Raw genomic sequence first — 72089 nt, forward strand, 5'->3', positions numbered from 1 at the left:
ATATTTACTTTCTTGTTTTTTGTTTATTTTTTATTTCTTTTTGGTTTACAAATAGGAAAATGTAAACTTTCTATTAAGATTTAATGCAGAAGAATCAGCTGTTGTATGATGAACTGTGAGGGGTGAGATTGGGATGCTTATGGGGCGATGTGAAAACGCGTAAGACCTAGGTCATTAAACTATTTAAATTTGAATATAATTTATATTAATAATATTTTAGTACATTTTGAGAGTTGGATTAAAAATTAATTTATATTATTCAACTCAATTTAAACTCAATTATTATTATTTAAATAAAATTTAAATTCATTTACTATTATATATTTTAATTAATAATTTATATAAAAATATATTTTTTATTAATAATTTTTATTTAAAAATTTAATATTTTTAAAGAATATTTAAATTTAAATTTTTAAATGAAAATATATATAAAAAAATTATAAATATTATTATAAAATATATTTTTTTATATTAAATTAATTATTTATATAAACGAATTCGATAGTAAATATTTTATATATAAAATTTGAATTCAATTCCAACTCACAATGGATATTATTTTTTAAATGCAAATATATTTTAAATCTAATTATAACTATTTAAATTCTATTAGAATTCGGTAGAATTCATGATTTCCCACTACCCAATCCGTTGCTATTCATGTTAACTACACTTTCGTTTTTTAATTATTTTGAGTTGAAGAAATTGAGTATTTGATTTTTTTTATGTTTTTTTAAATTTTTTTTTATTGAAGAGTATTTAATTCTGCAGCAACTGTTTTTCTACTCTATATCTATGGTGGAATTAGTCTAGTGAAGAAAATCCGTTATATGTCTTATTATTTTTAATAATAATAATAATAATAATATTATTATTATGCAACTGAATAAAATAATTTAAATATTTCAATTAATTTACATTTATATTCTAAATCTTTTAATTATTAACAATTAAATCACAATTTTAAAATTAATTACGATTTTAACAAAGGAAAAAAATTATTTTATCAAAATTTAACTTGAACACTTGTCATTTTATTTAACATTTTTTAATTTATATTTTATTTATTAAATAAAATAATTTAACTACTTTCATAAATTTATGTTTATATCCTAATAATTTTAATTAAAGTTTAACCATGGTTTAATGGCCACTAATGTTAAAGTTATAGTTTAATCATTTACTATCTAAAAATTAAAATATAAATGTGATTTTTAAAAAGTTTTAATTATTTTATTCAATAAAACAAAATATTGTAAACTAAAAAATAATTAAAAAAAAAGTTAAATAGGATGACAAGTGATCAAATTAAATTTTGGATAAAATTAATTATATTTTTTAATTAAAATTGTGACTAATGTTAAAGTTGTGTTTTAATTATTTAAAATTAAAACATTGAAATATAAACTGTGAATTCACCAAAAGATTTAATTATTTTTTCATAGTCTATTAATATTATTATTAAAAAAATTACAGAAATAGATCATTTAATTTGTTGCAACTGTTTTCCACTCTTATCTGTCCTGGAATTAGTATAGAAAAACAAAAAGGCCTTGTATTCAAGTAATGAACATTTAATAATTGGAATATCAAAGAAAATATTTTTTATTAAAAAAAAAATATCACGAAACAAGTTATTTTTTATTGGAATGAAACTAGTTGTTCTTTTTTTCAATAATCTATGATCTGAATATGCTAAATAGAGATTTGAAGGGGAAAAAACCATCATGAGTAAGTTTCAATATCCAATCCATATTAAAAAAAAAAAAGTGTTTTGATAAAATTTAAAATTTATTTCTGAATTATATAGTGAAAATATAAAATGCTAAATTTTATTTTATAATCTAAATTTATTCCTATAGGATTAAAGAAATCATCATTTGATAGGATTTTAGAATATAAGTAATGCTCTCTTCGATATATTTAAATTTATTTGGACTTTTATTTTATTTTTTTTAATTATAATTTTTAACTAACCACAATCGTAATCGCTATTTCACATTCTGATATTTAAAAAATAGGATTTACAAGAACAAGTTTTTTTATTTTTTTATTTTAATTATAGTTTAGTAGCAAATTTGCATCGAAAAATTTAATTTTGTATTTTTACATTTATGATACATAACAACCATCCAAAATGAGTCATGAGCTGTTATCACAATATAGGTTTACGTGACAAGATTCAAGTGAGTAAGAAATACAATTCATCTTGAGTGAAGGAAGATCCGGACACCATAATACCCGATGCATTATTAAGACTCACATTTCTCTCGTACGGGCGAGTCTCGGTATGAAATTACCATTAACCGGCACAATCCAGCGTATACCCATTACACCTGTAATCACGAGATTGCCAACTTATTAGCTGACGATATCTCTTATCAAGCAGACGGCCACATCTTCTCCGAATTATCTGAAAATTATATATTTATCACCACCTTTTTATAGTGTGAAAGGAGAAGGAAAATAGAGGCAAAAGTATGCTATTCTCTAACACTAAAACTCTCAGCAATTCCTTTCATTTTCTATACTCGTCGATACTAACTTGAACATCAGAGTGGCTGCGTGGGCACTCACCACTACCTCACATTTGCTTCCTTGCAGGCTCTAGCTAATCACAGCGCGGCTCCCTTTCGGCCACATAATCAATCTAATCTCTACAATATCATTTGAATCCGTCTCTGAAAATCCATTGAACTCTATCTGTTCATTTGGATTAAAACCGGTCTCTTATTCTTTTTTCTTCTAAAAAAGAAATCATTCCTCTCTAATCTCTCAAAATGGTCCAAATCGTACATGTCATTATGGGCGGGCCAGATAATGGCAAAGGGAAAAATAAGCGCATGGCAAATGATGTCCTATCTGTCTATCAGGAACCATGGACCAAGAAAGAGGTAAGGTTCGGTGCTACTGATAAGGCGATCGGATTCTTTCAGAACGACCCACTGGTCGTTAAGATCCTCCTGAACTAGTACGAGGTAAGGCGGGTACTTGTAGATACAAGTAGTTCCGTTAATCTCCTCATCTTAAATGTTTTTAATAAGTTAGGCTTAAATAAAAGCAGACTTGTCAAAGTTTTCTATCCTTTAGTGGGATTAGGAGACAAAACCGTGAAAGTACTGGGTACCATCAACCTTCCCCTGGTATTGGGTTACGAGAAATATAGGTGAGAGTTATATGCAGAGTTTGCGGTGGCAGATATTCCATTTGTGTACAATGTGATACTCGACAGTCCAACTCTAGGAGGAATAGCAGTGGTCTGAGGCAATACGAGATTAGTCAAAGAAGGTTATGAACACTCAGCAAAAAGCCGCCTTGGAAAAGTAACCATGCCCATCAACTTATTGGAAAAGCCGGAATCTAACATAAAATCAGAACCAACAGATCTAGTAGAGGAGATCTAGATAGGGAAGGAGCAAAAGGTATGGTTCGGCATTGCACTAATTGGTGAAACAAGGGCACGTCTGGTAGAGTTGCTAAAGAGTTAAATGTCAACTTTCGCTTGGTCCTCAAAGGATGTAATGGGTGTAGACTCGACTCTTATCACCCACGAGCTATCTATTGGAAAGAACGTCAAACCAGTCCAATAAAAGAAAAAAAAGTTTACACTAAAAAGACAACAGGTGATCAAAGAGGAGGTTGGTAAGCTTTTGAGCGCAGGATTAATAAAGAAAGTACAGTATCCCATGTAGCTGGCCAATGCGGTCTTGGTGAAGAAGGCTAACGAAGAGTGAAGAATACTATACTTCCTTGGCCCATTCCCCATGGCATCCGGGACAAGTAAGTTTATTTTCGTGGCAGTAGATCACTTCAACAAATGGCCGAAAGCTGAGGCAGTACAGTCCATCACTATCCAACAAGCAATCTCTTTTTTTTAAAAAAGTCTCCCGAACAAAGCCACGGAAGAAAGTTTCTACGAGATAAAACTCGAATAAAGTTCCAAGACTGACGTTGTCGTTGCGATTCTGGAAATCCATAATAACTAGTAAATCTCCATTGAACATTACCTTCCGAAACAATCGAATCAATAAAATTTGAAGAAAAGCCAACCACAGAAACAGACCCATGACTCTTCCATATTAATGAAAGGCCTCCTCCCAATCCTTGTCTATTGACTGAGAAGCAACCATCAACATGTAAAAAACTACGAAAAAATTCCATACGAGAACTAAGAGCTTTTGTTTCCATCAAAAATAAAATATCCGGCTTGTAACTAGGAACCAAATCTTTCTATGCAATAACTGTCCGAGGATTACCGCCATAAATTTGCCAAAGAGGTCTGCATATTCTGAAAATTGATTGGATTGTATGTGAGAAACATCTCCACCATACAGAAATTATAAATAATGATCAGAATATCTCTAGAGTTCTTAATAGGGACAACAACATCATTTTTTCATCGATAGTCAATTGACACAGATCGTTTTCTATGGAGAAGGGGAAAGAAGAAGTTATATTTAAGGAAGAGAAAAAGGCGATAGTATCGAATCACAAAAGAACCACAGAGAAAAACTTGCGTCGAAGCCCACAATTTTCAATTACTAGCCTTTTTTTTATATGCAAATCATAATTAATTTTAAATAACTTTATAATCGCATGATATTTAATTTATCACATTAATGTATTACTTTTTTTTATCATGCAAATTTCGTTGTTTGAAATCTATTGCTCCAGTGCAAAAAGCTCAAGCTCAAAATAGAAATCCAAATATCAAACCCTAACTCAAGTTTATTGTCTAAAACACAGCACCGCTCACCTCAAATCGGAGCCACCAGAACTACCAGCCATAGCCTTCTCATCGTCAACAGCTATAGCCAGAAAAAAAGAGCAAAAAAAGTCATAACATGTTCAAGAATGCCCCACCAGAACTACTAGCCACCGCCTTCTCATCGTAGACGGCTATAGCCCGGAAAAAAAAAAAAAAAAAGAAAAAAGTCGCAACATATTTAAGAAGCAATCCACAAATAACCAACTGTTATAAAAATAGTTTATTTTAAATAAATTGTGAGAATGAAAATAAAGAATACCATATAGAAAGATTACAAAACTTTTCAAATGTTTATATAGTGGAAAACTTTAATTTAAATATGAAGTGTTTTGGAGGGACATTTTCGAAAGAATCCAAAATTGATAAATTATATTATAAATTAAAAATTTGGCATTTGGGATTCAAACATAGCATGTGGATTCAGATCTATTTGGAAACACACAGACATGTTTGTTTAGAAAGTTGTCTCCAACAACTATAAACAGTTACTCCAATATCTATATTTACTTGATTTTTTTGGGTTTCTTATATTTTGAAGGAGTGTTGCCACAATCCTGCAACAAATATAGTGGGGCAATTAACTCTTAAAAAAAAGTATTTTTTTTTCACGTTCATTGATCTAACACAACAAACAACATAAAAGCCATTCCATATATCTAATAATAAAACCTGCAAGTACCATTCCAGACGATAATAAAACATGACAAGCAGCAAACCATGAGGCAGAATAAGGCATTGTGCAAATGCAACCAAACAAATTGAAATCCATGGAAGAAGGAAGTTTGACCCCTTAGTACCGCACAATAGAAGGAGACACAATAATATCCACGAAGGAGTGTTGATCGTCGGACGTAATGAATAGTCTTGAGTTGCCAAATTTATGAGTAGAAGACCTTCCGACAAATGAAAATAAAAACAAAATCAAAACCCAACAAACATCATCGACAAAAAAGTAAATCCCTTAAAATAAACTATGAAAAAAAATTAACAACAACAATACACAGCCAAACAAAGAGAAGACACGGAGGCCTCTCCAACGAATGCAACAAAACCTAACAACTTTTTCATGCTTTCTCACTTTCTTTCTCTTCAAAAGTTTTTTTCTTTCTTCACAAGTTCCTTCTTTATAAATATATGGCTTAATTACTAAATAAAGAGTAAATTAAATATACAAATTTTAAAACTATAATATTTTAAAATATTAAATTCTATTAATCTTGCGTTTTAATTTTCAAGATTCGACCCTTCAAAGTTCTTGATCTCTCTATATATTTAAAACATTTCCTTTCTTTTAACCTTAAAGAAATTTTTTTTTATAAACAAATAATAGTTATATTAAAAAAAGATGTCAGTAAAATTTAATATATAGTTTTTACATTTTAAATTTAATAAGATTAAAATTTTAGTCATATTGTCTTTTTATTACAAAAAATAAGTAAATCAATGCACTAAGATCTATCTACTTGAAGCCTGAACTATTAAACAGAGAAAGCAACAAAATGCAAACATTTTATAGTAATTCACTCATCTTCCTCAATATTTTCTTACTAATAAAATTTTTCAGCTCGTAAAATATCAAAGTAAAAAAACTTATTTTATTTATTTTTACATTTTAATTCACACATTTAATTTTGAATTTATTTTCTTAATCTTTTTTATCATACAACTATAGCCTTTTTTAAAATTAACATATAAAATTTAATTTGTTAAAAAAAATTCAATTATTTAATGAATCATAATTCGAATCAATATTTATCTAATTGAATTTCATGTATAAAATATATTTCTATTTCAAAGCTACAAAAATTAAAAATTGAAAATTATATATAAATTTCAAAGCTAGCTAATTAATTTGCATCCAATTAAAAAAATATCATAACAATAAATTCAAAGCTAGAGTATTTGATTTAAAATACAAAAGCACATAAACATTAAATTTTTTTACGATTTGGTTTCTTAAACCAAAATTGATTCAGTTTAATTTTTATAAATATTAAAATTTTGATTTAAATTATTCGATTCTATTCGATTTCGATGACCCGCCGAGTTCGCGGCCACCGGAAAGAAAATGACTGGATTGCCATTTATCACATTTAAAAGAAGAAGGAACTCTCCATCCTTCACTCAAACATCAACTCATAGTTTGATCTTCCATGGGATCATCCTTGAGTTGCTGTGGCAAAAAGAAGGTTGAAGATGGGTAATTATCTTCATCAATCTGCCTTCACTTAATATCAACTTTTAGTTAATGGAAAATAATTAACATGCTTTAGTTCACGTGGGTTTGTGGTAATATAGGGCTAATATGGGTGGCGGTGGCAGCAGTTCGTGGAGGATATTCACATACAAGGAATTGCCCATGCTTTAACAGTCAACCATGCACAAACATATATACAGCCTCCATCTTCTAGCAACAATTCCTAATTCAATTTAAACCTAGGTCGGAAACGTCAATAGTCAGGAAACTCATTCCATCTTCTGATTCTAGCAAGATGGAAAAATCAATCAAGACCTTGAGTTCCAAAATTTCCTTGTTTCCAAGCTTAATAAATGACATCTAGCATAAATAAACAGTCATTTGCATAAAAGATCAACAGAATGCAGAGTGTGTTGTTCATAATGCAGTTTCATCAGCTCTTGGTCGCTTTGCTGATGCTGGACAAGATTCATCATCTTTTGGGTCAAGATTCTTGTCAGTTGTGTTTTCTAAAGACTTGTGCTTTCTGCTTACACTTGGGGAGCTTTCTTCCTGTGCAACACGGCTTTCGCTTCTATCACTCGCAATTTTAGCATGATCCGGCTCTGATTACTTCCATTTTATTATTATCAGATGGCTGTACTGCATTTGACTGTCGGACCAAAGGATCATCCATGGAGGAGGAAGAAGACTTGGACTTCTCATCCTCCATCTTTCTTTGTTTCTCAAACATCATTTGCAGATATCTTCTCTGTTGCTCGATTCTCAACGGTAAATTCCTCTGGATCTATGAGGATAAAATAACATAAATATCAGCTAGCATATATCACAAATCTGCAATTGTGTAAACTAGTCTCCATGCATAGATATGCATATCTCTCGCAATTTTAGATCAGTTTATAGAAATGCAAATCTCTTGAGCAAATAATTTTAGGAAACAAAGAAATACAAATAAGCTCTCATAGTGTTTTTCAAATATAAAGATGGAGAATAAAAATAATAAACTTTTATGAGAACAAATTTCATTTCAACAAAAAAAAAGCCACAAAATTTAGAAAAAAAAATGGCTCTTAAAGATTATTTGGGCATTGATATTGCTGCCCTTCGAAAGTCAAAAGAATATACGGTACCAGTTCAATTTAGAATAGAAAATAAATATCTAAACCTAAAATTAGATATCTAAAAATATAAAATAGATATTTAAAACCAAACAGAAATAAGTATAAAAATAGAGTATCATGATTCTTTATAAAAATATTAAATATCCAGTAACAAAAATAAAGATCGAACACTGGAACATCAACTTTAACAAACATATAATAAAAGATTCAAAATAACATAATAAAAGAAAAGATGAAGAGAAAATTTTTTTCGATTTTTTATTCTATCTTTTTAAAATACTTTTACAAAAAATTACAGTTTTCTCTCACATTTTTACAATACAATATTTTTATAGGGAAATGAGAAATCTTTGCAAAGTCAACAATCCATACTTACATATAATTACATTACTTGCCTTGTACACAAAATTTTTCTTTTATCTAAATTTTCTTTGTAATTCCACATTACTTTTAACATAAATTTACAAGTTATCTTACTTGATTTATAAAAATTAGTAGCTTAATAATCATATTCTCAATAATTGATGTCAACTCAAAATCTCAAATAAATAAATAAAGAACACAAAAACAAATAATTAAGCAATAAACCCATCAAACTCAATAACTAAGTAATCACGTAATCTTTTTCAAAATTATTAATCTATTAATTAATACAAAATTAAAAATTAGTAGGACAAGCATACATTAGGATCAATCAACCATTCCATCACTATTTTACATGGAGTGGCGATGATCGGCAGCTGCAGCGGCGGTGAGTGGCAACAATGGTGGCGGCAGCGGCGGTTCCAACAATGGCAACACAACCGCAGCAGCTCCAACAATGGCAACACAACCGCGGCAGCTCCAACAATGGCAACACAACCGCGGCAGCTCCAACAATGGCAACACAACCGCGGCAGCTCCAACAATGGCAACACAACCGCGGCAGCTCCAACAATGGCAACACAACCGCGGCAGCTCCAACAATGGCAACACAACAGCTACAGCGAGGTGACAGCAACGCGCGGCAGCCCCGAAAAGAGATGGATTATGTTTTTTAATATACTCTTTGCATTTTCTGATGGATTAGCGACGGAATAATATTTTAAAAATCCGTTACTAATCCGTCGCAAATCTGTCGGAAATATAAATATAAAGTATTCGTCGTTGATCCGTCGTTAATTCCGTCGCTAAATCCGTCGCTAATAGTCTGTGATGAATCCCTTTCCAAAGAAAATGAATCTGAAAAATAGAGAGAGCTCTTAACGAGATCCACTTTTAATAATAAAATTAAATGTCACATATAATGTCACATCAGCAATGACATATATCCCCAATTTAAATTTCAAATTAAGATAAAATCTTTGAAAAACTTTCAACTTTTATTTCAAATTGCTAAAATTGAAATGTTGGGATAAAATCGCAGTATATTGTAAATGTTTGGTTTTTCGGATCAATTGGTCTTAAAAATAATATTTGAAAAAATTATTCCAATTTAAATAGATTTATAATTTTATAATGAAATATTAAAAATTTTACCAACTCAGTTTAATTATTAAACTATTATCAGCAATGTTTAGAGAGGGATATTGGCTTTAATCAATAAAAACAGATATTAAATTGAGCATTTTGAATTCATCTTTTATTAACCATAAAATAAATTTATAATTTTTTTATAATGAAATACTGACAATTTTATCAACTGAGTTTAATTATTTTAAATTTTAATTTAAAATATTTAAATTTTGAATAAATTCACGTATATTTCTATGAATTAACTAATGTTTTTATTTAGTATAATTTTAATCAAATTTTAAAATTAATTGAAAGACAGGCAACATAATTTAAATATATAGTCCACGATTATAATAATTATAGATTTTATTTTAGAGTAATAACTATAAAAATTTTATAATAAACATATTATCTAATTCAAAATAATATCATATATAATAATAATAAATAATATATTATTATAAAAAATTTTATAATTATTGTTACAAAATAAAATTTATCAATTGCTGAAGGAGAGAGCTGAAATTTATCTATTGTCGAAGGAAGGAGTGAGTTGCATATTTCACAATTAGGTCGATTTAATTTTAAATTTAATTGAATTTAAAAAAATAAAAAATTAAATAATTTGAAATCTTACATCAAATTAAATTAATTTTAAAAAATAATTAAATCAAACTGAATCAATAAAATCAGTTCGATTCAATGAAAACTACATATTCCTTTCCAATATCTAAAAGATCCAAAAACAGCGTCACATCAATAATCCCAGCAAATTCAAATCCAAGAACATTCAATACTTCAACATAATAACGTTAACAAGCCATACCATGCAAAAGCTCAAAAAAAAAAAAAAAAAAAAAAAACAGAAACGAGAAGCCGACAGCAATTCCATTGATTTTAACACAAACATCGCAAGTAAATCAAACTTTCAATATAAATAATAAATCGAACACTGAATCATATATAAATTAGTAATTTAATTATTATTTACAAAGAAATAAACAAAGCAATTTAATTGAAGATGAAAAAGAAGAATAAAGAGGGGCAAACGGTGACTAATAGGAAATGGATGAGATTGATTACTCTTAAACTTGTGAAACTATTGGATGGAGACAATGGAGAAGAAGAACCCACGCTGATCTAATATCTACCGCTTTTCTTGTCGTTCTCGCCGTCGGTCGTAATAAAAATTAATTAAAATTATATTTAAATATGAATTGTAATTCAATTTATTTAAAATTTAATATTTAAATTAAAATGTAAAATCACATGTTTTGTAAATTGGACATTCTTAAAAAAATAATCAGCAATCTAGATATGGATGTTGGAATTAATCAATAAAAATAAATATTAAATTAAACATGTTAATTTTTTTAATCAGAAAATAAAATTTTATTTTTTTAATACAATAATGAATAAAAAAATTAAACAATTAAAATTTTTTTTAAAAAAAATAAAAACACGTTTGCCACCTAACACGTGATTCTGTAGCCTACGTGTCAGGTGGGTCCATTCTTCCTTCCTTGATTATTTTTTAAAAAAATTACATATTTAAAAATGGAATCATACAATAATTTTATGATAAGTTGATGAAGACCTTAGCTTTCTAATGTAATTAAATCGATAAGGACAAAGAGTTCAGGCGAAGTCTTAATCTGTTTAAATTTATACAATTGATTAATGATTTTCCTGGAAGACAAACAACTGCAAGTGAGTAGAAGTTTCCCCGGAGAGGCAACTTCACTCCTGTAAGAAGCATAAATCTGATTCCAATCTCTGTAACAAATCAAACCCTTGTTTCTCAATCAAAAATGTCTGAAAACATGATTCCAGTGATTACAGGAGAAAATGGCGGAAAGAAATTGAAATCTGAGATTAGCCACAGCAGCAAAGTTCAAGGCACTGTTATTGTTCAGACCAAGAAGAATGTTTTGAACTCTCTTCATGAACTCTTTGATAAGCTGACGGGTAAAAAGGTTTCCCTGCAGCTCATTAGTGCCTTTAATGGTGATCCTGGTGAGATTTTGTTTTCACCTTTCACATATGTATTTGAACAACTTATAGTTCTTGCATTTTCTGGGAATATTTCATCAAGTTAATGTGCCGATGTATTGCAGAAGATGGACATAGAGGGAAAACAGGGAGTCCAGCATACTTGGAAAAGTGCAATACTGCTTTGCCTGCTGCTCCAGTTAAAGAAGATGAAGTCCAATTCCAGATTAGCTTTGATTGGGAAGAGCAAATTGGAGTTCCAGGGGCATTTACTATAAGAAATGATCATCATGGTGAATTCTTCCTTAAGTCTCTTACACTTGAACATGTTCCTGATCATGGCTCCATCCACTTTGATTGCCACTCATGGGTTTACCCTGCCAAATTTTACCAGAAAGATCGTGTCTTCTTCTCTAACAAGGCAAGTAAACTTCGTAAATTCTCTAATAATAGCAGCAGACTTGTGGCAGATCAGTTTCTAGGCAATAAGAAAATTTTTAAAAGAAGGGTTGTGTTTCTGTATGTTCCAATATTGGGTTTATCGAAGCAGTAATTGGCTCCAACCGGATTCGAACTTAAGTTGTCTCAGTTCTGGAAACGATTCCAATATATTAATAATGGTAAATTTTATGTTAATGGTGCAGACGTACCTTCCTTATAATACTCCAGTGCCGCTGCGAAAGTACAGAGAAGAAGAACTGGAGAATTTAAGAGGGGATGGAAAAGGAGAGCTCCAGGAAGCTGACAGGATTTATGACTATGCTTATTACAATGACCTTGGAGATCCTAAACATGTCCGTCCAGTTCTTGGAGGGTCTCTCCATCGCCCTTATCCGCGCAGAGTGAGAACAGGCCGGGGACCTCTGGATTCAGGTTAGAGCTTGTAATAATCCTTTGAGAAAGCTGAGATTAGTGTATCACTTAATTTCATGAACTTGGTCATGTAAAAGTATGGCTTTTCTTCTTGTGAAGCTCCTTGTAATGAGAGAAGGCTGCCTCTTCATAAGAGCTTAAGCATTTATGTGCCAAGGGATGAACGATTTAGTCTCTCCAAGAATGAAGACTTCCTTGTTAGCTCATTCAAAGCTTTAGCTCAATTGATTGGACCAGAGCTAAAATCTCTATTTGATAAAGAGTTTGACTCCTACAAAGATGTGTTAACTCTTTATAAAGAAGGAGTTAAGCTACCTGATGGCCCTTTGCACGCTAGCCTGGAGATGCTTAATATGATATTTGAAAGCGGCAGGAAATTTCCTACGCCTCAACTGATTCAAGGTATTGTGCTTAATATGATATTTGAAAGCGGCAGGAAATTTCCTATACCGTTTAATTCTGATGTGCTAATGTTGGGAACAGCGGATGAGTCTGCATGGAGTACTGATGAGGAATTTGCCAGAGAAATGCTAGCTGGTGTAAATCCTGTTAGCATTCGCCGTCTTGAGGTTAGTAGAAGCACCGTTGGAAAAAATTTTCCTTTTCCTACTTGGACCATACAAAAACAATACAAGAGAAATTTGGTTTGCAGGAGTTCCCTCCAAAAAGCAAGCTAAACCATGAACAGTTTGGTGATCAGAACAGTTCAATTACAAAGGAGCATATAGAGAATAAATTACATGGAATGAGTATAGAAGAGGTAACTTTTCCTTTTCACATCAGAATTCAATTTATTAGTCTGTTCATGTTTGATCAATGTCATAAACGATGTATGTTGTTTGAACAGGCAATAGATAAGAACAAGTTATTCGTATTGGATTACCATGATGTGCTGATGCCATACCTCAGGCTGATCAATGAAACTTCCACAAAAGTTTATGCATCAAGAACACTCCTTTTCTTGAAAGAAGATGGAACCCTGAAGCCACTTGCAATTGAATTAAGTTTGCCTCATCCTGAGGGAGATCAATTTGGAGCAGTAAGCAATGTATACACACCTGCTGAACATGGAATTGAAGGCTCTATCTGGAAACTAGCTAAAGCTTATGTGGCTGTAAATGACTCAGGATTTCATCAGCTGATTAGTCACTGGTACAAGTTTCAGATGTCAAAAAAAGCTGACATGTAACATGTTTGCTTATTCAGTTTCCTAATCAAGAGTCTTTATAACTTGTGTCATAGGTTGAGAACACATGCAGTGATTGAACCATTTGTGATTGCAACAAATAGGCAGCTAAGTGTGCTGCATCCAGTTTATAAGCTTTTGCATCCTCATTTCCGGGACACGCTGCATATAAATGCAATAGGTAGGCAGATGTTCCTTAATGCTGAAGGAGTGCTGGAGGCTACTGTTTTTCCTGGAAAATATTCCATGGAGATGTCTTCTGCAGTTTACAAAGATTGGAATTTCACCGATCAAGCACTGCCTGAAGATCTGAAGAAGAGGTAACTAAATCCTAGTCTAATCCACACCGAGAAATACATGAACTTGCAGGCAACTGAGCCAACCTAATAGTTTGATTTGTTTGATAAAATGTCACTCATTGTCTTGTTTTAATTCATCTAGAGGAGTGGCAGTTGAGGATGAGAATTCACCAAATGGTCTTCGCCTGATGATAGAAGACTACCCGTTCGCGGTCGATGGGCTTGAGATATGGTCAGCAATCAAGATATGGGTTAAACAATATTGTTCCTTTTATTACAAGACAAATGACATGGTTAGACAGGATTCTGAACTCCAAACCTGGTGGAAGGAAATTCAGGAGAAGGGTCATGGTGACAAGAAAGATGAACCATGGTGGCCCAGGATGCAAACTTGTGATGAACTAATAGAAACATGCACTATCACCATATGGATAGCTTCTGCTCTTCATGCAGCTCTCAACTTTGGACAATATCCTTACACCGGTTACGTCCCTAACCGGCCAGCCATAAGTCGCAGGTTGATGCCTGAAAAAGGTTCTGCAGAGTACAAGGAGCTTGAGTCCAATTTTGAAGAGGCTCTCTTCAAAACTATCACTGCCAAGCCAGTGGCACTTGTTGGCATTTCTGTAGTAGAAATTTTGTCAACGCATTCACCAGAAGAGGAATATCTTGGGCAGAGAACACCAGGATGGACTTCAGATGCAGAACCATTGGAAGCTTTTAAGAAATTTCAGGAGACGGTGGAAGGAATTGGGGAAAGAATCTTAGACAGGAACAGAGATACAAGATTAAAGAACCGTACTGGACCTGTCCAAGTGCCATACACTCTGCTGTTTCCAGCAAGCGAAGGAGGACTTACAGGGAAAGGCATCCCCAACAGTATCTCTATTTAAAGCTACCCTGCAAGGATTGTTTGTATTTTTGCTTTTTGCTCTTGTTTACCATTGGATGTTCTTCACCGTGCCGATGAATAATGAGAACGAATCAATTAGTTGTCTTTTTTTCTTATTTTGATCGATTTGCTTATTGGTTATACAAACTCATTAGTTTAGTGCTCAAATTTCTGTCTCGACAAACTAGTCGTTTGCTGCCCCCTCTCTTTGTGGATATTAAAATTTTTTATATTATTATAAATATTATTTTAATATTTCTTTTCAAAAAAATAAAATATTTACTTTAAAATTTTAAATTCAAAATAATAATAAATATAAATCCATATCTATATATCCAACTCAATTATAATAAAGAAATTAAAAATTTTAGTAATAATTATTATATATTATTAATATCCAATACTAAATTCTATTTAAAAAACTATCTTTTTAGAAAAATAAATTTTACTCTAAGTTCTAATTGTGGCAGATGACAATGAAGATAGTGGGATAGAGGAACAGGAAAATTACCTATTTTATCATAAAATCTTTTGAATATAATAAACTTTTTACTGGTAAAATTTGCGAATACTATTTTATAATAGTAATGATACAACAATACACTAGAACGCACTTATTAACGATCCTTTACTTCGACAGTATCTAGGGTTCCTCGAATAATGTGATATTTCACACCGAGTAAATTCTTAACCCTTCCTCCTCTTACTAAGACTACAGAATGTTCTTGTAAATTATGGCCAATACTAGGTATATAAGCAGTGATTTCAAATTTAGAGGTTAATTGTACTCTGACAACTTTACATAAGGCAGAGTTTAATTTTTTGGGGTGATAGTGGAAAAGTTGACCGTACTAATGATTTTACAACTACTATAATATAAATATATTTCACTATTAATAAAAAAATAAGATGATCTCTTCGAAACATCTGATCACTCATCGTCTAGCTTCAATCTAGCCAACGGAATTGAGTTAGATATAAAGAATTATACAAATCTCATAATAGATATTAAGAAAATAATAAAAAAAAGGTTTTAAAATATTAGTGAAAGAGTTGAATAAAAAAATAATATAAAATAGAGATTGTGCCGATAAGTTTTATATAGAATAAATAATAAAAGTTATACGATTGTAAAATACGGATAGACAAAAATTATTACAATTATTAGCATACTAAATTGTAGTAATTTAAGTTTAATAATTTGGTTGTTTAAGATTTGTAATACTTGATTTAGATTTTTAAAATTGCAATTTTACTTTTATTGTATTTTAATTATTTATATTTATTAACTTTTTTAGTTATTAAAATTGAATAAAATTTTAGTTTGAAAATATTTTATATGATTAGTTTTATTAATTCTTTAATTATTTTATACTTTTATGACAGTTAATATTTTTTTAATAATAATTTTAATTGATTGTATATATTTATTTTATATAATTATTTACATTACATAGAGCATTTGTAATTAAATTATATTAGTTATAATTTTACAAATTATCAAATAAATAAATAATATTGTGAGACTGTAAAAACTTTTTATATGTCCTTTTATTATAGAATTTTTGTTTTATGGTAAAAATATAATTTTTTTTATTATCCATACTTTTTTATGATGTTTATTCAATTTTTATAAACATATTTTTAATATTTTATTTATTATTAAAATAAAAAATATAATAAATATTTTTAACAATAAAAATATAATGAAAAAAAATAATAAAATATCAAAAAATCATATAATAGTGACAATAAATATAATAAAACTGTCTTTATTATATTAAAAAGTAGAGACAATGGTAAAAGAGCATGTGTTCTTAATTTTCTTAAGATTACATTCTATATTTTTTTTTCAATTAAGATTTGATTTTTTAAAATTATTTCAATTCTACCTATCATTATTTGTACCGCTAAAAACATTGACGTCATTATATCCCTATACCACATCAATAAAATTTAAAATTAATTATTAAAAAAATATATACTTTATTTTTGTTATAATTTCATCCTATATTTTTATTTTTTTTTAATTTTATCAATAATTTTTTAATAATAATAATAATATTTCTTAATTTTATTTTGAGTAAAATTATTATCAATTAATTTTTCTTAAATTTATTTAATATACTTGCTATTTAGTATTATTTTTAAAATTAGCGTTAAAAAATAATTTTATTAAATATATTAATTATAAAATATTAATAATGATAAAAAAATACTAAATTATATTTATTACATATATATTAGTTTTTATTTTATATATAAATAAAATTAAAAATATATAAAATTTGTAATATTTACATCGCATGTGATAAATATATAGAGTTAATCGTGTGACTTGTTAATTTCTTGTATGTAAATTTAATAGTGACACTTGTTAATCTTTTATTAATTTATTTTAAAGTCCAATTATATAGAGAGATAAATTTACTGATATAAATATAATTAAAAAAACATAATATAAATTTAAATATATTATTTCTCACATTTTATATAGTTAAGAATATAGATATGTATTAATTTTTTATTTATTATTTTAAAGATATAACTACTTTTTAGTTTTATTTTTTTAATTATAAATTAATATATTATATTAAAAATATTATAAAAATTAAAAAGTCACATGTCAATAGTAATAATAAAAAATTTAAAAATTATATATAAATCGTAATAATAAAACTAACAAATTGCATTTATTATGGATAATATTAATCAGTAATATTATTAAATATAAAAATATAATTTAAAAATAAAAACAAAATATACTAAATGTGACAATTGGCACAAATATACAAATTTAGATGTATCACTTATATTAAGTGTATGAATTTAAGCATGCCACATGTCAATCTCTTCATAATTTATTTTAGTCCAATTTTATAAATTAATTATAATTGTGATAAATTTAAAAAATTTAGATTTTATTATTTATTTTAAAAATTTTAACTATAATGCCAAAGTTATAATCTTTTCTAGTTAAATGGGCCTTTCTTTATTTCGGTGGATAGTTTGATTTTGATGTGTAATATTAGTTGTATATTTGACAATCATGATCGTTGGCTTTTATAGTATTAGTTAATTATAAATATTAATTCTATCTGAAATTCTTGTAATCAGAGTGCACAATCACAAGGTAGTTTTTAGTTTTTATAATTTATAATGACCGAGAAATCTTGCAGCTGAATTCTATCTGAAATTCTTGAACACATATAACAGAGAGTTATAGCTCAGGAAATATTTCATTTGATGCAAATAAATTATGCAAAATAGGGCTGGCAAGATCTGATAAATTAGGTAACGCGGTCCTATCCGAGAAAAAAAAAATTCGGACACTTTAACATCCTGTTCATCATCGAGACTCACTCTCCTCTAAATAGATTGAGTCTCAGTATAAAATTACCGTTAGTAGGCACAATCTAGCATAACTTTGTTACGCCTGTAATTATGGAATCCTCAACCAGTTAACCCAGCAGGATCCCTTATCAAGTAACCGGCCACCTAATCGACAGATTATCAGGAAATTCTATATTTATCTCCATCTTCTTACAGTATAAAAGAGGAACGATTACGGAGGTCTCCATCTTCTTACAATATAAAAGAAGAACGATTACGGAGGCAAATGTATGCAATTCTTACACAACTACATTTGAGTTTTAAGCAATTCCCTACACTCATCCTGTTCTCCAATTTACTGATTTGGGCGTTGGAGTGACTATTGTAGGCACCAACCACATCACTTTCTCTTTCTTACAGGTTTATTCAATCACAACACAACTCTATTTTTCAGTCACATCATTTGGTTCCACTGCCAAGAATCCATTGAACCCTTTATGTTCATTTAGATTAAAGCTGGTCTCTTACTCCTTTTCTCTTGGGAAGAAATCTCTCTCTTCTTTCTCTCGAAATGGTCACCAATTCACGAGCTGCTACCAAGGTTACTACCAATGAAGACGCTATCATTTCTTCCACTCTTGAAAGTAGACAAAATACACCTTTTGGGGTCTGCAAAGTAGATCCCAATAATCCAAGCATTGAGCAAATACTTCAATACGTAAGAAGGATGCAGGTTATTTTCAAGCAATATAAAGCTCGGAAGGTGGTATCACTCATGGCTCCCAAGGGAAAGGAGGAAGTCATTGTAGATGCCTCAATGACTCAAGAAGGGACAATCTAGACGCAGTCCAAAGGGAAAGACGAGTTCGAGAAAAAGGAGACATCAGACGATGCTCCAAAGGACGCTAGAGGGAAGCCGGTACGGACTTCTCAAAGGTACCAGAAAGGACAGTAAGAGGACAAAAGGACGAGCCAAAAGCAATACCAAAAGCTGGGGAAGCAAGGATATGAGAGAGATCACAAAAGTTATCCGGTCTCTCGAGGAAGAGATGACCGAGTTAAGTATAAGAATTATACCTATTGAACAACTCACAAGCACATATTCTAATGTGAATTAGAAAAAATGACAAGAAGATCAAGTGGCCTCCCAAGCTCAATCCTAAGAAAGCCGGAAGGCGAGACAAGACCAGGTACTGCCGTTTTCATAAAGACCACAAATATGTAACGTAGGAATACCGGCAGTTGAAAGACGAGATCGAGAGATTAATAAGAAACGTCACATTTTGAAAGTTCGCTAGGAAGAATAGGAAAGAGAGGAGACCTGAACCCAAGATAATCACCCTTGACAAAGAACTTGTAGGGGTTATTCATGTGTTTTTAATGCAGAAGACTCAGTCCTCAAGAGAACATATGTAACAGATGCCGAGTCTGGTAAATTAGGCAAAAACTGAAAAGGACCATTTAGGGTCTCGAAAGTTATTTGTCCAGGGTCTTATAAGATGGCTGAGTCATTTCCTACTCCTAGAATACTTATAATCTAAGAAAATTTTATTAATAACAGTTTACAATGTATTTTTCATGTGGTGCTATTCAGTGATAAGGAACGATGAGGTCCTCATAGTCTACAAGATGCCTTCTCCAAAAAGATTAAAAAGTATTCCTAAAGGCCATAAGGCAGCTTCAACCAGGCCATCCGGGTATTGGACCCACTAAAATAAAGGCCATAAGGAAATTGTCAGGCTATGTGGGCGTTGGACCCACTAAAATAAAGGCCATAAGGTAATTGCCAAGCCATCTGGGGGTTGGACCCACTAAAACAAAGGCTATAAGGTAATCGCCAAGCCATCTGGGGGTTGGACCCACTAAAATAAAGGCTATAAGGTAATCGCCAAGCCATCCGGGGGTTGGACCTACTAAAATAAAGGCTATAAGATAATCGCCAGACTGTTTGAGCATTGGAGCCACTAAAATAAAGGCTATAAGGCAATCACTAGGCCATCCGGGCATTGAACACACTAAAATAAAGGTCATAAAGCAATCGCCAAGCCATCCAGGCATTGGACCCACTAAAACAAAGGCCATAAGGCAGTATCAGCCAGACCATCTAGGCATCGATCCCATATAATAAGGCATCTCATGCCAGACCACAAGGCAGGTTTCGTCAGGTTGGAAGACCGAGCGTTGGTCCTACTAATCTAAGCATTCATGCTAGGCCAAAAGGCGGGTTTCGTCAGTCTAAAAGATCGGGCATTGGTCCAACTAATCAAGACACTTATGCTAGGCCACAAGATGGATTCCACCAGACTAGAAGATTGGGCGTTGGACTCACTAATCAAGGCATTCATGCAAGACTATAAGGCAGGTTCCGCCAGGCTCAACGACCGGGTGTTAGTCCGCTATAAAAGATTTCTAAGGCATTTGATGTATATAAAAATTTGTAAGGCATTTGATTCCCAAAGGCGGGTATCCACTTGATTTAACGACCGGGTGTTAATTCCATATACAGATTTCTCCAAACCCTTTCATGCCGCAAGGCGGGTATCCGCCAGGCCACATTTTTGGGTTTTATGAAAGGGACGAGTTATTTTATGGCCAACTGTTAAACTAATGATCGGGTGATATGATCGGGTGTTCACTCCTTAGCAATTTGTATCAATTATTCAAGTCTGGATTGGCAATAAATTAAAGAGAGTTATAGGCAAGTACCGATCATGCAAAGCACATAAAGATAAAAAAAAATATTTTTTCATTTAAGCCGCAGTAAAATTACAAAGGAGGAGGGATGATTCGAGGAGTCTCAATCACATCAGCATTCCCTACGTCTATTACATTTTCTACAGGGGCTTGGTCGATTTCATCAATCCTTTCCTCCTCATGCTTGTCCTCGTCCCCCTCCTCCTTGGGAAGGATGTCATCTATCCAAGCAAAGTCTTCAGAAGGAAATCGCTTCACTAACTCCTTATTGACTGAGTCTTGGCCCAGGATGAAAATCTCCCCTCCCCAGGCAACCATCTCTTAAAGCTCGACCTTTAATTTAACAATTTTGTTAGAGGTGGCCCGGTTCTCCTCAACTTGAAATTGCAGCTCTTGGACTTTGTGCTAAAGTATGGCCACTTGATCCTTAGCACTTTTAACATGATTCTCAAGGGTAAGTCGGAAAGCGTTGGCCTCACCTAGATCTACCTAGAGCTTATCCATTGACTTTAGAGTTCATTTCATTGTGCCTTTCACTTTGTCAAACCGAGTCTTCAACCTGAAGCATTCCTCTGCCAGGAGCCTTCTATCTATTTCTTGAGCACAAAACTCCCTCCTCAAGACTTTATTACGCTCTTTGACCATATAGGTACAGAAGGCACTCTCTAGGGTAGAATGTATAATATTGTCAAAAAGCTCATCTATCTCGATCTCGTTTAAGCGATGACGATCCCTTAGCCTCAAAGCATTCTTAGATAATAGGACGGCCAGGCTAGGATCCTCAAGAAAAGAGGGTGTTCAAGTTAGCGCCAACGCCAGGCATTGGATGCTAGGAGGCCATGAGTAATCAACCCCCACGGGCACAAGAATGGCCTTAGTAGAAGTAGGAATTGCAGTAGAAGGCTCAAAAATTAGAACAGATGTAGAGACGCCCATTGCAGAAGACTCAAGTTGACAGTGAGCGGACTCTTCTATTGTAGGTTGGGGAGGAGGAAGAGGAAGCATGGTCACGTCTTTCGATTGGCGAGCATGCTTAGGAAGGGGATTAGTTGCCCCAACAATAGCTTTGCCTTTATAGACAGCACGCGCCGCTTCCGCAAATTTGCTTGATCCGACCATATCTGCATAAATTGAAAAGTAAGTAAGTAAGGCAGTTTGAAATCTAAAAGAAGGCAAAAAGAAAAATACTCTGATCTTTAGCCAAGAAAGAGCTCTCCTCGAGGCTGGGAAGGCTGGGTGGGTGAGGACCTCGAGTTTAGCTAGCATGAAGATGACTCTGCCAAGACAAAATGGTGTTCCTCACCACCTTGGTAATGTCCATTTTCTAAGGAGACCTAGCCATCGTCAAGAGAAAGGCTAAAGTCTCATCCTCATCCCTCCTTGGTTGGACCCCATCCTTTCTCAGTTCTACCCACAGGTTTCAGCTTGTTTGGAGGCATCCAAAACCCCCGAACGTTTGGTGATAGAGGGCAAAAAAACTTGTTCTTCCACTGCTTCAATGAAGAAGGTACCTGGTCGAATATTGTCTAGTGTTTTTGCTCGCTAAAAAACTAGAAGTCTTCATTTCTCCGAGTATCTAGCTGGTAGAGTTGGGAGAAAAGGGTCACACTTGGCATGATGTTATTATTAAAACAAAATAACTAGAAGCCCACCAAGATTCTCCAGTTGTTGAGATGCAGTTGGGTGACTGCAAGTTTACGAAATCGAAGGACCTTAACACTTGTTCATCATCGAAACTCGCCCTCCCCTAGATAGGTCAAGTCTCGGCATAAAGTTACTATTAGCAGGCACAATTCAACATATACCCGTTACGCCTGTAATCATGGGATCCCTAACCAGTTAACCCGACGGAATCTCTTATCAAGCAACCGGCTATATCATCGCAGGATTATTAGAAAATACTATATTTATCTCTATTTTCTTATCGTATAAAAAAGGAATGATCACAGAGACAAATGTACGTAATTCTTACATAACTACATTTAAGTTCTAAGCAATTCCTTACACTCACCCTATTCTCCAATTTATTGACTTGAGCGTTGAAGTGGTTACTGTAGATGCCAACCGCCTCACTTTCTCTTTCTTGTAGATTTATCTAATTACAGTACAACTCTGTTTTCTAGTCACATCAATATTATCAAGGTAAGAGTTTAAAAATAATTTAAAATTGTTATAAGGAAAATTAATTTGTCTCATAATTTTTATTTATCTTTCCTTTTTTTGTTGTCTCAAAATAATTGTCTACTTTTCTTTTTTATAACTATAGTAGCATATAAATAGACTATTATAAGTTTTTTATTTTATTTTCAAGAAACCTCCTAAAATATTTTTTAAGATTTAAGAAATCTTAATATATTTAAAATGGGTATAATTGGAAAATTAATAAAAAAATATATTTTTTAATATGCGAAAAAAATAAAGTGAATATTTAATATATAATTTTTATATTTTAAATTTAATAAAATTATAATTTTAGTCTTTTTATATAAAAATAAATTAATTAATGCTCTACCCTATTTACTTGAAGCCGGAGCCATTAAAGAGAGAAGGCAACAAAATGCAAACATTTTATAGTAATCCACTCATCTTCCTCAATATTTTCTTACTAATAAAATTTTCAAATTGTAAAAAATTAAAGTAAAAAAAATACTTATTTTATTTATTTTTACATTTTAATTCAAATATTTAATTTTAAATTTATTTTCTTAATATTTTTTTATCATATAACTATAGCCTATTTTTAAAATTAACATATAAAATTTAGATTTTTATAAATAAAATTCAATTTATAAAAGTGATTTAAATAATTTTTAGATTTAGGTTTTACTTAATTCAAAATGATTAATTTCATTTATTTAGTATTTTTAAGTTGGCCGATATATATTCTTTTAATTTTTTTTAACCCGTGTGGAATGCTTCACAATTATTCAATTAATCATAATTTGGATCAATATTTATCTAATTGAATTTCATGTATAAAATATATTTCTATCATACAAAAATTAAAAATAAAAAATTATATATAAATTTCGGCTAAATTTGCATACAATTAAAAAAAAATCATAACAATACATTTAAAGTTAAAATATTTGATTTAAAATACAAAAGCACTTAAATATCAAAATCTTTTTCTCAACTAACCTACAACGAAAAGAGAAAAAAAAAAAAAAAGAAGAAGAAGGCTTTCAAGTTCACAAACATATACAGTTTCTACAAGTGTTTGATCAATCATTACTTCAAATTTTCTATGAACAACAATTCCTAGCTATTTATTTATTTATTTTTTAATCAGAAACGTTCAATGCTTAGTTATATCCGTTGAAGCTACTCCATGATAATGAGAAGCCGGCTGAGGTCGGCTGCCGATGGTAAGAAAATGACTCGATTGTCATTTATCACATTTAAAAGAAGAAGGAACTCTCCATCCTTCACTCAAACATCAACTCATCAACTTAGTTTGATCTTCCATGGGATCATTCTTGAGTTGCTGTAGCAAAAAGAAGGTTGAAGATGGGTAATTATCTTCATCGATCTCTGCCTTCACTTATCAACTTTAATGGAAAATAATTAACCTGCTTTAATTCATGTGGGTTTGTGGTAATATAGGGCTAATATGGGTGGCGGAGGCAGCAGTTCGTGGAGGATATTCACGTACAAGGAGTTGCATGCAGCAACTAATGGTTTCAGTGAGGATAACAAGCTTGGAGAAGGGGGATTTGGTAGTGTCTATTGGGGCAAAACCACTGATGGCCTTCAGGTCAGTTGCCTTCTTCCACCTGTAGTTTGAGTGGTATAATAGTACTATGATATGTTTGGATACTTAGGCTTTTTTTGTTTAACGGAAAAGAAAATATTCTTTCGCATTTTTAACGTTCGGATTAATTAAAAAAAAAGTCAATAAAAATATTTTTTTATTAAAAATAAAATAAAATTATTTTCTATATTTTTATAGTTTTATTAAAATCTATATATATAAATTTATAAATAAACTATACATTTTAAGAATCTTTATGTGAATTTTGAATTTTAGCCAATTTTTGTTGAAACAATTTTTAATTGAAATGTTTAATTATAATTTTAGTCGGAGGATAAAAAAAGTAATAAAATATAATAATGTGTCTGCTTAGTCAATAAAGAAATTAAATAATAAAAAATAATTTTTATATAAAATATTTTTAAAATATAAATTATTTTTCAAAAATAAGCAGAGCTTTTAACCTCTATTTTTTTTAAAAAAAATACCTTGCATTCAAATATTTTTGTGAAAAATATTTTTTTAAATATTTAATTTAAAAATAAAATATATTAATAAATTTATATATAAAGTCTTAATAAAATTCTCAAAATTTAAAATGCAAAAATGATTTTGTATTTTGAAAATTAGAGTATTTTTTTTAAATGACTTCATTTTTCCTTTGATTAAAAAAAATTTTGATTGACTAATTTTTCAAAGTATCTCAAATATTAACAAATGTAAAAAATAATTTCTTAAAAAAATACTTTTCATGAAATGCCTTAGATTTGAAATTGAGAATTTTAATTTAACTTTAGTATAAATTTTTAATAAAATATGAATTTCAAATTGCACCATTTTAATTATTAGGGACTTTTTGGAGTGAATTTGAAAAACTATTTTCCATGTTAATAAACTTTAATATATATATATATATATATATATATTAAACAAAATATATATTTCATCAAATTCATAAATCATATTTCAAATTTTCATATCCAAACACAAAGAAAATTAGATTATAAAGCACTAATAGGTATATTTTTACATTATAATGGTTTTAATTTTGATTTATCAATAACGTTAAAATAATTTAGCCAAATTTTAAAATTAATATTTGAAATTCAATTACATGCCATGAGTATGTAGATATTCCCATGACATCAAATGTGTATAAAAATAAATTTTATATCTTATTTAAATATGATAATAAATTTAAAATCAAAACTTTCAAGTAAACATTGAATTTTTATTGTTGGGGCAAACAATATTCGATTTAAATTAAAAAAATTGAAAAAATTGATCGAATTGAATTAATTTGAAATTTTAGTTTTTTTTTTTTCGTTTCGAATGGATTCAGTTTTTAATTTCAAAAATTTTCAGTTATTTTAATTCAGTTCGGTTATAGTCAGAAAAAAAATCAAAAAAATCAAACCGAACCGATTAGCAATAATAATATATTATTTTTAATAATATAGAGAGATTATATTACATTAAGGTTAAAATATTCTAATTAAATTTTAAAATACTATTAAGTGTAAAAAATAAAAAATTTATGAAAAATTCAAATCGATTAAACTAAACTGAATCGAACCGAATCAAATCGATTTGATTTGATTTGATTTCTGATTAAAATCAGTTTGTATTGATTTTTATAAATACTAAAATTTCAGTTTTCGATTTATTCAATTCGGTTCAAAACTGAACCGAATTCTCACCCCTATTTATTGTCATTCAATTGGTCAATGACGTGCGTTCAACCAAATCGATCGAATGCTCACCCCTATTTATTGTCGTTCAATTGGCCAATTATGTGCGCTCAAACTGGACCGAGCAAATGCTCACTCCTATTCATTGTCGTCCAATTGGCCAAAATGATGTGCATAGCGCTTTGAGACTTCTAGTATGAGAATAATCAAGTGTTTTTTTTTTCTTTTTAAGGAATAATCAAGGAATAAGCTAAATGATTAATTTCATTGTATTCATTAAGAAAATTCCATTGGATTTTGTAGATTGCTGTGAAGAAGTTGAAAGCAATGAACTCAAAAGCAGAAATGGAGTTTGCAGTGGAAGTAGAAGTGCTAGGAAGGGTTCGGCACAAGAATTTGTTGGGGCTTAGAGGATATTGTGTTGGCACAGATCAACGGCTTATAGTGTATGATTACATGCCTAACCTCAGCTTGCTGTCTCATCTCCACGGTCAATTTGCTGGAGAAGTCCAATTAGATTGGAAGAGAAGGATGAAGATTGCAATCGGTTCTGCTGAAGGCCTCCTGTAAGCTTATTTAGCCTATTTTCATTGAGAAAAGAGAAAAAAATGGCTTCTAGGATCTAATCATCTTCTAATCTCATTATTAGGTACTTGCACCATGAGGTTACACCACATATAATTCACAGGGATATAAAGGCTAGCAACGTCCTCTTAGACTCAGACTTCGAGCCTTTAGTTGCAGATTTTGGATTTGCAAAGCTAATCCCAGAAGGTGTTAGCCATATGACCACAAGAGTTAAGGGCACATTAGGGTACCTAGCACCTGAATATGCCATGTGGGGAAAGGTCTCAGAGAGTTGTGATGTATATAGTTTTGGAATTCTCTTGCTTGAAATCCTCACTGGTAAGAAACCAATAGAGAAGCTCCCAGCTGGTGTGAAGAGAACTATCACTGAATGGGCTGAGCCAATGATAATACAAAGAAGGTTTAAGGACCTTGTTGATCCAAAACTCCGAGGAAATTTCGATGAAAACCAGCTTAAACATGCCATTAATGTTGCTGCTCTGTGTGTCCAGAATGAGCCTGATAGGCGACCAAATATGAAGGAAGTTGTTAATATGCTCAAAGGATATGATCCCAGAGGTAAGATCATGCCACTTAGAATTGAAAGTGCTAAATATAAGGAAGAATTGCTTACTCTTGATCAAACTAGTGATGATGATGATGGTAGTGGCAGTCCAGAGGACAGTGAGTATGGTGTTTTTGGTGCTATGGAAGTGCAGAAAATTCAAGACCCTTATAAACGTTTTGGATATAATACGGCAGTGACCAAATATGTGTAATAAATCAATTTTGTTAATACATTAATAGACATTGTATTTGTCCATCTGGCAATCGTTAAATGGCTTTGGCCATAAAAAATTTATTGGTTATATACATTTTTACTTTTATTTCAATGGCATTTGGGATTATATTTGTGATATCTTGTTAACTTGTCTATTTATCTTGATAATGCAATTGACAGAGACATTATAGGAAACAAAAAAGAATGCCTATTTTCAGACAGAAGCTCTATATATTAAAAAAAAAGAGTGAGTGCGATCAGTAAAGCTTCTTAAACATGGCGGCTCTACAGCATTCGGAGTCTCTTTGCAACGCATCCAAACATGTCGAGTAACGATGCAACAATAGGGCGTGGTTTACAGCTATGTCCCCTCACCCTAGCCTTCTCCTCAACCCTTGCTCTCCTTCTCATCAACTTGCTGACCACCGTGCCAATCCTGTCTATCCAGCCGAATCTCAACCTACTTGTCGCCATCCCCACCCCTCCCTGTCAAACCAATGTACCCGTCACCAATCCACCCGCCTTGAAAAAATGATTGATCCATCCTTGCACTCATCACCTACTGTGTACCCGGAAAACTTTTCGCCTTCTTGTAATACACGGTTTTTGTGGAGGGTAGCTTCCACGTTTGTAAAGGATGTGGATGTTTTTGTTCTAAAAAAGTTGTCAAAGCTTGGCAGAAGATATGCTTTCATTGGTGTGCAGAACCGATCGGTCATGTTGAATCTCATCAAAATACTGAATTTCCTTTAGATAGGATCATATAAACTGAAAGCCGTGGAATCTTTTCTTTCTCAAAGAAATTTGAGGAACAACAAGTGTGGAGGTCTTTTCAATAAGAAAAGTAAGTTTTTCAATAACAACCCCAGAGGCAAAAGTGGTTCTTTTGCAAATCCTGCTTCTTCTATAAAAAAACATGGAGAAAGAAGACATGAGGGCTTTCGATTTGTGTCATGGGGTGCCTATTAAAAACTCCATATATATGTCTTATGGTACGTATCATCTTCCTGATGATAATAAACAACTAATGAAGAGTAGATGCTTAGGTCTGCCATTGCCACTTCTATTTGCTTAAACTCGGTACCTCTTCTGCATAATCACTTTGCTGTGGAAGGTGTTCTCTCCAGAAAGACAATACCTCTTGGTGGTTCCTCTCTAAATTTTGAGAGCAAGGAAATCATGGATGGATTCCTAAGTGCTGATGAATGGTTAAAAAAATGGTTCTCTGATATTAAGCCATGTAAATCCTTTTTTTGCTCAAGATAAAAGATTGACATGGTTCAGGCTGGTTGGAGTGCCTCTTTATGCATGGTCCTCTCATTTTTTTTCAAATGGTCAGTGATAAAATGGGTGAATTTGCTATTGTCGACTCCTCTACCATCTCAAAAAATAATATGGAAGCCGCAAGAGTTCTGATTATTGTGGACAATTTAGATTGCTTTAATAAAATCTTTGCTGTTGAAATTGGTAATTACAGGTATCATATTTCTGTCCAGGAGGAATTTGATAATCCATTTTCTTTTATCAACACTGGCCTTGTCCTAGGAAAAGCTGCCTCAAATGTTCCATCCTCTGAGGATAATAGACAAGGTTCTTGTGCTCTCTCTAGTAATGCAGATGGTTCATACATCCCATCCCAAGAAAGCAACATAACGTTGGGCTCCGCGGAAGATCTTCTACATTTTAAAAAATTTTCGTTTGTGTATGGTAAGGATTTAGTTGGCGATTCTTCTTCCTCGAGTTTGCTAATGAAGAATAACTTGGTAGCTGCAGCGCATGATGAATCTTTAGAAGTTGGATCTGATTTAATCTCTCCTAGGAATAATGTTGAACAGTTGGATCTCAATAAGGTTGTAAGTGCTCTTATAACTCTGAAAACGACGAGGTTTCGTCGGGTAAGTCTGCTTCTAGTTTTGATTCCAGCCCTTTGGATAGCAACCTTCCCCTTTCCGCTTATAAGGCTGTGAGAGTCTTAAATAATCGATTTTCTTCAAGGCCCATTGTCGATTTGTATGGCCTTTATCTTAAACTGGGCTTTGGAGGAAAAAGAAAATGCCCTAAGGCCCAAAAGGCTAAAAAGCCTTTCCCTGCTACAAATAGTGATATTGAGAGGAGAAACAAATTGCTTGTCTTAAAAGGTGGCGTCATTTCTTCACCCTCTTTATCCCCCCATTGTGATGCTAAGTGCACTATCAGGCTTGGGAAATCTTTGGGTATTGTTTTTTAGGAAAATGAAGGACTGCTGGTGGAGGATTTAGCCCAAAAAATCTCAGAAGATATGGTTCGCTCTATCAATTGAGATGGGTTTCTTGTTGCTGTTTTTGAACAAAGCTTTCTCACTTTTGCTAGAATCTTCTTGTCAAATCTATTAGGCCTTTGATCTTTTGTGTTTTCTTCTTCTCTCTTGGCTTGGTTTGCTCTTGTTTGATGTGTTGTCTCTTTTTGGGTTCTTCTTTTATGCGATTTCAGCTGGTGTTCTTTGGTTGTGAGCTATGCTGGTGATTCTTTACTGGAATGCTAGAGGTTTAGGTGGTTCAAATAAGAAATCTCATTTAAAGAATTTAACTCATAAGCATAAACCTGACTTTGTATGCATTCTTGAGTCCAAATGTGGTATATCCTCTGTTTCTTTTCAACTTGTCAGAAACTATTGGGGTATGGCTGATTTGGATTGAAATGGTGTTGATGCTGCTGGTGCTTCAAGGGGAATTCTGTATTTGGAATAAAAATGTGGTGAAAGTCATATGTAAGGCAAAGTTTCAATACTGGATTCTGCTGTATTGTTGTTTCTCCTCTCTAAATTTCAATACCTTTATTGCTATGGTTTATGCTCCTTGTGCCGAAGCTAATAAAAAATGCCTTTGGAAAAGCATTGCCTATGAACTTGTTCATCTTGTTGATCCTATTCTGCTGATAGGTGACTTTAATCAAGTCCTTCGCCCCTCAGAAAGGTCTTCAGGTCATCTGTCATCTACAAGGGTAAGAAATTTTAAATTGTTGATTGACTCCTTAAGCCTTTTGGGTCTGATTTTGAATGGGCGAAAGTACACCTGGAGAAATTCTTCTTTCTATAGTCGTATTGATGGAGCTTTAGTGTCTAATCACTAGGTACAAAGCTTTCCAAGATTATCACTAGTTGGTTTACCTAGAGGTGCATCAGATCATAATCCTATCCTTCTCTCTTTTGAGAGTGTTATTGATTGGGGTCCTAAACCATTCCATTTTCTTGATGCTTGGTGGTCATGGCTAGGCTTTCCCGCTATTCTCGAATCTCTTTGGAATGAGCTTTGCTCTAACAATGCAAGTGTATCTCTTCTGGTGAAACTCAAATTCCTTAGACATAAATTAAAAGTATGGAATCATGATGTGTTTGGGCATGTGGAGTCCTTGAAAAAGGTCTACTCCAATATTGATATGTTGGAAACTCTTGCTGAATCTAGGCCATTATCTGATTCTGAGTCACACCTTCCGATAATGTTGTGTGCTGATAAAGTCATCTGGTCCTCTAGATGTAAGAGCATTTTGTCAAAAGCTCACATAAGCTAGGTGATAGAAATACCAAATTTTTTCATCTACATTTTTCCAATAGGTAGAGGAAAAACTCCATTCTTAGTATTTCAGATGGTAACGCTAATTTTTCTAATTCCTCAAGTATTAAAAGGATCGTCCTGGATCATTTTAAAGGCCGCTTCTATCAGGCAAGGTCTTTCTCTGCAAGCTCTCCAAATATGCCTCTTTGGTCCCTACTACCTGCTTTGCCCAGCAACCTTGAAATTCCCTTCTCTTTAGAGGAAATTAAAGTTGCTATCTGCAAGTGTGACTCTTCCAAAGCACCCGGGCCTAATGGTGTAAATTTTTTATTCTACAAACGTGCTTGGTGTTTGATAAAGTACGACCTTTTTAATTTGTTAAATATTTTTTTCTAGAATGCTTCACTTTCCAGTTCAGTTCATACTTCTTTTATTGCCCTGGTTCCAGAGGTTATGGGAGCTTCAAAGGCTCAAGATTATAGACCCATTAGTCTCATTAATGTTATCTATAAAATTATATCCAAAGTGTTGGCTTGAAAGCACAAATGTGTTCTTTACTTTATCATTAGCAAGAATCAGAGTGCATTTTTTTTAGGAAGACAAATTCTAGATTCCTTTCTTATTGCCTCTAAAGTGATTGACTTTCATAAAAAGCAGGGAATGAGCTAATTTTTGTTCAAAATCGACTTTGAAAAGGCTTTTGATTCAATTTCTTGGAGTCATCTGCATCACACTTTATCTTGTATGGGTTTTGGGGATAAATGGAGATCATGGAGCTCTTCCTGTGTTTCGAAAGCACATGTTAACATCCTGATAAATGGAAGTCCGACTGAAGAAACTGCTCTGAAAAATGGATTGCGGCAGGGTGATCCACTCTCGCCTTTTCTCTTTATTATCACTGCTGAACCTTTAAGCTTTCTCATTAACCAGGTAATTTATCAAAATTAGCTTAAAGGTGTTACCTTGGGAAGAGCTAGTAGGTAATTGATCAAAATCAGCTTAAAGGTGTTACCTTGGGAAGAGGTAGTAATGAAGTTGCTATCTCACACTTATGCTTTGCTGACAACACTCTCTTTTTTATACCCCTCAGGTAGATAATGTTGTTATAATTACAAGAATTCTTCACTGTTTTCAATACATGTCTGGTTTAAGTGTGAATTTCCACAAAAGCATGCTTTTTGGCATCAATGTCGATCAGGATCTAGTAAAACAGGCTTCAAGACTCTGTTATTGCAAATTGGGCTCCCTTCCTACTCGTTACTTAGGCTTTCCTCTTGGAGTTAAATGTAGAAGAAGTAGTATCTGGGAACCAATGTTGCAAAATATTGAAAAAAAGATTGTCTTTTTAGAAAGGGAAAGTCCTTTGAATGTTAGGAAGATTAACCTTAATAAAATCTTGCATTAGTAGCCTTCCACTATAATTTTTGTCAATTTTCAAGATTCTTAAAATAGTGGCAAACAAAATTGAAGCCCTTATGAGAGATTTCTTTTGGTATGGGGGAGGTTTAAAGAAGAAAATGCACCTTGTTAAATGGGAGTCTTTAGTCCAACCAAGGAAAAATGGTGGCTTAGGTATAAAGGATATCTCCCTTTATAATTAAGCTCTTCTTTTAAGTGGATTTGGAGATTTCATTTGTAGCAAGATTCTTTTTGAGCTCATGTTCTAAAAGCAAAATACTCCTTTCAAGAAGATGTGATTTCATTAGCAATGGTAAACAATCTATCATCATTATGGGCTGATATTAAAAGATCTTCGAGTTCAAATAGCTTTTTATCTTGAATAATATTTCTTCGGCTGCTGGTAATGGAAGGAGTACTTCTTTTTGGCAAGATAAGTAGATTAGTGATATTTCTTTGAAGTTTCATTTCAATAGTCTTTTTAACTTATATACTAATCAAGATAGTTTGATATATGATTTTGGTTATTGCGAAGATGGTAAATGGATATGGGAATTTTTTTGGTGGAAGAATATGTGATTGGGAATTGCAGCTATTTGCCCAACTCCTTACTGTTATTAGTAGTGTGAATCTTATGGAAGTGTGATAGACTGATATGAAAACTTGAAAATAATGGCATCTTCTCAATTAAATCTCTCTACAAATGCTTGCTATCTTCCCCTTGTGATTTGAATTTGGGCATGCCTTTTTTGTGGTTGGTATTGCACTGCTGAAAAAGTGGAAAATTTGATATGGCTAATCAATCATGATAGGTTGTGTTGTAAGGATTGGCTATGTCATCTTGGAATAATTCCTCCTGATCAAAATCTTTGTTCTAGGTGTGTTATAGTTGTTGAATCTATTCGTTCTTTGTACTTTCTCTTAGAAAGTGTGGTCCTGGTTTTTGAAGTGGTGGGATATCCTTTTTTGTTTACCTCCTTCTATCCCTTTGCTTTTGTTGGAATAGAAATTTATGGTATTTGAAAACTTTCAAAAAAGGTTTTAGATAGCTATAGATTACGCTATAGATTATGCTATTTTATGGTTGTTATAGTTGGTTAGAAATGAAAAATTGTTTGATAATAAGGATTTGTCTGTTAAGAGCATTTGTTGCTTGATTTTGCACCGAGTTTCTTTGTGGCTTAAAGTAGTTGATTCTTTATTTCTATACACTGGTTTGAATTTGTTGATTTCGTTTGAGGCAATAAAAATTTGGTCGACTCATCCTTCTGTGCCTCGACCTTCCATTCAGTAGGAACCAGCTCTTGGTTGGATCAAATGGAATACAAAGCAATGAGGGAAGGTGGCAATGGTGAATAGAAGGAGGTTTCTTGAATTTTTTTTTTTTTTTTTTTTCTTGGGAAATTGAAAGGAAAATTTTCAGACGTAGAATAAGGGCTGTGTCCGGCTACCCTAGCTATTTTTCAGTGTGTTTTTAAATGATTAATTAGGATTGGAGAAGAGATAAATTTATAAAGGTGGTGCAAATTCTAGTTCACAAGGAGTCGTCAGTTCTCCTTTCAAACTCAATATGGCCGCCCATGCATTAATCTTTGAGTTGATTGGACTGATTTTTTTTATTTTATTAATCTTTTAATTATTTTCCCAAAGCGTCCCTTTTAGGAATTAAAAATTATAAAATTATTTAACTAAATGGATCATTGAAAGTGTTCCATTCGACCACTCCTTATCTTTTTAAACACGTTCACAAAATTTTTTAATTTAATCCTTACGATAGCATAATTAATAAATTTATTGGAGAAATTTTTAATTTTGGATGAAAATATTGAGTTTAATTTTAAAAATAAAAATTTTAAATTTTAAAAATAAAATGATAAATCTATTAATTATGAGATAAAAAAATAAATTTTTTTATTTTTGATTTTACATTAAATGATTTATTATATAATTAAAGGACAAACTTTGAGATTTGTTGAATTTTAGATGGAAACAGAGAGATTCTTGTTGATAAGTCAATTTGGGCGTTAATTATGGGCATGTGGGGGAATAGTAAACAAAATCCTTCTTTTGCAGTGATTACGTTAATAAATAATAACCTTTAATTACTTCTGCTATACTCTTACCATTTTGACGTATCCATTTGAAAACAACTTTCAAATCAAATTTGAGCTCCTTTTTAAATATATTAGTTTTATTTTATACTCGTTATATTAATTTAAAAAATATTATAAAATATATTTTAATATTTATATTTTTATTAAAAAAATTGTTATTTAATTTTTATATATTATTATCACATTCATGTATTTTTTTAAAAATTTATTAAAATATTTTTATTTTATTAAAATATTTTTATTTTTTTTCTCTATCAATAAAATATATTTTCTTTAAACTAATATAACAAAAAACTAAATTATTATATATTTTCTTTTTGTTTTTTTTTTCGATTTTTCATCTATTTTTTTTATTTTTTTTATTTTTCTTCTTCTTTTCTAATTTTTCTTTTTCTTTTCTCTTTTTATTCTTTAAGCAAGTGGAATAGACGCTTATTCTTTTTTTGTTTTTCTTCTTCTTTTTAGGAACAACGGAAGAAATTATTTTATTAATAGAAAAAATAATAAAAATATTTTAATAAATTTAAGAAAAAATAAAGACGTTTTAATAAATTTAAAAAAATATAAAAATATTTTAATAAATTTTTAAAAATGTAAATATTGATTTGTTAATAATGGTAATATCTAAGAACTAAATAAAAAATTTTATTTGAGGGTAAAATTAAATTTTAAAAATTCTTTCTCATTTTTCTTTTATTTTTAATGAAAAAGAGAATTGAAAAACTATTTCGTTGTTTTAATAAGTTTCTGAAAATACAGAGACTGAATTGTTAATAATAACAATATTAGAGATTAAATAGTAAATTTTTTTAAAAAAATTATAATATATATTTTATAATTTAATTATATAATAAAATATTAAAATTATAATATATATATATATATGAAAAGTTTAAATATATACTTCGATACACTTACTATTAGATTAACTCTGTGAATGCTATTATTTATTTATTTATATATATATATATATAAATTAATTTATTAAAATAAAATTTAAAAAATATAAATTAAATAAAGAAAATATTTTAAATGTAATATATATTTTATAATTTAATTCTATAATAATATATTAAAATTACAATATTATATATAAAAAATCTCTAATATTACTTTTATATACATAAATTAATTTATAATAATAAAATATAAAAAATATAAACTAAAATAAAAAAATAATTATATTTTCACCCAACCACTAAAACAAATATCATATTAATTATATATATATTTATAATATTTTTTTTTATATTGTGTGTGGATATATATATAACGATGATTATTTTTTCAAATTTAATTTTTTTTAAAAAGTTATGCTTTTACTCATTTTGAAGAATTATCTTATTTTCTTTTAGCGGTATTTATACATAAAAATAATATAAATATAAATATTTATATATATATAAGATAGAATTATCTAATCTTAATTAAGAAGAATTGATTTAATTTAATTTATAAATCATAAAAATTATAATTATATAACATAAATGAGATTAAGAATTTAATTTTAAGTAAATATTCATTAGAAAAACTTTAGCATTCATATAACATAAATTCCCACCCTCCACCCATATGAGCTTATTATACTGATCAGTTCATGGAATATAGATATATTTCTAATACTAGATAATGAAAAAATAATATTTTAAAGAACTATTAATTCAATTCACTATATTAAGATCTGATATTGCAAATATTAGATTAATGACGTAGCTGGAGTTGAGCTATGCTATGATTGGTTAGAATCTGCAAGTGAGATGGTGGTGGGTGCCCAAAACAGTCACTCCGATGCTCAAGTCAGTATGTTGTAGAATAAAGAGAATGTAATAGATTGCTTAGAATTTGAATAGTATGAGAGAATATAGTACATTTGTCTCTGTGATTTTTCTTCTTTTATACTGTAAAAGGGTGGAGATATAGCATTTTCTGATAATTCAGCGATGATGTGGCCGACTGCTTATCAAGAGACATCTCCAATTAATAGATTGGTAATCCCACAATTACAAGTGTAATGGGAATACGCTAGATTGTGCTTGATAATGGTAACTTCATGTTGAGACTCGCCTTGGGAAGGACAGATCTTTGAGGATGAATCAGCAGTTGAGGTGTCTGAGTCTTCCTTTTCTTAGGCTGGACCATGTTTCCTGCTTATCAGATCTTTGTCACGTGCCTCGGTCTCATGGTGATAGCTCATGACTTATTTTTAGTGATTGTTATGTAGCATCAGAGGTTTTCCACTGGTATTCGATTCTTTAGATTTGAAGGTGATAGCTGTTCTCGAGGTCTGGGGCATGTGACCTCCTGAGATTGGATTTTTGCTGCCCATGCCGTTTCGCCTTTCTATCCCCTCCATGATAACCACACTACTTATCGTGTTGCATTTAAAGCTTACCGTAAAAAACCGTCTTATAAAAACCCTTCTTCTTCCCCAAATACTATTTTTGCTATCTCTTGTGATCCTTTGCTTTCAGAAAAACTTGTTTGCAACTTCTTTTCTACTTATACTCCTTATGGTAATTTTTGTTTTCTTTTTGCCTTCAGTATGAACAGGAATACTTCTTCCTCCCTTTCCCCTAGTGGATTTGTACCTCTACATCCTCCTCCTATGGCCCCATCCGTGCCTCGACCCCTATCATTCCATTGAGGGAGGCTCCGGAAAGCGAAGGCAGCTTGATTAGTGATACCACGTTTGTCCTTTTGGAACGTGATGTAGACCATCTCTATGATACCTAGCAAATTCCTTGAGAGGCTTTTCGTGTCTTGGCTCCTTCTCCATGCATCCGTGTGAGTGACTTGATTTCTGCTGAGGATACTATTATGGTCTTTGAGGAGCAATTGAAGGCAAGTCTCCGATTTTCTATAGACCCTTTTTTGTGGATGTCTTTCGGTTTCACAAGCTTTCGATTGCCTAGCTACATCCTAATAGCCGGAGAATCCTAGTGACTTTCCCATTCGTCTGCATCAATGGTCATATCAAACTGAGTGTAGCGCTTTTCTCCCAACTATACCAGCTGGGTACCTATAAAAACGAAGAGTTTTAGTACTTTAGCGACCGAAAGCACTAGACCATGTTTGATCGGATACCTTCCTCCTTGAAGTGGTGGAAAAATAAATTTTTTGTCATCCATCACCGGATGCCGAGGGCTTTTGGGCACCTTCAAACAATCGGCACTATTGGGTGAAATTGAGGAAAGATGGGTCCATTCGAGAAGGGATGAGGAAGAGGCTTTAGCTTTTCTCTTGACGAAGGCTAAATCCCTAAAGAAAATGGACATCACCCAGGCCATGAGGGATGCCATTTTATCTTGGCAGAGCCATTTGCAAGCAAGCCAGACTCGGGGTCCTCACTCGCCAAGCCTTCCTAGCCCTAGGGAAAGCACTTCCCTAGCTAGATATCAGGGTACTTCTCTTTTTGCCTTTTTTAAATTTCTAACTGTCTTGCTTACTTAAGTTTTCTCTTTTTGCAGATATGGCTAGGTCTTGAAGCAAATTTGCTGAAGTGGCGCATGCTACCTGCAAAGGCAAGGCTGTTGCTGGGGCCACTAGTTCCTCTGCTAAGCGTGCTCGCCCTTCAGAAGAAGTGATCATACTTACTCCTCCCCTGGCCCCACCTGCGGCTGAAGATTCGGACTATCTATAACTTGAGTCTTCTGCCCTAGGCTCTTCTGCTTCTGCCCCAACTTCTAAGCTTCCAACTGTTGCCCCCACCCCTTTAGAACCTACTCCTGCAAGTTTGGGGTCAAATCTTCCTGGCCTTCGAGCATCTAGCTCTTAGCCTTAGCACTAAACTGGGCACCCCCACTCCTTGATGATCCTACACTAGACGTCCTGCTAATCAAAAGTGCCTTGAGGCTTGCAGATTGTCGCCGCCTAGATGAGCTCAAGATAGACGAGCTTTTTTGATAATGCCATGCACTCTGCCCTAGAGGGTGGCCTTTGCGCCTATGTGGCCAAGGAGCACCACAAAGCCTTGAGGCAGAAGTTTGGCATAAAAAAGTGGGATATGAGGCTCTTGGCCGAGGAATGCTCGAGGTTCAAGGCTCGGGTTGATAAAGTCGAGGGCACCATGAAGGAGACCCTAGAGTAGGTAGATAAGCTCTAGGCTAAGCTGAATGAGGCCAATGCTTCTAAGCTGGGCCTTGAGAATCGGGCAAAATCTTCTAAGGATCAGGTGGCCTATTGCATCACCAAGTCCTAGAGCTATAGGGTCAAGCTGAAGGGGCTTGGGCTACTTCTACTAGAGTCGCTGAGCTCGAGGCAGAGCTGCAGGAGACAGTGGCCCAAGGTGGGGAGATGTTAGGACTCGGTAAAAAAGGAGTTGGTGAAACGGTTTCCTTTCGAGGAATTTTCTTGGATAGACAACATCTTCTCTAAGGAGGAGGATGAGATTGGAAAGGAGGAGGGTCAAGTTGAGGACAGCCCCAACGATCGGGTCACTACAAATAATGATTTAATAGAGACTCGGGTACAGGAACCTGAAGATATCCCTCCCTCTATGTAATATTTTATGGCTAATGAAAATATATTCTCATATCTTGTCATTATTTTCACTAAGTGTCTTTATGCCCTTTATTCAAGACTTTAACCACATTTCTTTTAAAGAATTGCTAAGGGTTAACACCCATCCACCATAGCAGTAATAAGTAGCTTGAAAATCTTTGAACAATGGAGATAACACCCAAATATATGGCCTAGCATATGCATGCCTCAAGCCTGAACACTCCTCCTGTATTTTGGGTCTTGAATGTCTCAAAAATTCATACAGGGGCTAACACCCGGTATTTGAGTTTTGGTAAAACCTGCCTTTTGGCCCGGTACGAAGCGCTCGATTACTAGGGCTCTCGCCCATTCTTTTGACCTGGCTTAGACTCGCCCTATGGACTTGGGCATGCCTTAGGATTTCTTATAGGGGATTAACACCCAGCGAGACTCTCCCCATGGTCCTTTATGATCACTTTTGACTAGTGGGACTTATGATCTAGGCAGAACCAGCCCTGTGACCTGGCTGACAAAACCTACCGTGTGGCCTTTTTTAGTGAGACCAATGCTCGGATGGTCTGGTAGAACCCGCCTTGTGATCTGACCTGGTGGAACTCGCCTTGTGGCCTTGTTTAGTGGGACCAATGCTCGAATGGTCTGGTAGAACTCGTTTTGTGACCTGGCCTGGCAAAACCCGCCTTATGGCCTTTTTTAGTGGGACCAATGCTCGATGGTTTAGCAGAACCCACCTTGTGACCTGGCCTAGCGGAACCCGTGTTGTGGCCTTATTTAGTGGGACTAACACCCCGATATTCCACTACAAAAAAACAGACTATCAGCGACGGATTTTTCCGTCGCTGATAGTAAAAAAAATCTGTCGCTAAACCTTTCAGCGATGAATTTCCGACGGACTCAAATCCGTCGCTTAAAGTCATGTCGCTAATTTTTTTCCGACGGATCAGGATTCCGTCGGAAAGAGTAGCGACGGATTTTTCGACGGATAATTCTGTCGAAAATTTTTGCGACGAACGCTATTCGTCGCTAAATCCGTCAGAAATTCCAAATTCATCTATGAACAATCCGTCGCTAATCTGTCAGAAATAATTAGCGACGGAAAATTTCCGTCGGAAATCCGTCGGAAATATTAACACATTTTAACGAATATTCTCACAAATCCGTCGCTAATCCGTCGTTAATCTATTAAAATTCGATCACAAAAAATAATTTTCTGCTTTTATTTAGATATTTCCTGTATAATCAAATAATTTATAATTAAAAATCATATTTAATATAAATCAAACATCATTCATAATAATTATAATTAATGTTCATAATACTTAACAATATTCATAAAATTTAAAATAAATTCATAATATTTAACAATATTCATAAAATTTAAAATAAATCCATAATACTTAACAATGTTTATAAAATTTAAAACTAATCTATGAATTTGTTGAACCATCTGATAGGATGTCCCAAATTCGGACCTCTAGTTCGAACTGATGATGATGATGCGTTTGCTTGCCCCCCTAATGCTTGTGGAGTGTGCTCCTGTGTTTCCTCTTGCACCTGTACTGCCTCATCTATTTCATTCCTAGAGAGCTGCTGGCTATGTCCTCTACCTCTAGATGATACTGCTCTTCGAGGCATCTGAAAAAATAATTGTCCATAATTTTAAATTAACAATAAATACAAACAATATATAAAACCATAATCAAATATTAAGTCTATGAATATATATAAATATATGATATACTTTACAATGTATCATTCAGAATCATCTTCTAAGTTGACATCATCATCACTATCAACACCATCAACTTTTAAATCGTCATCTGACTCTTCAGTGTCCTCTTCCTCTTCCTCATCCTCTTCCTCTTCCACCACTCCAAGTGGTTGTTGCACATTTTGCAATTCATTAACATCCACCTCAACTATAATACTTGAATCAAGTAACATTGTGGGATCATCAAGTTCGGTTGTTGGTACAATTTCTTGAGGTCTTGAGACATCATCATCCTGATAAGCAACATTACTGGAGTTTTGCTCATTTGAATTGATGTTAACCATGGAAAATCTAATATTGTAAGTGCTCCTATCTTTGGTTTTGAAAACCGCACACCAGTCAACTCTGACTTTATTGATTTTAGGGTATTTAATATAGCAAACTTGATGAGCTTGTTGAGCTAAAATAAATGGATCAGATGATGCTAGCCTTAATTTGACATTGATTTCCACAAGACCATGTTGAGGATGGACTCTTACCCCTCTATTAGTGTCAAACCATTCACACTTGAAAATGATTATCTTGTTTCCCTCTCCAAAGTACTCTAATTCTAATACCTCATTCAGCAAGCCATAGTAATCACTTTCATATTCATTATAACAACTTCCTTTGATACACCACTATTTAATGTTTTTCGCTCTCTGCCATAATCATGTCGATGGAATTTAAATCCATTCACAAAGCATCCTTTATATGATTGTACTTTTCGGCTGGGCCCATTCACAAAGTATCCATTCACAAAGTAATATATATTAATAAAATTATATATTATTATTATTTTGAAATTTATAAAATAACTTATTCTCTATGTCTTTGTCTGGATTATGCCTTTTAGAAGGATTAATGAATGTAGACACCTTTTGGAAGGATTAATTAATTTGAACAATAGAGAGATTACGCCCTTCTATATTTGTTGTAGAGTTATTGGCCAACCTAAAAATTATCATTTTTCCACCAAATCTCTATGCCTTTTTCTGGATTAATCTGTTTGTAAGAAAATAATTCTTATATGTTTTGAATTCTTCAATTAAAAAATAAAAATTTTCTTATTTAAAATTAATAAATAAGAAATTAATTGAATTTTTATAAAATTTTTTATTTTAAATAAAGAGTATAAGAATATTGTTACAGCCAATTTATTTTAAATAAAGGGTATAATTATTAAGTAGTTAACACTTAAGTATCTAACTCCTAAATTTTTAAGAATTTAGAAAATAAGGTGAATAATTTCTTTTCCTTCCTAAATTAATAAACTATATAGTGCTTTAACTTGTTGTGCTTAGAAAATTACAAAAGGGCATGTGTGAAGACAATAAATTACAAAATTATTATAATTTAAAATATGTATTATTTATCAAAAGGGCATGTGTGAAGATTATTTACAAAATATGTATTATTTACAAAATTTCTTCTTAAATTAATAAACTTAGAAAATAAGGTGAGTGTACAGCAAGCTTATTGTGCCTGCTGCTGTCACAGCAGCAAGCAGCTTGCAGTAAGCAGCCTGCTGCTGTCACAGCAGCAACAGCTTGCTACTACACAGCAGCAAGCTTGCTGCTGTCACAGCAGCAGCCTGATGCTGCACAGCATGTAAAAAGTGCTGCAACACTTTTTCTTTTTGTAACCAATTAATGCATCTCATTTCTTTGTAATTCCACATTGCTTTTAACATAAATTTACAAGCTATATTACTTAATTTATAAAAATTAGTAGCTTACTAATCATCCATAATCCAAAAAATGTTCAAAAATAATCATGTCCTCAATAATTGATATCAACTCAAAACCCCAAATAAATAAATAAAGAACACAAATACAAACAATTAAGCAATAAACCCATCAAACTCAATGGCTAAGTAATCATCTAATCCTTTTTAAAATTATTAATCTATTAATTAATACAAAATTAAAAAGTAATAGGACAAATATACATTAATCATACCATAAGAGAATCAACCAATCATTCCATCACTAACTTACATGGAGTGGCAACGATCAGCAGCGGCGGTAGCAGCTCCAGCAATGGCGACACAGCTGCGGCAGCAGGAAAAGCAGCAACAACAGCGACGACGAGGTGACGGCAATGCGCGACAGTCACGGGAACAGCGGCAGCGACGGCGGCAGTGGCGACAGTGGCAAGGAGAAGGATGCGGCGCTGAGGAGAAGAGAGGAGAGAAAAAGGGTGGCTGAAATCAAAAGAGAGATGAAAGAGAAGATTAGGGTTTTTTTTTATATTGTTTGCATTTTCTGATGGATTAGCGATGGAATAAATTCCGTCGCTAATATTTTACAAATCCGTCGCTAATCCGTCAGAAATATAAACTTAAAGTATTCGTCATTGATCCGTTGCTAATTCCATCGCTAAATTTTTTTTTCCGACGAAAGGAATTTTCGTCGCTAAATCCGTCGCTGATAGTCCATTTTTTTGTAGTGTTCTGGCGGAACTCGCCTTGTGATCTGGCCTTGCAGAACTGGCGAAACCAACGCCAATATGGTCTGGCGGAACCCATCTTGTAACCACTTCTTGTCTCCTTAATCTCGTTTCTTATTACTGAAGAATACAACATATGAAAATACCTCATTAACTTTATTATTGAAAGAATTTCCTTATGTTACAAATATATTGGGAGTGGGCAATCACTAGGCTCTCCAACTTAGCTAGCTTATAAAACTTTTGGATGAATGACCTTCGGGACTTCTAAAAGATCTTTTTCAACTTATCGGACTGGCAATTACATCTATAGTCTGCTTACTTGCCCTGATCATTCCTAGGTCCTTCTGTTATGACATGTATGACCCCTACAGGCTCTTGATTAGGGGTGGTTTCGGGAGTTAGTTTCTCGGGCTTAAGTCTCCTCTCTTCCCTGCCCTTCCTAGTGAACTTCCAAAGAGTGTTGTCCCTTATCAGCCTCTCGATCTCATCCTTTAGTTGCTAACATTCTTCTATCATATGACTGTGATCTTCGTGGAAGCAACATTACTTTGTCCTATCTCATTTCTTTGCTTTCTCATGGTTGAGTTTGGACAGCCATCAGAATTTTTTTATCATTTTTCCTAATCCACATCAAAATATGAGTCTGTGAATCATTCAACGAAGTGTAATTCTTATACTTACTTTGATCATCTCTCCTTTGGGAGATGGGATAACTCATGTGATCTCCTTCATATCCTCGCCTCTTGGGCTTTTAATTTTGCTTTTGATTTGCCCGTTTGTCGTTAAAACGTTTGGACTTCCTCATCTAACCTGATATACTTCTGAGTTTTGTCTACCAACTGTTGATACGTCACAACCAGATTTTTAATTAAGGAATCCATGAATTTGACATTGCGAGTTTCTTTCTTTAATGCTTCTCACGCTATCTCATGATTTAATTCTTCTACCTATATGGCTTCAGAATTTAATCGTGAGATAAAACTCCTTAAAGACTCGCCCTCTCCTTGGCAAATCTTCTTCAAGTCAGAGGAGAGTTTTTTTAGGAGGTATGTAAGTAATAAATCTTGATTTAAATAGCATAGCAAACTGTGTAAAATTTTAAATTATACCTGGGTTCAGATGTTGGTACTATTTTTGTGCCAAAACCTATGAGTGTTGATGGAAACACTCGGCACAAACAAAGTCGTTGACATCCTAAAGCAGCATGGTCGTCCTGAAGATCGCTAGGTGGCTTCTAGGATCTGTTATTCCGTCATACTTTTCCAAGCTAGGCAGTTTGAATTTGGTTGGAAAGGTTTTTGCTAAAATTTCTTCCAAAAGAGGTGAGGCTCCATCTAAGCCGAAATCCTCCTCTTGTTCCTTTTGGTACCTTTGCACAGCTCGTACTAGTTTTCAGTCTATACCTTTCGGAGCTTTGTCTGATTCATCTTCAGATTTGGCCTTTCCTTTAGGCTGCCTTTCGGCCACTTCTGTTCGAGCCCTTAGGGTGTCTGCAAAAGTTTCCTCCCTTCTTCCATGAGTCATGTTTGATGCCTCCTCCCGAGCCTTATATTGACCGAGAGTAGCATACAACTTTTGGATGTACTAGAGTATCTGTTCGTTATTTAAATTATTGAGGTCTGCTTCATTGACTATCGGGGGCATATTTTGTCTATTATCAGGAGCGGAGGAAGCGATGACACACTCGTTAGTAGCAATAGCAGCAGCTTGCAAACTACCGATCATTTTGAGAGTGAAAGGAGAGTGGTATTCCTCTTCGAGAGAATGAGTAGGAGATTAGACGTAAACCAAATAAATAGAGAGAATTCAATGGAACCAAATAATGTTGCCGAGATTAGATTGATTACGTGGCTGAAGTGGAGCTACGCTACGATTGGCTAGAACCTGCAAGGAAGAGAACGTGAGGTGGTAGGTGTCCATAGCAGCCACTCCGGTACTTAAGTTAGTATGCTGCAGAATAGAGAAAATGTAATGGATTGCTTAGAACTTGAATAGTATGAGAGAATAGCAAACTTTTATCTCTGTATGGTATTTTTTGATAATCTGATGGTGATATGGTCGGCTACTTGTCAAGGAACATCGCCAGTTAATAGGTTGGTAATCCCATAATTACAGGTGCAATGGAAATACGCTGAATTGTGCTTGATAACACTAACTTCATGCCAAGACTCGCTTTAGGAAGAGCGAGTTTTTGATAATGAACCAGCAGTTGAAGTGTCTGAGTTTTCTTTTCTCGAGTTGAACTGTGTTTTCCACTTATCAATTCTTACCACATGTCCTAGATTTACCTTAAACGATTGTTATGCACCATCAAAGATCATATAAAAATATTTTTAAAATAAGAAATATATATATATATATATATATATTTAAATTAATAAAATCTTATTAAATATGTGTAAATACCCTTAGCATAAGAAATTTTCTTTAATAAAAGGGGAAATAGCAAGGAAAACATGAATTTTACTTATTTTTATAATTACACCCAAAATTATAGTTAAATAAATTTTAATCTACCATTATCAATTACCATTAAATTTAACGCCATTTATCACTTTATTAACCGCAAGGTAGAATTATTAACAAAATGAAAATTTAGGTTATAATTATAAAATTAGTAAAGTTTGATGTTTTCACTATTTTTTAAAAAATGTAAATTTATCCTAATTTTTATTCATTTTATTTTCAATTTTTTTATAAAAAAAATTAACTTTCTATTAATTTATATCTTTAATTTTTTATTTAAAAATGAAAGAAAATAATTATAAAAATTTTTTTTTTCTTTCCACCATCCATTTTAAATTTTAAAGGAAGGAGAGAATAAAAAATTAGTAACTAGTTTAAATTTTTAATTCAAGTGTAAATTTTTTCAAGAAATAAAGAGAATTTGTTTCATTTTAGTATTCTCCTATTTTATAAAAAAGTATTGTAAAAGAATTGAAAATAAAAAATACAAAAAAGTTATAATGATATTAAAATTCGAGTTTTTTTTTATTTCCTCTAAAATAGTGATTTTTAAAAGAAAATTGTGGAAGACCTAATCTTACATTATTAAATTTTTAAAAAATTTATTAATTTATTTGATTTTAATCTTGATTGGTCTGTGTCATGTCCGTGGCACGTGCTTAAAAGTATCAATTAAATAAAGAGATTATGTTTATAAAAATTTCAAATTACACACCTTTTTTACGATTTTACTCTTAATTTTTTTTAATAAAAATATTTTATAATAATGATATTTTTATAATTGTACTATTTATTTATATTTTTATTAAAAATTAATAAAAAAATTTTAATTAAATAATATTTACAAAATTAATTATTTAGACCTTATAATTTAGTAAAATTTACTAGTTAGTCCAATATTTTTAAAAATACACTTAATTGTCTCTCAAATTACAATTAATTAGCTAACAAGACTCTTAATCCATTTTAAATATTAATAATGCATTGTGAAAGTACAATTTTGTCCTTGGTCCTTATTATCAATCCCTATTTTTCTAAACTCCCAAAATAAAAATCTCTAACATTAGGTAAATGATCTCCTGTTTGTTCAATTCTCCATTTCTAAACAAAATTAAAATTCAAAAGAGAAAAGGTAAATAACTTGAGAGGAGGAGGGAGAGGTAGATGCAAAGGATGAGAAGAGTTCCTCATTAAGTAAACTTCTTGCTTGTAATACCCGGCAGATTCAGACATCGGAATTTCTACCGTCCGGTGGAATTCGAGGATGTCAGAGGTTTCTAGACGGGTAAGAGAAGGTTTTCTACATTATTTGTAAGTATTTTAAAGGTTTAGAATGAAAAAGGAGTGAGTTTTGAAGAGAAAAGGCATGGGGAACAAAGGCCAGGTTCGGCTGCCGAAGGTAAGTTCGGCCGCCGAAAGTGCCCAATGTTCGGCCCCCGAAGTTCAAGTTCGGCCCCCGAATGTTGCATGGTTTTGCATGCGATTCGGCAGCCGAAGCTGAGCTGGTCAGCCAGCTATTGTGCACTCCTCAGCCAGTGATTTGGACAGGTGTTGCCTCCAGATCATTGCCAGAGGTTAGGCCACGTCTCCCATGACTCATCTGCAACTTTGATTAGCTTATGCAGAGGGTTGGTTGTGTCTAAGTGGTTTGAAAGGTGTTGAGAGAAAAGAAGAGTGTTGGAGGTGTGGTGAAGGTGAAGTCGTGGTGGCCATAGTGCAGTGTTTAGGTTGTCCCAGCATCTGGTTTCAAGAGGTAAGGGAAGCTTTTAACTTGTTTTCATGGTTTATGAACAGCTTGTAAGGAGGTTAAGGGTAGAGTTGTTTATATAGGTGTTAGGTATAGTTTTGATGTTTTAATGGTGTAAGCATGTTATGTGTATTGTTTTGTTGGCGTTTAAGTTGTTTGATGCTCCTTTATGCTTGTTAAAGTGTTTATGCATGTTTTAGAGGGGTTAACTGCATGTATTGAGGGCTGAGCAGGTGATGGAGGGACTGGCAGGCGTCCTTGTGCACGAAACTGAGTTCTGGATGAACTCAGGTTCGGCCGCCGAAAGTCCAAGTTAGGCCGCCGAACATGCCTGACTTTCGTCTCTGGAGGAGACATTCGGCCGCCGAAGGTGCCGCCGAAGGTGCCCTGTCCAGCCTTCCTTTGCTTGTTTTGCATGCATATTTTGAGGTAGTCTAGAGGGGTTTTGGGGAGTTGTTTCTCAGTTGTATAGAGTATGTTTGGTGCCTCATTTGCGTCCTCCATTGTAGGATTGGACCCGAGGAACCGAGGTGTTTAGCAGTTGTCGTAGCTGTTTCAGAGTTAGAGGTAGCCCAGAGTTAGCCAAGCAGTGGCTACAGGTGAGTGGAACTAAACTGAATATTGATCTTAAGAAATGACATGATTCTAGCATGATCCATACATCATAAACTGCCATGTTATATATTAGGTTGGGTGCATTAGACTTCACGAATATGATGCATTGCATATGTTGTTGTTCCTGTGGATGAATGTTGGATGATCCTTAGCCCTTGACAGAGAGCAGATACAGAGTTATGGCATGAGATAGCCATACCAGGTCGCCCCTGGATAGTCCAGGTCGCTCCTGGTACTATGAGTGAGACAGCTGGGCTGTCAAATCAGAGTTAAGTGTAGACCAGGTGAGACCTCGTCTCCTTGGCACAGTTAGTCATGTTATGATATCAGAGAGATAAGTGTAGACCAGGTGATGACATCGTCTCCTTGGCACAGTTGGATTATAACATGTAGTTGAGGGCTATTGGTGACAAATTCATCCTTGAGATGATATGTTTGTGATGTGATGCATTTCATGAAAGCATGTAATGAATGACCTGTTTTTATTGTTCCTCCTCACTGGGCTCTAGAGCTCATCCCACTCCCTTAACCCCAGTTTTGCAGGTCCTGAGATAGCTATGGGAAATCAAAGTCAGCAAGAGTACAGAGGAAAGTTGTGCGTGAATGTATGCTGTAATAGTGTAGTGGACATGATGTAATTTGTAATTAACAGATTAACTGTCATGTACTGTATAGATCTGTACTGTCATATACGGTTAGACTTGTGCTGTCCCTAGTATTTTTGCTGTTGCGTGATGTATGCTTAATCCCCTGTACATGAATCCTGTTTTACGTTTCTTGATGAGAAATGTGTGAGTTAGGCTTAATGTATGGCTTCGATGAGATACCAGTGGAATGTGTTACAGATTAAAAGGGTTTCATTCCCATGACCCACAGCAGATAGTAGTCCCTGGTATAGGCCCTGAGTGCCATTTCAGATTGACATATCTGAGTAGCAGCAATTAAGCCTACAGAGTTTTACAGGATTGTTGAGTCTATTTGTATCATGTCTGGGATTTATCAGGTACACAGAGAGTATAGTCGGCTTGCTACGGGTCCCGGCGGCCTTAAGCCGATCTGGATCCTAGTGCCAGTGATGGTTCGGACCGTTACTGAGGGGTACCGGTTTCCGGGTCGTTACATTGCTGGTCAAATTGGGGTGTTTCAATCTAATAGTGATCAACCCAGCACATGTCTGGCTAGTTATACTGAGTTACAAGACAAACAAGGTCCCTTCCAATCCAACTTCAGTTTCTTGTTAGGCTTAAACTGCTGTTTCGAATTTTCTAAATAAATAGATAAGATAGAATTATAATATTTACTCTAATATATTTAATTTTATAATAATTATTGTTTATCATTTTCAATTACCTTAATGCATCTTATGCTAACTTTTTTTTTAATATTTAAAAATAAATATACATATAAAAAATAATAATTAAAAATAATTAATTATGTCTGTATATATATAGTGAGCGGTACTCGATTTAAATCGAAAAAATTAATTGAATTAAATTAATTTGAAAATTCAGTTCGATTTTTTATTTATTTCGGTTCAATTTAATTTTTAATTTAAAAAATTTGAATTATTTCAATTCGATTTTAATTAGAAAAAAATCAAATCGAATTAATTAGCGGTAATAGTATATTATTTTCAAAGATTAAATTATATTAAAGTCAAAATATTCTAATTAAATTTTAAAATAAATCAAATTGAATTGAATCGATCAGATCGATTCGATTTGATTTCTTACTAAAATTAATTAGATTTGATTTTTATACATACCAAAATTTCAGTTTTTGATTTATTCAATTCGGTTCGAATCGAACCGACCGAATTCTTATTCTAATACCGATCTACGACTTAATATAATTATAATATTTTGTGACCGAATTCTTATTCTAATACCGATCTACGATTTAATATAATTGTAATATTTTGCTATATTTTAATTTCTATAAATAATTCTATTGTAGAAAAATAATTTTAACACTTATATTTTGTTATTAACTAAAGTTTAATAAGTCAGCGTATCTTATAAATTTAAAAATAATATTAATAATAAAAATCTCTATTTTAGAGCTTTGGAAATTAATGATTGACGCAATTATCAGAGGCGGAAAAGTTATCAGTTGACTTCTAACAATGAAATTAAATTAAATCCACTCTAAGAAACTTGGATTTCAAGCAGCTAGAGCTGCTGATTTCAAGGAGCTAGAGCTAGAGCTAAAGCTAGAGCTCACGGGATTTCAACCTTCACATGCAGCTCCAATAGTGATCCTATCTCATCAACATAACTTTTAAATAAAGGAACATATTTGCGTATATTATTTATTAGACAAATTTTAAAATTTATTAGTTTTTATTTAGGTACATTAGTATGTCTTTTTTACTCCTTGTATATATTTATTATATATATATTTATTTATTTATTTATTTTTAAAATATTTTTCTAAATAAATATGTTATTTTTAATAGCTATTAATTTCAGCATTTAATTATTATATTTAAAATTTGAGAGATTTATAATTTAGTTCAATGAGTATTACTATTATTAACAAATCAGTCTCTATATTTTTAAAAATTTATGAAAATATTCTTATCTTTTTTATCCGTCAACAAAATAATTCTGTTTATTTTTGCCGTTAAAAATATAGCAAAAAACCAAATTACTCTCCCTCTTCTCCTCCTCTTCTTCTCCTTCTCCTTCTTCGATTCTTTCTCCTCATCTTCTTCTTCTTCGGTTTTCCTTTTTCTTCTTTAAAGAGGAGGAGAATGAGGCAATTCTTATTCTTTTTTTTTTCTTCATTGTTATCATCTTCTTCTCCTTCTTCTTCTTTCTCTTCTTCATTTTTTTTCCCTTCTTTTTTCTTCTTTTTCTTCTTCATCATCATCTTTATCTTCTTCTTTTTCTTCTTTTTTTATTAGGAGGTGTAAAACCCGGCTAGACTCCGGCACCGAAATTCCTACCTTCCGGAGGAATCTCCGTTGGAATCCGAAATTTCGCGGATGTCGAAATCTTCTAGAAGGGTAAAATAAATGTTTTCTAAAATGTTTTTACATGTTTTTATGGTTTGATTAAGAAAAAAATTGAGTTTTGAAAGAAAAGAAAAGTTTTGAAGGGAGATGCCAGGTTCGGCCGCCGAACCTCATGTTCGACCGCCGAAAGTGGCTCCCTTTTGCTGTCGCCAAATGTCAAGTTCGGCCGCCGAACGTGGTGGAGTTGTGGAAGCACATTTGGCCTCCGAAGGTGGTCTGGCCAGCCACCTATAAAAGGCCCCATGTCCGAAAATGGGCGAGTTTTCTTCTCCATTTTCAGGCCGAGGTGAGTCCATGCCCTTCCATGGTTAGTTTTGATGTTTTCCTTCAAATCATTCATGTTTTTAATGGGTTTTAACTTGGTTTTGAAGATTTTTGAGCAAATATCGAAGTTTGGAAACTTGGAGACCCCGGAGCCCATTTCCTCCACATCTCCAAGTTTGGATCGCCTCTCCTCTCGATCTTCAAGAGGTAAGAGTAGATCCTCACCCTCTCTTATGTTTTAAGTAAGTTTTGAGGGGTTTTATGGGTATATGATGCATGTTTTAGAGTAGATTTAGAATGTTAGGGTTTATGTTAGTTTTATGATAAATGCTTGCTTAATGTGATGTTTGTTGGGGTATAGGCTAGTTTGAGACCCCTATATGCTTGAGAATGTGTTTATACATGTTTATGCATGCTTTTGTATGAGTTTGGAGAGTTTGGGAGGCAAATGTGTGTGTGAGAGGCTTGAGTTCTCCCATTCTGGAAGAACTCAGATTCGGTTGCCGAAGTCATATTCGGCCGCCGAACCTGCCTGTGGTGGCATGTTTTGGCCGCCTAAACTCGCCCCTGAAAGTTGGACTTTCGGCTCTGGAGGGGAGTTTCGACTGCCAAACCTGCCGACGAAAGTGCATGAGTTTTGCATCTGGAAGGGACTTTCGGCCGCCGAACCTACCGCCGAAAGTGCCCTGTCCAGCCTTCCTTTGTATGTTTTTCTATGAATTTTTTGTGATGTTTTAGGGGGATTTTTGGGGAGATGTTTAGAGTTATGTTAGTGTATGTTTGGTCCCTCATTTGAGTCCACCTGTGTAGGATCGGACCTGAGAGACCAAGGAGGTCAGCAGTGAGCTAGCTGCTATAGAGTCAATAAAGCGTCAGCCAGAGGTGAGTAGAAAACAACTCTTTTACTTTTAAAGCAAATGAAATCTTTTTAGCATGACTCATGTATCACGAATGTCATGATATGTATTAGGTTGTTTTGCATTAGAATTCACGAATATGATGCATTGCATATTATGATGTTGATGTGGATGGATGTTGGATGACCCATTAGCTCTCGATATGATATGATGATGATGGTACGGTACGGAAGTCCAGTGAGACCCATTCTATGCCCCTGGCACCATTGGAATGTGTAGATGGCTATTGGTGATAAGTCCATCCTTGATGTGAATTGTTTGTGATGTGATGCATTTCATGAAAGCATAGATTTTAATATATTGTTTTATTGTTCTGCTCACTAGGCTTTAGTAGCTCACCCCTTTCCCCTAACCCCCAGGTTTGTAGGTTCAGAATAGACCGGGAAGTCGTCAAGAGTAAAAGAGGTGTCTATGTAATAGAATAGTAGTGGACATGATGAAAAGGCATGTAATGTAATAAAATGTGAAATGATATAATGTCAAGTATTGTAATGGTGATTAGTATTGTGCTTGGCCCTAATGTTTATGGTTAATCCCTACTGTACATGATCTAGATGTAAATGTTTTAATATTATGGTATGTTGAACCAAGCTTGATGTATTAGATATTGACCCAACTGGAGCATTTGATGAGGGTTCCAGTAAGGGGTTTTATGTTTACAGTATAGTGCATGCACAGGTCAAGCTTGGTATATGTGAAAGTTTAAAGTTTTTATGAAAATGTGTGATCATGTATGGGATTTTATCAGATGTACAGGATGTATAGTAGGCTTGCTACGGGTCCCGGCGACCTTAAGTCGATCTGGATCCTAGTTCCGGTAGCGGTCCGGTTTCCGGGTCGTTATAGGAGGAGAGACTATTTCGTTGACGGAGAGAAACGATAAAAACGTTTTAATAGACATGGAAAAAGATAAGAACGTTTTAATAAATTTCTGAAAATATAGAGATTGACTTGTTAATAATGACAATATATAGGGACTAAATAAAGGGTTTTATTTGAAGGCAAAATTGGATTTTAAAAATTTTCTTTTTCATTCCTTATCTATTTTTAACGGAAAAGAGAACAGAAGGATTATTTCATTGACGGAGAAAAAAGATAAGAACGTTTTAATAGATTTTTGAAAATGTATGAACTAACTTGTTAATAATAGCAATATTCAGAGACTAAATAGTAAATTTCTCCTAAAATTTTTATTGAAAAATAAAAGTTTCCTATAAAATATATAAAATTTTGATCGAGTAATTTATAAATAGGAACTAAATAGTTGTATTTAATATAATAATAACTTTATTCTTAAAAACCAAAACAAGAAGTTATTAATAATTCACCCTTAGTTAAATAAAAATAACAAATGTATGAAAATAGGGAAAAAAATAAAGTTTTGCTATAAATTTTTTTGTTAAAGTATCATTTATAACTATATAAATTTGATTACATCAATATTTAATATATTTTCTATATAAATTTATTAGTAAATTTAATCTGTAAGATAATTTTTCTTAAATAATTTAATATTTTTGTAATCATATATTTCTAATTTATAATCAAAGTTAATAATAGAAATCACAACGGTTAAATAACGTATGAGTTATCATATTCAAATTTGAAATCAATTAATATTTTTAATATCTGAAAATTATATTTTAATTATTAATTTTATTCAAAAATTCATATTTTTTAAAAATAAATATTTAATAAATAAAATTAAAAATCATCGTGACTGTTAATAGTTATATATTCTAATTTTATTACTATTAGATATTTTATATATATAACTCCAAATTTTATTGATTTTATTAGATAAATTACACTTTAATTTTTAAATTATACCATAATTAACGAATCAGTCTCTGTATTTTTAAAATCGAACACTTAAACCCCTCTATTTTCATTCCATCCAAATGCACAGTCCTTCCATCCATTTCTCTGTTAGTTCAAAGGTAAATGACTAGTTAAACTTCTGAAATTTATTTTTTCTTCCCGCAATACCCTTGTTGCACCATACAACATATCTAAAAGAAAATTTTACATTTAAAAACCCAAATTCTCCTTCTTTCTTTCCCATTCACTCATCTGAAGGTGAATGGTAAGTTGATAGATATCCACTTCAAGCGGTTCTGCGGCATTTTATAATATGAGATTGCAAAATGTTAACTGTAAATGCAGAAAGAGGGTTAGGATTCGTATTTTAGAATCTACAGATAACATAAATAAGCTCTATTACTATTGTTGAGATAATTTTTGTAGTAGTTTTCGTGATTGGTGTGAGCCTCTGAATATTTCATAGTAAACAAATTCTAAACCCTAGGTATACAAAATTTTGTAACCATCTAAATTTTTAAACCTTTACTCATTGAGATATTTCAGTCACATACTTAAAGAATAAAATATAAAGATAAATATAAACTATACTAAAGTAGAAATATGAAAGACCTATTATCCTTACCTTTAAGAATAAGGAACCACAAAGTCTCTTTCTCCTCACAAAGCCTTCAAGAGGAGCCTCACTTGATGCCACGATAAAGAATCGAGGACCGCAACACTCTTTTGCTCTTGAGAATGAAACCAGTACACCAATTTGTGTCGCACAACACAGATTGGGGGACCATATAGCATCATGATCCTGTGCCTCGATACAGATTGGGACAAGGCAACCAGTAACTGCCTTCACACTGCAGTAAAGAATCTAGGACCACTTACTTCACCAATAGAGAAATTATAGTAACTTAGAGAAGGCAAGCAATAGAGAGAGGGAAACTAGAGAGAAAGGGATCGCGATTTAGAGCATAATAGATTGTTTAATTTAGGAACCCTAGGTCTTAAAATTTTTTATTTAAAGAGGGGCAATATAGACATTTTCTCCGAGTAAGGGGGAGAAATTGATGGAGGAACTATGCATTTGGACCAAATGAAAATAGAAAAGTTTAAGTGTTTAGTTTTAAAAATATAGAGATTGATTCATTAATTATGATATAACTTAAGGATTAAATTATAATTTATCCACAGTAAAATAATTCTAACTTAATTTTAAATGTAATAATATATTGTAAAATAATTTTTATAATTAAAATTTTCAATTATATTAAAAAATTATAGTTATGAAAGCAATTATAGTAGATAAAAAGTATTTAATTAACAATACAATGGTCTACCTTTCTAATTATATATGTATATTTTAATCAATGAGAGGGTGTTATACCTCTATATCAATTACTTACAATTTTTAATTAATTGATACTTTAAATCATTTCAATTTAACTTATGAGATATTATTGTAAAATTATTCAGTTATATTAATATAATTTGTACATTTATTTTAATATTCATTAATAGTAGTAATTACTACTATAAGTTTATAGTATATATATATATATATTTTGAGAATCAATAATTTTATAATAATTTAATTTAATTAAATGTTTTAATCAATTCTCTTTATTTGTAATGAAATAATTTATTTTTAAAATTAAAAAATTAAGTAAAAAATTTAAATATATATTATTTATAAGAATTCATTTGAATTCTTTTATTGTAAAACAAATAGTTTCAAACTAAATTATAATACTAATATAACGTTATTAAATTATAATACTAATATTGATGTGGTTAAAAATAAAGTTAAACTACGATTGATTAATTTACAAAAGAAAAAAGACGATGTGGTTGATGCCTATAAACAGTTACTATGACGTTCAAGTCAGTAAACTGATAGAATAGGCGGATATAATAGATTACTTTGAGTTTAGAATAAGTGTGTAAGAATACATACCTTGAATTCTGTACACATTTACTTTTATACTGTAAAAAGATGGAATTGGTTATCGAATCTCCTAGAAATTCTACTGGTACCGGCTAGTCAATAAAGGATCCCTCATTTATAGGTATAAATGGGATCTCATAGATTATATTTACTAACAGTAACTTTCCATGAATACTCAACCTGCTCAGGAGAGGGCGAGTCTTGGTGAAGCACCGAATGTTACGGTGTTCTAGTCTTCTTTTCTATAAGTGAGATCTCTGCGATCGCGTGTCAAATTATTAGACTCTTGCCACATGGCTCTGTCCTATGGTGACAGCTCATGGCTTACTTTGGGCGATTATTATGTCGTATCAGAAGTCCCCTATTGGTCTTCAACTCTTCATATTCGAGGTTTACAATTGTCTTCATGATCTTGGGCATGTGGCCTCCCGGATTGGCTCTATATGCTCTCTTCTCTTCGCCTTTTCTTGGACATAAATAATGATTACCTTGCTTCTCGAGCGCATTTATACCTGCAGTCAAAATTATCTTTTTCTTCTCTGATTATCACTTTTGCTTACAACTGATCTCTACACTTTGAAAAAGACTTGATTACCTGGACTTCTACTACCAATTTTGCTTAAGGTATTTCTTTGTTTCTTTTCCCAAGATGAATATCTCCTCTACATCGTCTCCTTCTAGTGGAAGCTCCACTTTAGGTTTCTCTTCCGGCGGCTCCATCCATGCTCCGGCTCCTATTGTTACACTGAGGGTGGTTCATGACAATGACAGCCTCCTGGTGAATGACATTCCATCCGCGTTAACAAAAAAGGACATGGATCGTTTGTACAATCACTACCAGATCTCCTGAGAACTCTTCCAAGTTCACGCTCCCAACTAGTGTGTTCATGTGGATGACCAAATCCCTGTGAAGGATACACTCATTGTTTACAAAGAATAACTGAAGGTGGGTCTTCGATTTCCCATGGACCTCTTCCTCTTCTTCGTTGAGGTCCTCCGTTTCCATAAGCTTGCAGTTGCTCAACTACATCCTAATAGCTAGAGGATTCTAGTGGCTTTCTGCTTCCTCTGTTTCAACAATAATATCGAGTCAAGTGTTGTGCTCTTTTCCTAGCTGTACCAATTGTGTACCTGAAAGAATGAGGAATTCTGATTCTTCAACGGGAAGAAGTGCCAGACTCTCTTTGACTGGATACCCTCTTCCCTTAAGCGCTAAAAAAATAAGTTTTTTATTCTGCATCACAGGGTATCCGGGGGTTTCGAGCGGCTCCAGACTGATTGGAATATGAAGGATGGGGTCCAGCCAAGCGGTACAAGAAAGAGGCTTTGGACTTCCTCTAGAGGATGGCCTCGACCTAGAGGCTAGACATCAACGTGGTGATGAGGAACGTCGTTTTGTCCTGGCAAAGCAATTTCCAGGTGAATCAGGCTCAGGTTCCTCGCCCGCTTAGTCTTTGAAGCCTTCGGGAAAGCGCTTCCCATGCTAGCGAGCAAGGCATTTTTCTTTCTAACTTCTTTTGCTTTTAAAACTCCCTTACTTTCTTACCTTTTTCTTTGTGTAGGTATGGCCGGTAAAGGGAAGAACAAGTTCACAAAGGTGGCATGTGCTGCTCGCAAGGGCAAAGCTGTTGTTGGGATATCCGGCCCACGTCCTAAACGGGCTCGCCGAGCGGAGGAGACCATTATGCTTCCTCTTCCTCCTCCTCCACCTGCAACCGAAGAAACAACCCTAGCTTAACTCGAGTTCTCTTCAAAGGGCAATCCTAGAGCAGTTCCTGTCCAAGATGAACCTTCATAGGGAGAGGTTAGAGTAAGAGTCATGTGGCCTCAAGCATCCAGTACCTGGCGCTAGCGTTGACTCGAATAACCTCTCTCCTTGAGGAGCCCCGGTTTTTTGTCCTCATAGCTAAGAACGCCCTGAGGCTTAGAGATCATCACTGCCTGAATGTTGTTGAGATAGATGATCTCTATGACAACACCATCTACTCCTCGATGAAAAACACCCTGTGTGTATACATGGCCAAAGAGCGGGACAAGGCTTTGAGGTAAGAGTTTGGGATACAGGAGACTGACAAAAATCTCCTATAACAGGAGTGCTCAAGGATGAAGGCTCGGGGCGAGATGGTGGAGAACATTATAAAGGAGACATTGGGGTTCATGGACAAACTCTAGGCGAACCTAGAGAAGGCTCACACTTCGAAGCTCACTCTTGAGAATCGAGCCAAAACTTCCAAGGATTAAGTGGCTATCCTTCAATGCCAAGTTCAGGAGCTGCAGCATCAAGTATAGGAGACCCGGTCCACCATAGACAAGGTGGTTGAACTGGAAACTGAGCTTTAGGAGATGATGGCCCAAGGCAGTGAGATGTCTATGTAAGGTTAGGACTCTGTAAAGAAGGAGCTCATTTGGAGAATAGGAGAGAAGGAAGGTGTTTTTTAAGAGAAAGTGAATAGGAAACTAGATTTAATCCAAATAAATTAAGAGGAATTCAATGGAGTATTCCGACAATGAAACCAAATGATGTGGCTATAAATAGAGCTGAATTATAATTGGTCAATCTGCAAAAGAGAAAAGATGAGGTGGTTGGCACCTATGGGCAGCTACTCCGACGCTCAAGTCAGTAAACTAATAGAATGATCAAATGTAATAGATTGCTATGAGATTAGAATAAGTGTGTAAGAATGCATACCTTGAACTATATGCACATTTTCTTTTATACTATAAGAAGATAGAGTTGATTATCGAATCTCCTGGAAATCTGATTAGTATTAGTTAGTGGATAAAGAATTCTGCATTTATAGTGTAATGGGGATTTGTTAAATTATATCCGCTAACAGTAACTTTCTATAAGCACCCGACCTGTTCAAGAGAGGGCGAGTCTTGATGAAGTACCGAGTGTTACGGTATCTTGATCTTCTTTTCTATGGGTGAAGTCTCTACTACCGCGTGTCAGATTATTAAACTCTCGCTACGTGACCCTGTCCTATGATATTAATTTATGGCTTATTTTAGATAATTATTATGGTTTATTTTAGATGATTATTACGTGGTATTAAATATAACATCATTAATTCATGTAAAAAGAAAAATCCAATGTCATTTAATTAATTAGGAAGATTTTTTAGTATAGTAAAATTAAAATTCATGAAAATAAAAAATAAAAATTTTATTATAATTTCACATAAAATTTATAAAAAAGTTTATAATATATAATTAATGGATCTCATCATTAAATATATTAGATAACCCGATACTATTCTCTTATAAATTATTTATATTTTATTATCTACTAAATAATTTTAATATTTTATAGTATTTTAATAAAATTTAGAATTTTATTTTTATTGTTCTTATTTTAAAAGTATGTTCTTATATATTATTTTGGTATAAATATGCTATTATTTTAATAAAAATTAAGATTTTATATTTATTTTATTTGCGCAATACTTTTTAATTATTAATTAAAAAATATTTTTAAAATTTATATATAAAAAATATTTTGATTTTTGTAGATTTTATTTTAAATTTAATATTTTAAAATATATTTATATTACTTTTCTAATTATAATAGAATTATGTTATGAAATAAACTTTTTTATCTTTTATTTTACTTTTTTCTCATTTTATTATATTTTTGTTTTATTTAATATATATTAAATTTTTTTTATAACTAATCAAATTAATTCCTTCATTATTAAAATAAGCAGAACTAATTAATTTTTAATTTAATAATAAAAATATTATTATAAATAATATAAAATTTAGAGGTAATTTAAGTAATCTAATTATTCAGATTTATTCTATTTTTATATATATTATAAATATAATAAATATAAATTATTATATAAAACTCGTCCAAAATAAGTTATAAATTGTCATTCGAGAGTAAGTTCACATGATAAAAATTTGATAAATGAGTAACGCAGCCCATTTGAAGAAAAGAAGACCTAGGCACCTTAACACCCAATTCATTATCAAGATTCGTCCACCCCTAAATAGGTTGAGTCTCGAAACAAAATTACCATTATTAGGCACAAACCAGCCTATCCCCGTTACATCTATAATTGTGAGATCAACGACTTATTATCTCTTATCATGTAAGCGTAGGGATGTAAACGGGTAGGGTACCCGCGAAATTGAGGGTACCCAAACCCGAACCCGATTATATATAAAATTTTCGAACCCGTCCCAAATCCGTTTAGTATTTTAATTTTACTATCCGTACCCGTTCCAAATCCGTTTAACAATACCCGTACAAATCCGACCGAACCCGATTTTTTTAAATTGAATTCAATGAAAAAAATTTAAAAATTTAGATGTTATAACCCAAATATCAAACCCTAAATTAGAAAATTTGCACAACCTGAATATCAACCTCAATTATCTATTCAACTAAAACTATTCCTAAGATATGCACAACCCAGCAGTAGAAATATTGGAGACATACCCAGTAGTAGAAATATTGGAGAGCAATAATCAAATAGCAAATATCCAAATAATCAAATTAATAGTTCATAAATTCTAAAATTCTTTAATAGCAACTAAAAATTCTTTAACAATATAGACATAAAAGATCTGATTATCAAAAAATTTGATTGCAAACCTATTCCAGCCAAAGGAGATGTCGCCGACGCCGATTGTGGAGAGGCGGGGAGAGGGAAGAGTTGTCTCCAACTGAGAAGTGGGAGATGTGGCCACTGGAGAGGGAGAGAAGGAGATATCGGGAGAGAGAAGATTTATTGTCGACTGGGGAGAGAAAGGAGATTGGGCTGCCGGCCGGCACTCGTCAGTGAAATGGGGGAGAGAGGCGGGACTGTGGGAGATGTTACCGACTGGAGAGAGGAGATATTGATGACTGAGGGAGAAGAAGATCACAAAACCCTAACACGAACAAAATATCCCAATCCAATGAATTCCAATACCTGAAAATTAAACTCGATTCTGATTCACCGAGTTAGGGAAAGGAGCTGAGTCGTTTATAGGAGGAGAAGAACGTTAATACCGCAGTATAAATAAATGACTGGCGGGGAAGAACAGTGAGCTCCTCTATTACTACGGTGACTGGCGGACGGGCGGATGAAGAAGGGAAGAACAGTGAGCTCCTGCATTACTACGGTGATTGGCGGACGGGCGGATGAAGAAGAGAGGAGAAGGTGATATCTGATTGGGCGTCAGTGAAGTGGAGGAGAGAGGCCGATTGGGAATTGGGAATTATAGGAAGGGAAGCAGGGAGAGAGGTGCCGATGGAGAGAGGGTAGTGAAAATGAAAAAAAAGAAATTATGGATCAGGGTTAGGGTTAGGGTTAGTTTTGTTATATACTAATCGGGTTCGGGTAACGGGTATCCGATAGTCTAATTCCGAACCCTATCCGAATCCGAGATGGGTAAAATTTTTCAAATTCGAATCCGCCCAAATCCGTTTTGTAAAAACTCAAATCCGTTCTAATAGGGTTTGGGAGGATCGGATACCCGTGAAAACCCGCCTGCCTGACATCCCTATGTAAGCGGTCACATTTCCACTGGATTATTAGAAAATATTATATTTATTCCCATTTCTTATAATATAAAAGGGGAGTGATCACATAGACAAACATATACTATTCTCTCATACAACTATTTTTAAGTTCTAGATATTGATTTGAACGTGGGAGTATCTGTCATGCACACTTACCACTTTACGTTTTCTTTTTATAGGTCTAATCAATTATAGTACAACTCTGTTTTTCAGCTCTATCATTAATATTATAAATAGCAAATATTATTGAATATAAAAAATTAAATCAACTAAAATTATTAATTTAATAAACTAAATTTATATTAAATTTCAACTCCATACATTTTTAATGTTGATATATACAAGCCATATATAATTTTAATTCACTAAATATTTAATTCACTAAATATTATTTTATTAAATACAAGCCATATATAATTTTAATTCACTAAATATTTAATAATTTAACTAAAATAAAAATATAAAATTTTTATTTATGTAATAATGTTTGTTATATAATAAAGTTATTGAGCATATAATTTTTTAAAAATTTATTATGGTGCAATTATAAGATAGATTATAACTAAAATAAATACTGTATTAATTGTTAGCTTCACTTTAATATAATAAAATTTAAATTTTTTATCAATTTTAAAATAAATCTTATATAAATTAATTTATTAAATAATACGCTTGAAGATTATTTTTGTCCTAAAAAAGTTTAAGATACAATTTAAACTGAAGTTTAGCGATGCATTCCAGAAACTAGGGTTCAAAATCGAACCGAATCGAATAAATTGAAAACTGAAATTTTAGTATTTATAAAAATCAAATTGAATCGATTTTGGTTAGAAATCGAATCGAACTGAACCGATCTGATTCAGTTCGATTCAGTTCGATTTGATCGGTTTCGATTTTTAATAAATTTTTTATTTTTTACACTTTATTTTTAATATTTTAAAATTTAATTAAAATATTTTAATCTTAATATAATTTAATTTCTCTATATTATTTAGAATAATATATTATTATCACTAATCGATTCGGTTCGGTTTTTTTAATTTTTTTTATCAAAACCGAACCGAACCGAATAGAATAAAAAACTGAATTGAATTTTGAAATTAATTTGATTCGATCGATTTTTTCAGTTTAAACCGAATACTGCTCACCCTACTAAAAACAAAAAATTTTATTTAGTAAAAGAAAATTCCACTATTAAAAGTCCTTTTTTAAGTAAAAGTTTTAGCAACGTTATTAAATTTATTATTAGTGACGACTTCAATGCGTTATTAAAAATACTAATTTTTTTTTTCAAATAAGATTTTTAGTTAATTTTTTAATTTTATTTTAGATTATAATAAATATATAATTTAATAGAATTAAATATTGACATAAACTCTCAATGATTTTAGTTAAATATTAATATAAGTATTTAATAATTTTAATTTAAATAAAATATAAATATAACTAAAAAATTACTATTTAGTACCTATATAATGAGAGAACTCACTAGTTAGTCTATCGATTTTAAAAAATGAATTAAAATTTTATGTACATTTTAAAATATTTACTACTTAGTCCCTGCATTAATTTTGCTGTTAAATATTTTACTACTTAATCCCTATAATTTTGAAAAATTTATTAGTTGATTCCTTAAGTTTTTAAAAAGTTTACTAATTAATCCCTCCAGGGGTATTTTAGATTTTTTTGTAATATTTAATGGCTAAAACTAATGGAAAAACTAACCAGTAGACTTTTTAAAATGTCAGGAATATTTTAATATATTTTTCAAAATCGAGAGAACAACTAGTGAGTTTCTCCGTATTATAAAAATTAAATAATAATTTTTTTATATAATTATCTAATTAAATTAAAAATTTTAAATACAAATTTGGGGTATTTTTAGAAAAACAATTCCCTTTCCTCTTTTTTTATTTTTAATATAGTATAGATAGAATTAAACACTTAATCTCTGTTTTTTTTAAAAAAAAAAATAATTTATATTTATAAAAAAATTATAAAAAATATTTAATATTTTAAAAAAAATATTTTTCAATAAAATCATTTAATTTTTTTTACTTAATTTTAATTTATAAAATAAAAACTATTCATAAATTTATATATAATATTATTATAAGGTTCTCACAATTCAAAAAATAACCTTTTTTAAATAAATAAAGTTATTTTCTTTTAAAATAACTTGATTTTTTAATTAAGAAAATACTTGTTATTTATATTTTTTTAAAAATATTTCAAAAGTGAAAAAATAAAAAAATTAGATTATATATTTTATAACCTACACAAACAATTATGCAACGTTCATGCCAATATTTTATATGCTTGTGTAGAACAAGTGTCACCTCCTTCCACCCTCAATCTCTTAGAATAATCATGGCCAGAGTGTACTTTCAAGAATTTTTTAATCAAAATTTTTAATTTTTTTTTAATGGTAATAAAAAATCGGAGAGTAGAATCTGAAATCTCTCAAATTTATTTAGATGGACATACTATCAGACTAAATATGTGAGTACAAAAAATTTTTAATCTTTAATCCCATAAAATTCAGATAAATTTTTGCTTTTTTTTAATTCCTTATTGTCCTCTTTGATTTCTTTATATAAACTCACTTATGCACAGAAAATTTCAAGGTGGAGGTAGCTTAAAGTAATCGACTCATGGAAACCAAAATGAACTTTCTAGTTCTACCCTTTCTTCTTCTCTTCCCTCTCCTTCTTCCTATTGCTTCTGCTCAACTTAGACAGAACTTCTATAGCCAAACATGTCCTAACGTAGAATCTATAGTTCGTTCTGTAGTCCAGCAAAAGTTCCAGCAAACTTTTGTGACTGCCCCTGCAACTCTTCGGCTCTTCTTCCACGATTGTTTTGTGAGGGTTAGTTCTCTTTCTTTTTTTAATTAGACGTTCAGAAATAAAAGTTTGAACTCAAAACTTGTTAGCTTTTTCTTTTGTTGTTGAAATAGGGATGTGATGCTTCGGTTTTGATAGCTTCGCCGACTAACAATGCTGAGAAGGATCACCCGGATAATCTTTCACTTGCCGGAGATGGGTTCGACACGGTGATCAAGGCAAAGGCTGCCGTTGATAGTGTTCCTCAATGCAGGAATAAAGTTTCATGTGCTGATATACTAGCTCTTGCAACTAGGGACGTTGTAGCCTTGGTATGCATTGTTTTATTTTTATTTTTTTACTTTTAATTTTATTCTACAAGTTAAATAGTAAGGTTTTGAATTCAACTCAATATGAAATATTTAAATGCACATCTAACTTAATTTTACATATTATTTTTTAGAAAGATTTATATTTTAATTCCTGAGTATTTCCATTATTAATAAGTCAGTTTCTAAATTTTCAAAAATATATTAAAACGTCGTTATCTCTTCTTTCCGTTAATAAAATAGTTTTTTCATCTATTTCTACGGTTAAAAATATAGCAAAAGTTTAAATTACCCCCTCTTCTCCTCTCCTCCTCCTCCTTCGATTCTTTCTCTTCTTCTTTGATTCTTTTTCTTTTTTTTTTCTTCTTTAAGGAGGAGAAGGATGCGATTTTTTTTTTCATCTTCACTATCATCATTTTCTTCTCCTTTTTCTTCTTCTTCTTTTTTTTCCTTTTTCTTCTCCAGCATCATCTTCTTCTTCTTTTTTTTTTATTGAGGAGGAAAGACTATTTCTTTGACAGGAAGAAACGATAAGAACGTTTTAATAGATTTGAAAAAAAATAAGAATGTTTTAATAAATTTTTGAAAATATAGAGACTGACTTGTTAATAATGACAATACTTAAAGACTAAATAAGGAGTTTTATTTGTGGAAAAAATTAGGTTTTAAAAATTTTTTCTTTTATCTCTCATATATTTTTAATGGATAAAAGAATGGCAAGATTATTTCGAGAGAAAAAATAAAAATATTTTAATAAATTTTTAAAAACAGAGAAAGTGACTTGTTAATAATAGCAATAACTAAGGATTAAATAGTAAATCTCTCTTTTTTTATTAAAAAATTTAAATTTTCTCTAAAATTATAAATAATAATAAAAAATATCAAATTTTATTTTTTTCTTAAAAAAAATTAAATCACTATTAAAATGTCAAATATATTCAAATAAGATTAAATAGAATGTAATTAAAGTTTTTAGATTCTAATGAGTTATGATTTTATTTGATTTTTAATAATAATTCCGAGATAAATTTAAATAAAAAATTTAGTATTTTTTTATCTTTCTTTTATAATGTAGAGGTAAATTTACCCTTTAGCTAATTTTTTATTTATCACTTATATATCATAAGATTTTGATAGAATTTCACATATGAAACGAAAATCGACAAAAGGTTTCCTAATATAAATTTGCAATTAAAAGTAGGCTATATCACTAGCAATTTAAAATTTTTATAAAAATAAATCATCGAAATAAAAACCCAAAGTAATTAATTAAAGTAAGTGCATGTAAATTTGAGAAATTTAAGATTTTATTTTCTAATTTTTTATCTCTATTTTAAAAAAAAATTAAATGTAGAAAAAAAATAAATAAATTTTAATTGGTGATGAAATTAATTTGTAAAAAATCCTTGTAATTTTGTGATGTTAAGTTGTCCCTTTAGGAATGGAAGTTTGCATACGTTGGCTAGTATTAATTGCTTATCCTATAAAGTAATAACATACAAACAGTTTGCTAATATAAAAAAATAATTAATTATAAAGTTCAACTACTCCATGTGCATGATTGATATTAATTAATATGTGGAATATTTTTAGGCAGGAGGACCTTTTTATACAGTAGAATTGGGGAGACGTGATGGGAGAATATCTACAAAGGCAAGTGTTCAACGTAAGCTGCCAAGTCCTAACTTCAACTTAGACCACCTCAATTCCATGTTTGCTTCACATGGCCTTACCCAAACTGACATCATCGCTTTATCAGGTGCCTAAACTTTTCAGTCTAATTTTTTAAGATAGAGCAGATTAAATATTAAAAAAATCGATTGAATTAAATTAATTTAAAAAATATAAAAATATTATTTTTATATAATTAAAATATTTTTCATAAAAGAAAGGGATTGTTTCAGTGTCTAACAACAGTGTGTGAATAATATTTGCTATAGGTGCACATACACTTGGGTTTTCACATTGCAGCAGGTTCTCCAAGAGAATTTACAACTTCAGTCCAAGAAACAGGATTGACCCGACACTCAATCTTCAATATGCACTTGAGCTAAGGCAAATGTGTCCTATAAAAGTAGATCCAAGAATTGCAATTAACATGGATCCAACTACCCCTCAGAAATTTGACAATGCCTACTATGGAAACCTTGTACAAGGAAAAGGGTTGTTTAGCTCAGACCAGATCCTGTTTACTGATCCAAGATCAAGACCCACTGTCCAACTCTTTGCTTCAAATAATGCAGCTTTTCAGAATGCTTTTGTGGCTGCCATCACCAAGCTTGGCAGAGTTGGCGTCTTGACGGGAAACCATGGTGAAATTAGGAAAGATTGTGCCCGCATCAACTAGAACAGAACTTCTTCTATTATTATCATTATTTTCTTATTTTTAGGTTATATTTTCCCTTTTTTAGTATTATTTTGAAAAAATTATTATGGTTTATCTAAGAATCCTATTTTTAAATTAGATTAATGTTTAATTTCACTATTCTGTTTTTAGCTTACCGGATGATAAAAGGCTAAAATTTTACATTTAATCATTAGTCAAAACTTTTAATGATAAATCTCTGATTCTTAAATTTGTATAATTATAGACAATTTTAAAGATAATTTATCTAATTGGATATAAAAGGCTAAAACTTTATGTTTAATCATAATTATAGCCAAAATTTTCAATATTTTACTCAAACCTTTTATTTTATTTTATTTTTTTGCAATTATAGCCAACTCTTAAAATAATTTTGAATAAATTTAAATAAGTATACATTCTTAAAATTAAGATTTTTTTTCCATGATTTCTTCTAGAAAGTTTGAGTATTTTAATTTTCATTGTATATCTAAAAGTTATTTTTATTTTATAAGTATGTTCTTCGTTTTCTATATTTGTCATTAATGTTATACTTTCTCATGAAATTTCCTATGTATATAAATATAATTTCTATCAATGCAAGTTTAAGAGACTTTCTAGCAAATTCTACAATTCTCTTCATGTTTCATTTATACTCTATCTGTTTTTATCCATCAAACTCTATCAATTGGTATCAGAGCATTAAACTTAAGGGATCTCTGAAGTTTATTCAATCAAGGGTTAAAGGAGTACATGATGTTTTCAAGCAACATTATTCGTTCAAGTTCTCCTCAATTTTCTAGGGAAATTTATCACATATGTTCAATTAAGATGAAGACCATTCTTCAATCGTTAAACTTGTAGGAAGTTGTTAAAGTGGGTAATAATCCAGCCCCTCTTGGCAATAATCCCACTATTACTCAAAGGAAAGAATTTGAAGAGAGCAAGGCAAAGAAACCAAAAGCTCTAGCTTCTCTCTGTTGGGCTTTGTTTGATGTAATTTTCACAAGAATCATGACTTGTGAATTCTCAAAAGAGGTATGGAATAAGTTCAAACAAAAATTTGAAGGAATTCTAGGGTGAAATCTGTCAAAATTTTAAATTTAAAAAGGCATTTGGAGGCTTAAAAATAAATGAAAGGGACAGTGTAAAGGATTTCTCCTCTAAGCTTCTTGATGTTTTTAATAAAATGAGATTGCTTGGAGAAGATTTTCCAGATGAGAAGGTAATAGAAAAGAGCTTGATAAGTCTTCCTATGAGGTTTGAGTCTAAGATTTCTGGAATTGAAGAATCTTATAACCTTAAAACTATGAGTGTTTCTGCACTTTAGAGCAACCTGCAAGTTCAAGAGCAAAGGCCTATTATAAGGGAAGGAGATATATCTAAAGATTCTTTTCAAGTAAGGCACAAATGGAAGCAAGGCAAGAAATAAGGGAAGAAGGGAAGCATTGACAAGGGTGATAAACGCAAAGGCATAGATACGACTTCAAATTCAGATAGAAAGGGGAAGTTGGTTCAAAGATAAAGCTCTAATTTAATGCTATTTTTGCAAAAAATTTGACGACATTGAGAGAAGTTGTAGGCAGAAACAAAATCAAAGTCAAGGAAAGGATGTGCAACAAGCTAATTACACCTAAGAGGATTAAGAAGAGGAAAGATTGTGAATATTGTTTATGATTGCTCAAAATCCTACAATAGCAAGAAAGTATGTATGGTTCATTGATAGTAGTTGTACGAGTCATATATCAAAGGACAAAAGTATTTTTACTAAGCTTGATAAGGTGTGCAAGACAAAGGTAAAGTTAGGTAATGGAGTTATTCTCGAAACTCAAAAGAATATGTAATGTTGCTCTTCAAACTAAGCAAGGTACAAAACTCATTCATAATGTGCTATTTATTATAAGTTTAATACAAAACATGCTTAGTGTAGCTCAAATGCTTTTGAATGGCTACGCTTTGTATTTTAAAGGAATTGGTATTGCTTCTATAATGGGAAAAATAAATTAATTACTAGATTGCTTATGGTTGATAGAACTTTTCTAATAAGTTGAAGTGGTGGGAAGGAGTCGTTAAGTTTTGCTAAAGTTGATGGATCTGAATTATTGTAATACCCGGCTAGACTCCGGTATCGGAATTCCTACCGTCCGGTGGAATCTCGGATGTCAGAGATCTCTAGAGGGGTAAAACCATGTTTTCATGAAATGTTTTAATGTTTTTGATAAAAATTAAATGAGTTTTTGCATGAAAAGTCCTTGGAGGAAAACCCAGGTTCGGCCGCCGAAAGTCAAGTTCGGCCGCCGAACATGCATGCGTTTTGGAGGCACGTTAGGCCCCCGAAAGCATGAGTGAGGGAAGTCCAGGTTCGGCCGCCGAACATGGCAGGCATGCGGAAGCACTTTCGGCCCCCGAACGTGGCCTGGCCAGCCACCTATAAATGGGTCACTTAGCCGAAATGGGGGAACTTTCTCCCATTTTCGGCCACAGCTAGCTTTCCGACCTCCCTCTCCCCAGATCTTGTGTTCTTTCTCCAAATCTCCTCCATTTTTCTTGAGTTTTCACCTCACTTTGCAAGTTTTGAGCATTTAAGACAAGTTTTGGAGCTTTGGGAACTCAGGAGCTCATTTGCTTGGATCTCCGAGTTTAGGTCGCCTCTCTCTCGATCATCAAGAGGTAAGAGCCGATCTTAAGCTCATTGTATGTTTTAAGTAAGTTTTAAGTTGTTTTACGGGGTAGAATGGCATGTTTAGGGTTGTATGAGTTTTTGAGCAAATGTATGTTCATGAACAATGTGGCTTGCAAATGCTTGTGTATGTGTGTTGTAGTTGGGGTTTAAGGTAGTTTGAGACCCCTAGGAGCTTGTATGCATGTTTTGGTTGAGCTAAATGCATGATGGTATGAGTTTGAGGCTTTTGTGCATGTTTGAGCCAAGTTTCTGCCATTTGGGAAGAAACCAGGTTCGGCAGCCGAAGGGACTTTCGGCCGCCGAACCCTCTTGTGGAGGCAGCCTTCGGCTGCCGAAGCTTGCCCCCGAAAGGAGACTTTCGTCTCTGTCTGGGAGTTTCGGCCGCCGAAAGTGCCGCCGAACATGCATGAGTTTCGCCTCTGTCTGGGAGTTTCGGCCGCCGAAGGTGCCGCCGAACCTGCCTGACTTTCGGCTCTGGAGGGACTTTCGGCCGCCGAACCTGCCGCCGAAAGTGCCCTGTCCAGCCTTTCTTTGCATGTTTTGCATGGATGTTTTGAGATGTTTTAGGGGGTTTTTGGGGGATGTTTTTTAGAGTTATGTTCTAGTATGTTGGTCCCTCATTTGAGTCCACCTGTGTAGGTTCGGACCCGAGGAACCGAGGACCCCAGCAGTGAGTCTGCTGCCCCAGTGTCTGGTCAGAGCTACCCAGAGGTGAGTGGAATAACTCTTACGCTTTTAAATAAATAAATCAGTTTTAGCATGATTCACGCATCATGAATGCCATGAGATATAATAGGATGTTTGCATTAGACTCACGAATATGTTGCATTGCATATTATGTTGATGATGTGGATGAATGTTGAATGATCCTTTAGTCCCCCTATGCTATGATGACGATGATACGGTACGGAAGACCAGTGAGGCCCATTCTACGCCCCTGGCACTATGTAAGAGAAAGACCAGTGAGGCCCATTCTACGCCCCTGGCACAGTTGGACCATGTTATGTTATGTTATGTAAGAGAAAGACCAGTGAGGCCCATTCTACGCCCCTGGCACAGTTGGACCATGTTATGTTATGTTATGTAAGAGAAAGACCAGACCAGTGAGGCCCATTCTACGCCCCTGGCACAGTTGGACCATGTTATGTTATGTTATGTAAGAGAAAGACCAGTGAGGCCCATTCTACGCCCCTGGCACAGTTGGTCCATGTAGGGGACTATTGGTGACAAGTTCATCCTTGATGTGATTAGCTGTGATGTGATGCATTTCATGTTATCATATGTTTTAAATGTTTTACTATTCTGCTCACTGGGCTTTGTAGCTCACCCCTCTCCCCTAACCCCAGATGTGCAGGTACAGGGTAGACCAGGAGGTTAGCCAGAGTTTTGAAGTATGTTTATGTAATAAGTTAGATTGTGGACATGACAATTGTACTATGATGTAATGTAAGAGATCACAGTATGTTATGTAATGAGGTATATTGAGGTTATAGTTGTGCTTGACCCTATGAGTATTGTAATCCCTTGTTGATACATGATCGTAATGTCTATTGATGTTTATGTTTAACCAACTCAACTTATGATGTATCGCCCATTGGGGCATTGATGAGATCCCACTGAGGGGTCAAGTTTATGATTATGTTAGTGCATGCACAGGTTGAGTTTGGTGTATGAGGAACGATGAAAAGGAAAGTTTTAATTTTTATGTATGATTGTTGATCATGTATGGGATTGAACAGGTTTACAGGTTCTATGTCAGGCTTGCTACGGGTCCCGGCGGCCTTAAGCCGATCTGGATCCTAGTGCCGGTAGCGGTCCGATTTTCGGGTCGTTACAGAATGGTATCAGAGCCCTAGGTTCATATGGTCGGACCTAGAGTGTCGGGCTCATAGATGTTATAGAAGGTCAAGCACAATAGGAAGATCATATCCACTAGGATAGGATGTGGAGTCCTGTCTTGCATGATGATGTGAAATGCCATGATTATTTGCATGTGCATTAATGATATGTGATGTATGTGATGAGGGTTCATGTGTGCCCACATGAACCATATGATGCTAATGTTTATGTGATGTGTACTGTTTTCCAGAAAACAGGATGAGAGGAACTCGTCGATCAGCAAGATTGACTGGAGTACCACCTGAGGATGAGGGCATGAGCGCCCGTCCTCCTACATTGCCTAGGGCAATGTCCAGCAGGTCCAACAGGGACAGAGCA

The 72089-nt window shown here is 32.7% G+C and overlaps 4 protein-coding genes across 5 annotated transcripts in view; all 4 read left to right on the forward strand.

The window, feature by feature from the left end:
• LOC110616527 (protein GLUTAMINE DUMPER 2) overlaps nt 1-93 on the forward strand; it is a 750-nt gene extending 657 nt beyond the window's left edge. The window contains exon 1 of the mRNA XM_021758919.1: nt 1-93. This exon is cut by the window's left edge and continues 657 nt beyond it. The gene's annotated coding sequence lies outside the window, so the exon portion shown is untranslated.
• An 11167-nt stretch (nt 94-11260) lies between these two features.
• On the forward strand, nt 11261-14988 carry LOC110616996 (probable linoleate 9S-lipoxygenase 5). 2 transcript variants are annotated; one of them, XM_021759557.2, is made up of 9 exons: nt 11261-11599; nt 11701-11996; nt 12220-12448; nt 12548-12850; nt 12932-13017; nt 13101-13208; nt 13296-13600; nt 13691-13954; nt 14076-14988. In XM_021759557.2, exons 1-9 carry the CDS (start codon nt 11395-11397, stop codon nt 14824-14826), a joined length of 2547 nt encoding a protein of 848 aa, XP_021615249.1. In that variant the 5' UTR covers nt 11261-11394; the 3' UTR covers nt 14827-14988. The 2 variants fall into 2 exon arrangements, with proteins under 2 accessions (XP_021615249.1, XP_043813210.1); XM_043957275.1 differs by having other exon boundaries at nt 12548-13017.
• A 9305-nt stretch (nt 14989-24293) lies between these two features.
• LOC110616997 (PTI1-like tyrosine-protein kinase At3g15890) lies at nt 24294-27687 on the forward strand. Its single transcript, XM_043957276.1, has 4 exons — nt 24294-24366; nt 24459-24609; nt 26601-26863; nt 26947-27687. The coding sequence occupies exons 1-4, from the start codon at nt 24320-24322 to the stop codon at nt 27641-27643; spliced, it is 1158 nt and encodes a 385-aa protein (XP_043813211.1). The 5' UTR covers nt 24294-24319; the 3' UTR covers nt 27644-27687.
• Nucleotides 27688-64312: 36625 nt separating this feature from the next.
• Nucleotides 64313-67377, forward strand: LOC110618143 (peroxidase 16). The gene is made up of 4 exons (XM_021761210.2): nt 64313-64561; nt 64651-64848; nt 66439-66604; nt 66786-67377. Exons 1-4 carry the CDS (start codon nt 64346-64348, stop codon nt 67190-67192), a joined length of 987 nt encoding a protein of 328 aa, XP_021616902.1. The 5' UTR covers nt 64313-64345; the 3' UTR covers nt 67193-67377.
• The last annotated feature ends 4712 nt before the right edge of the window (nt 67378-72089 follow it).

This window comes from Manihot esculenta, chromosome 6 (assembly GCF_001659605.2).
Source record: "Manihot esculenta cultivar AM560-2 chromosome 6, M.esculenta_v8, whole genome shotgun sequence".
In the NCBI taxonomy this organism is placed as follows: domain Eukaryota; kingdom Viridiplantae; phylum Streptophyta; class Magnoliopsida; order Malpighiales; family Euphorbiaceae; genus Manihot; species Manihot esculenta.

Bases quoted from the DNA above. Each gene is read 5' to 3' on its own strand.
- LOC110618143 (XM_021761210.2), top strand. From the start codon at position 64,346: ATGGAAACCAAAATGAACTTTCTAGTTCTACCCTTTCTTCTTCTCTTC. The intron at 64,849-66,438 runs GTATGCATTGTT...GAATATTTTTAG, and splicing joins CTAGGGACGTTGTAGCCTTG to GCAGGAGGACCTTTTTATAC. The intron at 66,605-66,785 runs GTGCCTAAACTT...TATTTGCTATAG, and splicing joins TGACATCATCGCTTTATCAG to GTGCACATACACTTGGGTTT.
- LOC110616997 (XM_043957276.1), top strand. From the start codon at position 24,320: ATGGGATCATTCTTGAGTTGCTGTAGCAAAAAGAAGGTTGAAGATGG. The intron at 24,610-26,600 runs GTCAGTTGCCTT...TGGATTTTGTAG, and splicing joins AAACCACTGATGGCCTTCAG to ATTGCTGTGAAGAAGTTGAA. The intron at 26,864-26,946 runs GTAAGCTTATTT...TCTCATTATTAG, and splicing joins GGTTCTGCTGAAGGCCTCCT to GTACTTGCACCATGAGGTTA.
- LOC110616996 (XM_043957275.1), top strand. From the start codon at position 11,395: ATGTCTGAAAACATGATTCCAGTGATTACAGGAGAAAATGGCGGAAAG. The intron at 11,997-12,219 runs GCAAGTAAACTT...TTAATGGTGCAG, and splicing joins GTGTCTTCTTCTCTAACAAG to ACGTACCTTCCTTATAATAC. The intron at 13,601-13,690 runs GTACAAGTTTCA...CTTGTGTCATAG, and splicing joins CATCAGCTGATTAGTCACTG to GTTGAGAACACATGCAGTGA.